This window comes from Lepisosteus platostomus, chromosome 22, assembly GCF_059453375.1.
Source record: "Lepisosteus platostomus isolate fLepPlt1 chromosome 22, fLepPlt1.hap1, whole genome shotgun sequence".
Lineage (NCBI taxonomy): Eukaryota > Metazoa > Chordata > Actinopteri > Semionotiformes > Lepisosteidae > Lepisosteus > Lepisosteus platostomus.
Window position 1 is genome coordinate 304,691 of NC_142632.1, and position 69,074 is coordinate 373,764.

At 44.7% G+C, this 69,074-nt stretch overlaps 18 non-coding genes across 18 annotated transcripts; 8 read left to right on the plus strand and 10 right to left on the minus strand.

Moving 5' to 3' along the window:
• Window positions 1-2,110: 2,110 nt before the first annotated feature.
• On the minus strand, window positions 2,111-2,184 carry trnas-acu (transfer RNA serine (anticodon ACU)). The gene has a single exon. It is a non-coding gene; the product is annotated as a tRNA-Ser (tRNA).
• Window positions 2,185-2,993: 809 nt separating this feature from the next.
• On the minus strand, window positions 2,994-3,135 carry LOC148642395 (U4 spliceosomal RNA). Its single transcript, XR_015929476.1, has one exon. It is a non-coding gene; the product is annotated as a U4 spliceosomal RNA (small nuclear RNA).
• A 1,335-nt stretch (window positions 3,136-4,470) lies between these two features.
• Window positions 4,471-4,612, minus strand: LOC148642396 (U4 spliceosomal RNA). Its single transcript, XR_015929506.1, has one exon. It is a non-coding gene; the product is annotated as a U4 spliceosomal RNA (small nuclear RNA).
• A 2,189-nt stretch (window positions 4,613-6,801) lies between these two features.
• On the minus strand, window positions 6,802-6,875 carry trnat-agu (transfer RNA threonine (anticodon AGU)). The gene has a single exon. It is a non-coding gene; the product is annotated as a tRNA-Thr (tRNA).
• A 2,358-nt stretch (window positions 6,876-9,233) lies between these two features.
• trnah-gug (transfer RNA histidin (anticodon GUG)) lies at window positions 9,234-9,305 on the plus strand. Its single transcript has one exon. It is a non-coding gene; the product is annotated as a tRNA-His (tRNA).
• A 16,835-nt stretch (window positions 9,306-26,140) lies between these two features.
• trnav-aac (transfer RNA valine (anticodon AAC)) lies at window positions 26,141-26,213 on the plus strand. Its single transcript has one exon. It is a non-coding gene; the product is annotated as a tRNA-Val (tRNA).
• A 574-nt stretch (window positions 26,214-26,787) lies between these two features.
• Window positions 26,788-26,859, minus strand: trnah-gug (transfer RNA histidin (anticodon GUG)). Its single transcript has one exon. It is a non-coding gene; the product is annotated as a tRNA-His (tRNA).
• Window positions 26,860-27,581: 722 nt separating this feature from the next.
• On the plus strand, window positions 27,582-27,654 carry trnav-cac (transfer RNA valine (anticodon CAC)). Its single transcript has one exon. It is a non-coding gene; the product is annotated as a tRNA-Val (tRNA).
• A 3,058-nt stretch (window positions 27,655-30,712) lies between these two features.
• trnas-gcu (transfer RNA serine (anticodon GCU)) lies at window positions 30,713-30,794 on the minus strand. Its single transcript has one exon. It is a non-coding gene; the product is annotated as a tRNA-Ser (tRNA).
• A 5,811-nt stretch (window positions 30,795-36,605) lies between these two features.
• Window positions 36,606-36,679, plus strand: trnan-guu (transfer RNA asparagine (anticodon GUU)). Its single transcript has one exon. It is a non-coding gene; the product is annotated as a tRNA-Asn (tRNA).
• A 5,011-nt stretch (window positions 36,680-41,690) lies between these two features.
• trnag-gcc (transfer RNA glycine (anticodon GCC)) lies at window positions 41,691-41,761 on the minus strand. Its single transcript has one exon. It is a non-coding gene; the product is annotated as a tRNA-Gly (tRNA).
• A 4,905-nt stretch (window positions 41,762-46,666) lies between these two features.
• Window positions 46,667-46,739, minus strand: trnak-cuu (transfer RNA lysine (anticodon CUU)). Its single transcript has one exon. It is a non-coding gene; the product is annotated as a tRNA-Lys (tRNA).
• A 1,430-nt stretch (window positions 46,740-48,169) lies between these two features.
• trnav-aac (transfer RNA valine (anticodon AAC)) lies at window positions 48,170-48,242 on the plus strand. The gene has a single exon. It is a non-coding gene; the product is annotated as a tRNA-Val (tRNA).
• A 2,852-nt stretch (window positions 48,243-51,094) lies between these two features.
• On the plus strand, window positions 51,095-51,168 carry trnat-agu (transfer RNA threonine (anticodon AGU)). Its single transcript has one exon. It is a non-coding gene; the product is annotated as a tRNA-Thr (tRNA).
• Window positions 51,169-52,333: 1,165 nt separating this feature from the next.
• Window positions 52,334-52,406, plus strand: trnar-acg (transfer RNA arginine (anticodon ACG)). Its single transcript has one exon. It is a non-coding gene; the product is annotated as a tRNA-Arg (tRNA).
• Window positions 52,407-57,322: 4,916 nt separating this feature from the next.
• Window positions 57,323-57,404, plus strand: trnas-aga (transfer RNA serine (anticodon AGA)). The gene has a single exon. It is a non-coding gene; the product is annotated as a tRNA-Ser (tRNA).
• Window positions 57,405-61,446: 4,042 nt separating this feature from the next.
• On the minus strand, window positions 61,447-61,528 carry trnas-uga (transfer RNA serine (anticodon UGA)). Its single transcript has one exon. It is a non-coding gene; the product is annotated as a tRNA-Ser (tRNA).
• Window positions 61,529-62,827: 1,299 nt separating this feature from the next.
• Window positions 62,828-62,909, minus strand: trnas-cga (transfer RNA serine (anticodon CGA)). Its single transcript has one exon. It is a non-coding gene; the product is annotated as a tRNA-Ser (tRNA).
• Between the last annotated feature and the right edge of the window lie 6,165 nt (window positions 62,910-69,074).

Here is a 69,074-nt window from a genome sequence, read left to right on the forward strand (position 1 = left end):
GAGAAAGGATGACAAATGGCTTTTATCTGGAACTTTTCATGTCCAAGGAGCTCAATGTGCATTCTGTGTACAACAGGGCCACTGAACTCCACAATGGCCACTGAACCACAGTAGTGGCTTGCTGGCTTGACATCTCCCAAGGAAAATGTTGAAATCGCATGTGGAACAGGAAAATGATCCTCGAGTACGAGGGAAAAAAAAGAAAAAGATCATCTGGAGCGCGGCAACCCATGTCTGGACAGCCCAGTTTCCTAGATGAGGTGGCCGAGTGGTTAAGGCAATGGACTGCTAATCCACTGTACTCTGCACGCATGGGTTTGAGTCCCATTCTCGTCACTCTCCATGTCTGACATGTGTGCCTGTGTGCCTTTGGCCCTCCTGTTGTTTGCTCCAGTACTAGAGCCGTACATTTCCTAGCGGTGGCTGAACATGGTATAGTAGGCTAACGTCAGTATCGAGCAGTGACAGTAGCAGTATTTACGTGCCGCTGCTGCCAAGTGGCTCTGGTTTGAGACCGCGTTTTCACTTACTTCACTTACTTCACTTACTGCCTTCTAAGGTTAATCACTCTTATTGCTATGAGAATAAAGGTCGTGGCCCCTCAGTAGGAAGAACAGGAGGCTGTAGCTCCACGGTTACTAACCATACTTTATCTAATGGAACTATGGTTTTAATGGATTTGTATTGGCAATGTGGTACAAAAGTTTATGATAGCCTTCCTCCCCAGTGGAGAGGAGTGTGTGCTCTAGTCACGCTACACCACTCCATTCTCATTGTCCCAGTAAACTCTTACTTGTTAAATTCAATGAAGCCCCTTCAGAGGGAGTCAAGGGTTAAACGCGCTCTCAGTTGGGCTGACAGATATGGTCCAGATACTTCTAAAGTACCAGAAGACCATAGACTATTTACTGCAGCTGAAATGATTTTTTCCTCAGGACTGAGTATTCAGGCAGTAGCTAATGCCTGCTGGTTACAAATTACTCGCTATGAAATGTACTCGTTTATTAACATCACGTTAGAAGGCTTAGACGCTATCAGACAAGAATTAAGGGGAGTTAGATTAATGGCACTTCAGAACAGGTTCGTGCTGGACCTACAAAATGCAGCATCTGGAGGAGTCTGTGCTTTAATAGGAGACTCCTGTTGCACATTTATTCCAGCAAATGACAATGATTACGGAAATCTTACGCTTGCTATTCAACATTTGAAAGAACTGAGAGACAAGGTGGACAAAGAAAGAGGCATTAAAGATACACCTGATTTCTCTCTTGGTTAGAATCACTGTTTGGGCCGGGGGGAATGTTTTTTTTCAAGTTACTAACACCGATTATAGTAGCTGTGATACTTGTCTTCCTGTTTTTGTGTTGCTGTTCGACTTGTATTATTCCAATGCTTCGAAATATGATAATGAATATGTTTGCGCATCAGTATGTTCTGATAAAAACGGAAGAATCTGAAGTATGGGAGCCTCCTGGGAGTCCATATGAAGAATCTAACTTTTAATCATTTTCAAGAATAAAAAGGAGGGAATTGTAGTGGAAATCTAATGAGTTAATTGATTCTTAAAAATGTAGAGAGCTTTACAAAAAAATATATTGGTGCTTTTAGATAATATTTCAAGGATATAACTGCTATGCTACAGTACGTGCAGAATTTTAGAAAACAGTTTGTCAACAAAGTACACTGTTTAGGTTAGTTTAGAAGACAATGTACCAAAATAATATATGCTGTCTGGGTCATTAGAATTAGCTGAAAGTAACTGATAAGCTTTGAATAACAAATCTAGTTTTCTTCTCTCGCTCTATGATGTAATCTGTTTTCTCTTAGAGAAAGGGGAAGTTTTAGAAGGGACCAAGTGCTGAACTTTTTTACAGCGCAACGTCTTATAAAAACCCTGTACTGCTTGTAACAAATTGAGTCTCTGGTTGCACTTTGCGAAGTGGCAGCAGGGCTCCCAATATTGCAATATTGAAATAAAGACCTTACTCAGGTGAGAACTCTCTCTTGTGGCTTCCTTGATAGTTATATTTCCATGACACAGCTTTGCATGACAACCCATCTCACCACGGAAAGGAACCTAATAGCTTTTGTAAGAGAGGAGAAAAGGACCTGGCCCGTACGGGGATTGAACCCACGACCTTGGCATTAGTAGCACCACGCTCTAACCAACTGAGCTAACTAGCCTCACGACAGCAATCCTCTCTGTGCTGCAAAAAATCGAACTCAGGGAATTTCTTTTGCCCTCCTTTGAATAGAAAGCCGTGTAATTCAGTGTACGTGCTTTCTCGTGCAGTTTCATGGTTCTTGTAACCCAAATCCTACACTGGCGTGAAGTGACCCCCCATTTCACAGCATTTTTCAGCTGATTTAAAATGTACCTAAAGGAGAAGCATTATTGAAGACCATCAATTACCAAGAGCTTTTGTCAAAAGTTTTTGTGGTCATTTTTAATGACCACAGAGCGCTGTGACCTCGGTTTTACATCTCACCAAAGAGACAGCGCCCTTTTACAACACAGCGTCTCCATCACTATGCTGGGGCATTGGGACCCGCACAGACCTCAGGGTGAGCGCCCCCCCACCGGCACGATTAACACCGCTTCCAGCTGGAAACTTTGTCTTTCCCTGTAGCTCACCCTCATCCGGGTACTGACCTGGCTAACACCTGCTTTGCTTCAGTGGGTTTTCAGTTGCGAGTTGCAAGGGGATGCAAGTGATGGAGCCGCTCGCTGCAAAAGCCACTGCTTTGGCTGGGAATCGAACCAGAGCCTCCCGCGTGGGAAGCAAGAATTCTACCACTGAACCAACAATGCTCAGTGCCCAGGCCTTCAAAAAAGACGCTTTTTTGGTGCTCTGTTAAAAAAGCGTCGACATTACCTATTTCAAAAGGCTTCACTTTCCTAGTCACATTCCAAGGCTCATTGAACCCGGGCTGTTTCCTCCAGCGATATAGTATTGCAGTTAGACAGCACGATGCCTGCAAGACTATGTCACGCTCTGACGAGACTGTCAAAAATTGCTTTCGCCGATTGTATTGCAAACCGGCGGAAGCGGGGTATTGGGAAAAGTTTTCAACTAGCAATAATCGCGCCTCGGCTAAACCTCACAGGCTACGATACTGCAAATGCGCAAAGCTGACGGTTGCCAGGCAACCGCGGGGATCCTATGGAAATCGTTATCAATCGTCTCATGGCATGTCGTTGCTGTAACGCTTCATATTTGTCGTCTCCTTCTTCTAGCTTGAGGTTTTAAATAATTTCATGACAGACAAGGGCTCCGTCGGGAACAAAGGGCGTTGTGAGAAAACCGTTGCTTATTTTAAGCAGCAGAAATACAACCCTTTAAATACAAGATGACAGAACAATGACGAAGGGCGTGCCGGGAGGAACTCATGCACTACAGAGGAAAGGGGGCGGGCACGTACAGTTCACATTCAAGCCACAAGTACTCTTCTCGGATGTTGCACAAACAAATCCTAACGTCCTGAAAGCATTGCAGCATGTTTGTGTCCCACTTCCCGTGGCTGCAGGACGACTGACACGAAGGGACAAACACAATCTGTGGCGTTTAGCGTGACATAGTCTTGCAGGCATCGTGCTGTCTCACTGCAATACTATACCGCTGGAGGAAACAGCCCGGGTTCGATGAGCCTTGGAATGTGACTAGGAAAGTGAAGCCTTTTGAAAGAGGTAAAGCACTGCACAACGGAACTGAGGGAGAATCTTACAGGGGATTCTGATCGGTGTCTGCATACACGCAGTCCGATACGGGTGCTGAAAGCTTGAGCTACTCTCAATGTCATGCTGCCTTTCCTCGGAGTAAATCTGTTACATTGAAAGAATGCTTCTCGCAGGTTCAAAAAGGGACCCTTGTTAATTGGAGAAATCAATGATTTCGAATGAATTCTGTATGCGTTAAAAGACAGCTATACACAGAAAACATGCAGGACACTGCTCATGATGTTTCCCGAGCCGAAACACAGTGCGTTTTTCCAAGCCATCTGACAAAGCCCGCCCACTGAAAACTGCAGCAGATCGTGTAAAGACGTTCAACTTTGTAACTACTGCACGCACAGGAAGCAAAATAAATTCCTCTTTTCAAACTGTCAAAGGTTTGCTTTGCGAACGCTGCAGGACATCGTACAATCTCTTTTGAACGGGGACAAACAATTTCTTATGGGGCGCAGTAAGTACAGACGTTTAAAAAGCTCCACTCATGCCGACGATGCAGCATGAAGAAGCGCAACCTAACGTTTGACAGACAAAAGCCGGGCGCCGCTACGAGCAATATGAAATCAAACTGACAGCACACGGCGTTTCGCGCTGACTCAAAAGTGATCTCGACAGACGCTGTTCTCTGCATAACGCTGAAAGAGCTAAAGAGCGTTTCTATTGAGACGTACTGTAACAAGCTCGTTTCTTTCTACCATGATGTTACCATGACAAAATCTGTCTTTAAACACCTTGCTCAGTCTCTGACGAGACTGTCAAAAATTGCTTTCGCCGATTGTATTGCAAACCGGCGGAAGCGGGGTATTGGGAAAAGTTTTCAACTAGCAATAATCGTGCGTGCTAATTAGAACAACAGCAACGCTGAGCTCTCAGCACCGTACTGAGCCCAGGTGTTTTTCTAAAGCTGTCAGGTGCAGTTCATTTATATGAAGGAAATCTCTTACTGGGTACGATTACAATGCAGTAAGTAGCACAAGCTACTTGGGGAGTAGCCCGATGTGTTTTAAAACGACCCGAGCCAGGCAGGAGTCGAACCTACGATCTCCTAATCCGTAGTCAGATGCGTTATCCATTGCACCACTGTCCCTGGTATAACACTACAGCACTGTAACCCAGTGATCTCAGCCCTGCAACTAGTAATAATAATAATAATAATAATAATAAACTTTATTTTATATAGCGCCTTTAAAGGTGGCTTCTCAAAGCGCTTTACAGGATGACAATAACAATAAATAAGAAGACTACAACAATAAATAAGAAACTTTCACAAGACAGGACACAATTATAATTACAACAATACAACAATAACAATAGAGGAGACCGTGGAAGATGGTATTAAGAAGAGCAGAGGGGTGAAGAATGGAACCAGTTAAGTAAAGGCTTTTCTGAAAAGGAGGGTTTTGAGTCTGGATTTGAAGGAGTTTAGAGAAGGTGACTCTCTAATATCCTTGGGCAAAGAGTTCCAGAGCTTGGGGGCATAGCAGGAGAAGGCCCTGTCGCCCATACAATGTAGACAGGCTTGGGGGACAGTAAGGAGGGCAGAATTTGAAGAGCGGAGGTTGCGAGGTGGGGAGTAGGGCGATAAAAGTTCAGACAGGTATTGAGGTGCCAAGCCATGTAAAGCCTTGTAGGTGAGCATGAGGATTTTAAAGTCTACGCGAAATTTGACCGGAAGCCAGTGCAAGGACTCCAGGATAGGAGTAATGTGAACACTTGCACTAGACCTGGTCAGGATTCTGGCTGCTGAATTTTGGACATACTGCAGCTTGTTCAGAGTAGATTTAGATACCCCAGGGAGCAGAGCATTGCAGTAGTCAATTCGAGAGAAAACAAATATGTTGATCAGCTTTTCAGCCACAGTTAATGATAGCATAGGGCGTAGTCTTGCGATATTTCTAAGGTGGAAAAAAGATGTTTTGACAGTATGCTGTACATGTGGGTCGAATGTAAAATATTACCCCCGGTCCATTCTTTTCCAAAAGTGAGAACCACCTGTTTTCTACATTTTGTCTGTTTTAAAACCATATCTCTTTAAACCAAACCAAGAGTTTGTCTTTTGCACTGATATTCTGATTCATTTCGATTTCAAAGAAAAAAAAAACATTACCTTCCAAAGCATCATAAAATTGTCCCTTCTTCCAGACTCTACTTCTCTCTTGTAGTAGTACAGTAGACCTTTCCAGGTGAGCAGATCACAGAGTCCGAAATGAGCTTCCTCCATCAAGCAAAGTACCTGAACATGACTCTGTCTTCATAAAAGCGCCCCTGTAATAAAGAAATTAAATCCGAAATCAAGAGGGCAGTTGCCTACTGAAGTTCAAGAAGTCATCCATTTTAACCTAGCAACACATTAAAGGCTGCATCTATACAAGTACGATTCTAGAAATGCTCACCAGATTACGTTTTAAGAAGGAACTGCGCCTCAGGTTCCGCCGAGATCTTAACTCGGATGGCAGGATTCAGAGTCCGGAGTGCGGACTGATGGCGCACGGAGGTTCCACATACTGTGGATCCCTCAGTTTTCTTCCGCATGTTTAAACCGCCAGCGTGTGACTCCCCTGTCCCCGTGACCTCATTGCTCTGCTCTCGCCTCTGTGCAGACGAGCCCGACTCATGGTAAAGTGGAAAAAAATATGCCCTCAACGTGAGATTTACTCTGGAGCAAGGATAGATGTTACCTTTTTATCGTTGAATAGGATGTATGTGATGTGGCGACTAGGTTCAATTTTGTATCCTCTTTAAAAGATTAAGGACTGGGGGTGAGCGTGATTTACCACCCTATCAGCTAAGGACCCGACATGCACACCGTTTAAGCTGCATAGACTCGGTCGTTTAACTCTTCTCCATTAGCAGGGTTAAGGTTAAAGAAAAAAAACATTGCTGACTTCTTTTTTTTTTGCCAGCCGCTAGCGCTGATTAGCAAGGTTTGTATTTCATGTTTTGCAAGTTGCGTCCATTTTAAGAAGAACAAGTCGCGTTAAAGACAGGAAATGAATACTTGCATTTAATTAAGTCTAGCTGTAGGCGGTTGTCCATAATGACCAGTTCTGTTCGAGAACACAGAACAAAAAAGGCACCGCTGGGATTCGGACCCAGGATCTCCTGTTTACTAGACAGGCGCTTTAACCAACTAAGCCACGGCGCCCTGGGAGTGTTGTCCTTTTGCAGCCACTTGGACACACCTTTAGAAAAACATTTTGTTAACAGGCATTCTGCCTCAGCCTAAACACCTATAGCTTGCAAAGCGCATGCTATTAGACAGGCACCTCTGCAAGACCTTAAGAGTCTCTTAAACTAGTGATAGTAAGGTGTTCCCAATGGGTGATGTTCGGCTTTCAAATCATCTCTCCGTGGAAGCGCCGAGATGCAGCTGTTTAAGGCTTAGAAGCAGCTGACTGTTTCACTACCTAGCTGATCACTGTCAGTCAGGGAGCTTAGAGGTGAAAAGCCTGTCTGAGAGACAATTCGCTGTCGATCAGTTCAATATATTCCGTACCAGCTCGGCGCATCCGAGATCATCTTGGTAGCCGTGTAGCTCAGATGAGTGAGAGTGTGTGTGTGTGTGTGTGTGTGTGTGTGTGTGTGTGTACCACCGTGATTGGATGCCGGCCCTTCTCAGGTCACAGTAAACCTTCTGCTCAAAAAAAGTGAGGTAAAACCTCACTCTGCACAGTAAAACCTAAAAAAATTGAGGTTTTATTTAATCTCTGACCAAGGGAAACATTTCATTTTTTCAAAGAAATGTTTGTTAAAAAATAAAGTCATAGTTCCATGGGATTCAATCATAGACCGTGTGACATGGAAGTCAGGAACCTAACCCACTAAAGCACTACAGAAACATTATCGACAGACAATGTACAGTGTGTACTATTCTTGTGTTGAGGTACATGAATATAATTATATCGTTATTAATTTCTAATTTATAACTTTATTAACTTTATAAATTTATTAACGTTATTAATTAATTTCACGACGCACAGACAGGGCGCGGGGAGCCGCCGCCTGCAAACACAGCTCCAGGCAGGACTCCACTCCGCAGGAGCCGCAGAGCAGAGGAGATGGGCAGAGACCTGAGCTGCTGTTGCTGCAGACGCTGTCTTTTCTGCACTCGGGGTAGGAGTGAATGTTGAGTTGCCCTTAGAAATGAAGCAGAGCACTTCAACGACACGGGTGTGTGTGTGTGCGCCCTGGTGATTCTGGGAGACAGATCGAACCTGGGCTAAAAGAGAGGGGGCTTAGCCCTCTTCCATTTACTAGTTCAAAGTTGTACAACCCATTTGTATCTGCTAGGCGGCGCAGTCGTCGTGCACAAAGAACGCTTTGAAAAGCGTCAAAGGCAAATCATTCTGAGTTGGTCGTTTGTGTTTTCCGTTCAGACGCGAAATGCTGAAATGATCTCTCGGCTCCTCAGTTGTCATTTCTGCTCCGTAAAGGAATCACAGCACGCGTCGGCTTCCAGCACGGTGGGTCGGGACACGATGCCGGGGGTCGGAGAGAGCGATGTCTTCCTCGTTAGTATAGGACCTGTCACCTGTCCCCACCTGTCACGCGGGAGACCGGGGTACATCAGGACGCGCATTGAAGTGAAAGCAGGATGCGCTGCGACATGCACTGTGCAGATCCCGCCACACTAAGAGGTGAGTGGGTCTGTTCGATCACAGCGCTAGGCGAATCCCCAATCCCCTTTTGTGCGTGGCGACAAAAGAAGTCTGAAGTCTGTTTCCACCCGGGGACCTTTCGCGTGTGAGGCGAACGTGATAACCACTACACTACGGAAACAGTGGTAAGATGTGCCCAGCGGCCCAGTGCTGAGCTTCGCCAATGCGATTCAGCGGCTTCCAGTGCCTTTATTGGAGTGCGCTGATGGACCGTGCTCTCTCTCCAGAGACCAGCACGCCTGTCATGGACGGAGCAGGAAAGGCGGCGCCACATTCTACAGCCCTCTCCACGCAATCGACGAAATCGGGCTACTGAAGTGGAGATAATCGCCTCTCCAGAAAGTGCAAATATCATCTTGGAGAGTATAAATCCTATTGCCGAAGGTCAGCCCTGTCTACCAGAGTAACCCTCCCACCTCCTGCAGCGATGGTCAGCTCGTCTCACACGCGAGAAGTTTCGGCTGGAAACAAGCACCCCCTCTTCTCGCACGTTTTGCACGTTTGAGTAGTTTTAATGCGGCTCCTTCGTACACAGTGCTGATCTTTTGGAAAGCAGGAGGCAAAACTGACACGTTCCCATACCAAAGTCGAACCCGGGCCGCCTGGGTGAAAACCAGGAATCCTAACCGCTAGACCATATGGGAGCGCACAATCATGCTGTTCCGGGCATCATGCAAGCAAACTACAGAAATATGAGAAAACACGCAAGAGAGTTGTCACTCAGAGTGTTGAAGGGTCGATGTATACTGGGACTCAGTTGAAATGCAACGTCAGGACTTTTCCGAATTATGTCACATGAAGAGAGCACAGCCTTTTCCGCCTTGCCACGTGTGTATCGGTAACTCGCCGTGATCGTATAGTGGTCAGTACTTTGCGTTGTGGCCGCAACAACCCCGGTTCGAATCCGGGTCACGGCAGAATAGGGGCGTCTGCTTTTACTACTTGCACGAATGAAGGCAAAAAAAATCCAATCGATGTGAACGAACGGCGCTTTACAGAGGAGTACTGCCTGACTGGATCGTTGATGAACGACAGAGGCCACTCCGACCTCTTCTCGGGTTTCTTCAATGACTTACTAAGGATCTTCTTCACATTCGCCCATGCAGGGGAAGCCAGTTACACCAAAGCAAACGCAGGAAAGTGCAATTCAAGCAGAGACCAGAAGGGACTTGTTTACACCGAGAGTGATCGGAGAATGGAACAATGCGCCCAGCCCTGTTGCTGGAGCCGATTCTTGATGAGATCTTGGGCTCACTAAGAAGCCCCCGCTGGATGCTAATCTTTCTGTTGTTCTTGCAGGTCCTGCGCTGCTTTTGAGCCGACAGAGCTCGTCCTGGTCTGTCGGCACAGCCCAATTGCAAATGATCGGCTCCGCGTACAGAAGGAACGTGCGTTTGGTACAAGAGTGCATGAAGGCACCGGAAATACATTGGGAACAAATGACCGGTCGCTCAATACCTCTGTGAAGTACAGGAGCGTGCAAAACGTGGCTGTTTCCGCCCGGTCTCAAACCGGGGGACTTTTCGCGTGTTAGGCGAACGTGATAGCCGCTACACTACGGAAACCTGCAGGGACAGCTGCTGGTGTCTCGCTTGCGTTTCGGGCTGAGAAAGGGAAGCGTCACTTTAGGCAGGGGGCGCTGGAGAGAGGAACAAAGGGCGCGATGAAACAAAATGCCGAAACCCGGGATCGAGCCAGGGACCTTTAGAACATACTCTCACGAATCGTTAGAATACGTGCGTTTGATCATCAATTGCGTAACAACCACATTCGTTCGACTTGAGCCATCAAGCTCATAGTTTTCAAATCTTGAAAGCTGTCATTGAGCACATCATAGTCTGCAGTACGCCCCGTAACTTGCGTACTTCAACAGAAAGAAGAGCAGACAGCTCCATAAATATGCGAGGCGCAGAGAGTGCAAGGCCAGCCGCACACGTTTCGGTGGCTGAGAGAGGGCAGTTTTTGCTTCTGCATTTCCCAAGTAAGGACGCATGACAACAAGCGATCGCGGTGCTCATTTACGACATAGTGGTGATGAGTTTTCAGTACGTGTTCTTTTGAACGAGCAATGAGGTTGCTGCCTTGGACAGCTGACTGCACGCTCTCATTGTGCCACGTGATGAGTATTCACCAGGCTCGTTCAGTCATTAGTCACATTCCATCGTTTGCCATAAGCAGATGCTGCAAGGTGATGTGGATATCAGTTCCCAGTCTTGTGGACGAGGACAAAAAGAGCACACAAGGGCTCATCCGTGAGTTGAACCCAGGACCCCCCACACCCTAAGCGAGAATTATACCCCTAAACCAATGAGCCACGGCAGCACTTTCCATTTTATTCTGTCAGCGAGCTTGAGGACGGGGGAGAGGTGTCATTCGCTCGTCCAGTCAGACCTTCATCAATAAGTCAAGAAAGCCGCAATTACACGACTGCCTTGCAGACGAAGGGCAGTGAACTGCACCCGGTAAGAGGGGAACAAGCGGCACTAGGCGACACCGAGGCATGAGCCCCAGCGAGGGGGGTTAGCTTGCATGGTACAGCGCTCGCTTTGCATGCGAGAGGTAGCGGGATCATTTCCCATGTCCTCCAGGTGTGTGCTTAGAGCTTGATGTGCCGAAAGGTGTCCTTTAGCCTGCGGTCACGCCTTGCATGGAGAGCGTCATGCAGCTGTCAATCATTTCGCAGCCACGCCCCCTCTTCATCTTCTCTCTGCCTTAAGCGTCTCCGCCACTCTCTCTTGACATTTCATGTCAGCATGTCAGAAGTCCGAGTGACGTTTTTAATGGCTGAGTGAGGGCACGATGCTGAAGCGGAGAGGCCACTTCAGCCAGAGAGACTTGTGCTAGGTGAGATCTGAAAAACGGACTCGCAACAGAAACAGACCAAAAAAGTATCGGTGAGATCAAAAGGCAAATGCAACATCCAGCAGAGGGCGTCTAAAGATTGGGGAACGGGCGACTGAAATCCATATGAGGCAAACTTTCCGGCTGTGCACTGCAGCTGGCCTCATTGGCGTAGTTGGTAGCGCGTCAGTCTCATCATCTGAAGGTCCTGAGTTTGATCCTCACACGGGGCAGGGCTGCTTCCTCTCTTGCTCTTTTCAAACACTTGCGGCAACTGTTCGCTCATAACCACGTCTGGAATGCGTGACCTTTACACGGGGGAGAAGCAACGCCGCATCCCTTTTCTAAAGAACATTCACATTCAGAAATAAGTCAAGAAATTTGCCATTACTTTTGCTGTCAGCCTGCCCATGTTGCCAAAGAAAGATTCACTCGGCGTCAACATGACAGAACAGCGATCACTTGAAAACACTGTTCCACACTCCGTAAGCAAGAACTTCAGTGTTTGCAGTCACCCGATATGCCGATAGTCAAAGGAGCACAAAACACGAAGCGTCAAAAGACAAGATGAGTTGATGGAAAGAGCGTTGAATTGATGAGCACAAAAGTTCAGCTCGTACAATAGGCAACGAAGGTCCCGGCGTCATCATCGCACTTGAAAGGACTGCCTTGCAGACTAAGGGCAGTGGGAGGTTGCTGTTTTGAGATGGAGGCATTGGGATGGTGGGCCGAGACCTATTCTTCTTAAGGAATTCTTCATCGTGAAAGATCGGTCCACAGGTCATCCAAAGAACTTACAAATTTTTTGGACTCAGGGAATCACGTGCTTCCGGAAGGGAGTGAAGTGCTCAAACACATGACATGCCCCCTTGATCTCACATGCACAATTCTGCTGCAACATGCACAGCTACCGTCCACACCAGGCAGTGGGGCTTTAGCAGAATTTGCTACGCCACCTGCAATTACATATCCAGCTGCACACATATACATGGTCCCTCTGTCCTTTTCAGGATCTCAAAAAAAAGCATAGTGTGGTTTTCCTGCAACCTGATTGACCGCATCTCCCTCAGAATGTGCCCCGTTGCATTCATTGCTGAAGCAGGACGGAGGCTAACGGGCATGCCAGAACAGTTAGGCTCAGCGATCTCTCCAAAATATTGTGGTTGTAGTGGAAGAAATATGGTTTAAATTGTACCTTGGTATTTCAAACTCTCTCTAGAATGTTATCCATTTCTATTTTATTTTGACAGGAACTGGCTAATGACACTAGATGAAAAGAGGAGAAAGAAAACACAACGTTTCGGCCGTGGACCCTTCTTCAGGTGTGAGGGCTCCACGGCTGAAATGTTGTGTTTTCTTTCTTCTCTTTTAAGCATGGAATAGACCTATTACTTGTTCCTTTGCAGCCTACGCATGCTGACACAGCTCCCCACCTGAACTGCTAATGATGCCTGGTAGTTTGTGGTACTTGGGTATTGTCTTATGTTTGCTCAAACTGCATATGTGCGATTGCATATTTTTGGGTATTTTCATATGTCAATATTTAATTCACTGACATTCCTGTATGCTTGGAAGAAAGGTAGATTGGATTTGGCACAGGACGCCTGCCCATATTTGTTGATCATTGTTGGGCTGGAAAAACAATGATAAAAAGTGTATGAAAAAAGCTCTCTCCAATATTTCCCTTCTCTTCGCCATGGTTACACTGGCCATTCTTTCCGTCTTTTGTCCTTCTACAAAGATTCCAGGGCTCTTTTTCCACCATAATATCAGAATTTTTTTTTCTCTTTTAAAGGCTGTAGGTGGGGTGTGATGGACTGTACCACTATCATAGAAGATTTTTTCAGGACACATCGCAGTTCCATAGTAGAATTGATCAATAGTAGAATTCCATAGGACATTATTTACCAACATATTACCCAGTGTGAGACTCTGCCAGTAAACCTCAGAGCATTGAGTTCTCCACTGATAAAGATGGCTGTCTGAAGTCATGAAATCCACTGCTGGGATGCCTGAGAGACAGTAATTGAATCTTGGCTGGAATTAGGCTTTCTATTAGTGTTGATCTTTGGGAATTATGTGGTAAAAAGGGAAAACTCCTTTACTTTAGTCACTTTGAATGTTCAAATGTACAGAACCTGCAAAACTAAGCAATGAAAAAAATCCATCACCACTCTCATGATAGCATAACTCATAGTCTCTGCTGTTGTGTAACAATACACACTTTCAATTTTCTTATCGCCTGTCTCCAGAGAGAATGTTGTTAGTGCTGATGACCTTGAATTAGACCTTGTTGACTCTGTAAAACAATCTTCCTCTGCTTAGATTTTCACTCAGATTGATTTTGTTCTCAGATTATTCCTGGCAGGACTGAGTTTCTAGGAAATGAAAAGTGAAAGAAAAAGTACAGAAGATCAGCCCTTGAATATACAACATTGTGCAGTGAGATTGTTAAATGTATTAGCTGCTATCCTGTGCTAGAGCCTGTCGTGGTAAGCAGTGGACGACAGGATCTAGCACAGATACTAATGAAACACTGTTAATGAAAGATAAAACACTTGAGTCTTATTTTAGTTTTCCATTTCCCTTTCATTTGTGATGTACTGTACAACAGGCCACAGAACATGCACAAAAACAGATATGCACACATTCACACCAGGCAATGACAGTCTGCCCAGTCAGAATCTGAGCTGAGGTATCAGAATTCTGAATTCCCTGAATTCTGTCATGGATCATCCACAATAAGGGCAATGTTTGAACACGAGGATCCCCAGGAGAGAGCCTAGTAACATAAATCTTGGAGCAAAAGCAGATGATTAACTTCATAGTTTGTGTGGTTGAGCCAAAGTTGAGCATGAGGATATGTGAGTCACCATTCTTAGAAATGGATCCAACTTCAGACAGGCGTCAAAAGTAAGAGTATACAGTGCTGGGGCAATGACACTTCAATGATCAGAAGGATAACAAGAGTTTTAATGCATTGAAATTGATTTTCTGGTGATGCACACTGTCATGGAACTATTAATTTTTTAAGGATCACTTACTGACGTCAGACAGCTGCCAATTCTCCAGACTGGAAGGATGAACAGTTTATCCCCCTAGGTACCATATTTCCATATTTCGAAGCATTGGAATAATACATGTCATACAGCAACATAAAAACAGGAAGACAAGTATCACAGCCCCTATAATCGGTGTTAGTAACTTAAAAGAAAAACATTCCCCCTGGCCCAAACAGTGATTCTAACCAGGAGAGAAAAGCCGGTGTATCTTTTATGCCTCTCTCTTTATTCACCTTGTCTTTTAGTTCTTTCAAATGCTGAATAGCGAGCGTAAGATTTCCGTAATCATAGTCATTAGCTGGAATATATGTACAACAGTAGTCTCCTACTAAAGCATAGACTCCTCCAGATGCTGCATTTTGAAGGTCCAGCACGAACCTGTTCTGAAGTGCCATTAATCTAACTCCCCTTAATTCTTGTTTGATAGCGTCTAAGCCTTCTAACGTGATATTAATAAAAGAGTACATTTCATAAAAAGTCGCATGGGTGAGGCTGTAGAATGAGGCATTAAAGCACATATATAACAAGATGCATTAAATTTCTTTAATTTTACAGTATGATTTATAAATTTATACCACAAATTACTCATATCCCCCTCATTATCAGTTTCATTCAGCCAGTTTGTATACAAAGAGGCTTCGTGTTTAGATTCTTCCTCTTTTGGGGTGGTGACAGGCTTCTACATAAAAAGGAAAAAGGCTGTGCACATCAGTCCCAAGCAGGTTATCCCCATCTGTCCTTGTGGAGACATCACTCCTGCGCTTTGCTCAGTTCGTTTGTGACCTTTTTACAGTGGGAAGCATGAATCCAGGGCACCATTTCTGTGACCTTCACAGCAGTGGCAGTGGTCAGCAGCACCTGGTACAGCCCCCTCCACCTGAGTGAACACCATTTCTTTTTCCTGAAGTCTTTCACCAGAATCCAGTCTCCTTATTCACTCATTAGTTCTTACAGCACAGGTAAATCCCTGTGGGCTGGAGCCCAGCATAATCTTAGGCTTTTTTGGTCAACATTGGTCAACAGATTGGTCAACAACTGGGTAATAACTCTTAGAAAAATCTACACATTGTTCCCCTGCCTCAGCTGTGACGTTTTGCAGAACAATTCTAGCTGAAGTTGTAAAATTTCTCTTTGTTCCGTTCCTGCAAAACATCTTATTATGAACAAACAAACCACAATAATCATTTGCATCTAGGGGAATCACTCCCAAGGGTAACCCCCCTTAAAACTATATTGTTCTACCCATCAGGTTCTGCCACTAGATAAGAGAACCTTTCCCATGAAATCATTTTTTGACCTTCATGATCCTTTCAGGGCGTACAATTAGCACAGAAGCAGCAGCTTTAGTCCACATGTTTTTCAAACAGGATATTAACGATATGATCATAACGAATAATACCAGACCCACAAATATGTATTGAACCAGAGACCCTCTCCATGTTCCTAGCACAGACTGTAGCCATGCACCAATGCCCCAATCATCTGGATTATAATTATGATATATATTTTTCTTCATCATAGATGTGCTTTGCTAAGTCCTAGCAACCTACAATACTACAATAGGGAATTAGCAAATTCAACAATCCATTCGTCCAGCTAAATTCGTCCCTCCAGGAAGTTTCATTGATTGGCCCATGATGATATCAAACAGGCTGTTACACAGTTCTGTTTGATCCAGCCCGCATCCCATGGCGTTCCTTCAGTCTGATGTCTAGTCAATCTTTCAGAGATCTGTTCCTTCATTCCACTGTTCCAGCAGACTGAGGATGATCTCAGTCCATCTCACTCCGAACAATGCAGCCACAGCCTGACACACCTTCCCCGTGAAGTGTGTTCCTTGATCATAATACAAGGGGCAGGGCAGTGCCCACCGAGGGCTTATCTCTGTTATCAAGTGTTTGGTAGACACAGAGGCAGTGGCAGCAACCCACTGGGAAAACAGATTATAAGAGCCCAGGTTTCCCTTTACAATTTTCAATTTCCCAGGTTTGAAAGGTTCCTCAGGAGCAGGCCTTTTGAGCTGTTGCACCCGCACCTGAACTGAGTTGAGTTCCTTTGATAAACATTACATCCAGATACCACATAAGTGGTTACTGCTTCAAACCCGGTTCTCACCCAGTTTTGGGTAACCGGCACACCATTTGACTCCCACCTGGGTGTCCAACAGAGTGCATTTGTCGGGCTATAAAGGGCATTAGGCTGTGAGGGCATGCAGGGCGTCTGGTGTGCTGTCAGCTCCACACCCCATCATCCTGCAGCCCCATAATCTTTTCTAACCATGTCCATTTCTCTGCTTCACAGAGGTCTCAGACTACTGTTCTACAAGTATTGCTCACCTGACAGTTGCATCTGCAAAGTTGTTCCCTCGAGTTACTGGAAACATTTCTTTATTATGTGATTTACACATTACCACAGCTACTTCAGTCAGTAGCTGCAAAGCTTCTAATAGTTCAGAGATAAACCCAGCATTCTTAACTGGAGTCCCTGCCGTGTTGAGAAAATCCCTATTCCTCCACCACCATCCAAAATTGTGGCATGCACCAAATGTATATATAGAGTCTATATACATATGCAGCCATTCAAAACAAGCGGGGTATGCTGCGGTATAACACGGTGGGAGTGTCGCAGTATACCGCATCATACCGGACGCAAATTAGATTATGTTAATAGTATCCGGAATCACCTTGTAAAATCGCCAGGTGGAGCTAATAAAGGTCAACCTCTGCTGTACAGCATTTGAGCTGTCACCAGAAAACGTCAGTTTTGAATCCTGATCACTGCTGAGGGACAATCTTTATTCAATTAAGAATTTAAGGTGTATACTCTTTAGACTTTTAAATTTAAACAGTGTATTACAGCATGTTAATCATTAAACATTAAAAAGGCGGTATATTTTATAAAAGCAAGATTGTTCTGTTGGACAAAAGTACACAACCTACCACCTTTATCATAAATATTTTAATTATGCAGGAATATTTTATGCATCAAAGTCTTTACTGAAGATATTACTAAGAGTATTAATAATGAATGACCTTGGACAAGCTGTAAGCTCAAAGTATTACCCTGGTCCACATTCTTTGTAACCGTCTTTGTAAACGAAAAGAGTTTATTTTTTCATTGACAAAAAGTAACACCACAGCATTTAGTTGATCCGATCACGCATTCATTTCCAATCATACAATGTAAATCTTGAGAATCTCCAATTCACCATGCCTTTCACATGCTCATAAACGATTTTAATTTAGGAATATAAACATATTAATGTATGTAAACTGTACTGTATATTGCTGGTCTTGGTAGTTTAAAGAAAAAAATACACACCAGTATTCCATTTCTCCCTAAACATTTTAAGCATCAAAGTCTTACATGTTGTTATTTGGGAAACATTTTTACGTGCTCCTTCTGACCATATTAGGATTATATACTTTGTGAAAAGTGATAGTATTTTAACCTTTTCTGTGAATTCGCTTGTTATCTAACAAATGCATACTTTTAGAATTTGATTAACAGGGAATATAATATGGAATTGCGTATCTAAACAACTTAATAATGATATAATTATATTAATGTACTGTCTGGCGGAATAAACTGAAGAGGTTAGTTAATGCGACACGGAATTATTAAGAATTATCACCTCTTTTTACACTTGAGAACAAATGAGAACATTCCACTCAGTGGGATGTTATCTCAAGCACCTGCTAATTCGTTTTACACCACTGGACGACAGGAGAATGTGACTGTACTGTATCTGTACAGAATGTATCTTTCAATCAATACAGTAATTGATTAAAATCGCAATCGTGTGTTTAATTAAATGCCTTTTTTGATTCACAATCTGAAAATGAAAACCGCGGTAAAGTCACCTTGAATTTAAAAAAACGATTTTGGCACGCCTGTAGCATTTTCACGAAACCTCCTAAAGTTATGAGAACACTTGCTTAAGTGTTAACTTTTGAGCTGACACAGTTTTGGAAAATGTTTCCTTCACGCTGCACTGTACAACATAGGCAGCCAAGAGTCTCCAAAACAAAACAGAATTGACAGATAGGAGAAAATTCCCACTCGTCCTGAAGTTCCCAAAATCCAGCACTGAGCGTAAACAAAGTGTCTAAGTAGCGTGGGAATGCTAACCCTAACCCTAGCTGGAGTTTGAGCAATCCAGCACTGAGCGTAAAAAGATGAGTCAAAGTAACGTCTAATCGGATTAGTTTCCTTAGAGCTGGTTCAGAGTTTGCTCAAGAGTTTACCCAGTGGGCATTGATTCGTCGAATATACGTATATTCACGGCGAAAATACGGCTATACGTATATATACGTCGCCTCGACGTATAATCAACGTCGAATTGCAACCGTAAAATCGACGACATTAATAAACGCATATATAACGTCGAAAACACATCTAACACAGTGCCTGAGGCTTTTTACTGTATGTATCGTGTGTGCCGCAACTAGGAGTATACGGCTCTCTGCACAGTGTACGAAGTAAATTATTTTCGCAGTAATTAATTTACACGTGTATAATAAATATAGTAAATATAATAAATTAATTACTGCAAAAATAATTTTCTTCGTAAATCCTTCAATCCAGATGATTGGGGCATTGGTGCATGGCTACAGTCTGTGCTAGGAACATGGAGAGGGTCTCTGGTTCAATACATATTTGTGGGTCTGGTATTATTCGTTATGATCATATCGTTAATATCCTGTTTGAAAAACATGTGGACTAAAGCTGCTGCTTCTGTGCTAATTGTACGCCCTGAAGGGATCATGAAGGTCAAAAAATGATTTCATGGGAAAGGTTCTCTTATCTAGTGGCAGAACCTGATGGGTAGAACAATATAGTTTTAAGGGGGGTTACCCTTGGGAGTGATTCCCCTAGATGCAAATGATTATTGTGGTTTGTTTGTTCATAATAAGATGTTTTGCAGGAACGGAACAAAGAGAAATTTTACAACTTCAGCTAGAATTGTTCTGCAAAATGTCACAGCTGAGGCAGGGGAACAATGTGTAGATTTTTCTAAGAGTTATTACCCAGTTGTTGACCGATCTGTTGACCAATGTTGACCAAAATAGCCTAGGATTATGCTGGGCTCCAGCCCACAGGGATTTACCTGTGCTGTAAGAACTAATGAGTGAATAAGGAGACTGGATTCTGGTGAAAGACTTCAGGAAAAAGAAATGGTGTTCACTCAGGTGGAGGGGGCTGTACCAGGTGCTGCTGACCACTGCCACTGCTGTGAAGGTCACAGAAATGGTGCCCTGGATTCATGCTTCCCACTGTAAAAAGGTCACAAACGAACTGAGCAAAGCACAGGAGTGATGTCTCCACAAGGACAGATGGGGATAACCTGCTTGGGACTGATGTGCACAGCCTTTTTCCTTTTTATGTAGAAGCCTGTCACCACCCCAAAAGAGGAAGAATCTAAACACGAAGCCTCTTTGTATACAAACTGGCTGAATGAAACTGATAATGAGGGGGATATGAGTAATTTGTGGTATAAATTTATAAATCATACTGTAAAGTTAAAGAAATTTAATGCATCTTGTTATATATGTGTTTTAATGCCTCATTCTATAGCCTCACCCATGCAACTTTTTATGAAATGTACTCTTTTATTAATATCACGTTAGAAGGCTTAGACGCTATCAAACAAGAATTAAGGGGAGTTAGATTAATGGCACTTCAGAACAGGTTCGTGCTGGACCTTCAAAATGCAGCATCTGGAGGAGTCTATGCTTTAGTAGGAGACTCCTGTTGTACATATATTCCAGCTAATGACTATGATTACGGAAATCTTACGCTCGCTATTCAGCATTTGAAAGAACTAAAAGACAAGGTGAATAAAGAGAGAGGCATAAAAGATACACCGGCTTTTCTCTCCTGGTTAGAATCACTGTTTGGGCCAGGGGGAATGTTTTTCTTTTAAGTTACTAACACCGATTATAGGGGCTGTGATACTTGTCTTCCTGTTTTTATGTTGCTGTATGACATGTATTATTCCAATGCTTCGAAATATGGAAATATGGTACCTAGGGGGATAAACTGTTCATCCTTCCAGTCTGGAGAATTGGCAGCTGTCTGACGTCAGTAAGTGATCCTTAAAAAATTAATAGTTCCATGACAGTGTGCATCACCAGAAAATCAATTTCAATGCATTAAAACTCTTGTTATCCTTCTGATCATTGAAGTGTCATTGCCCCAGCACTGTATACTCTTACTTTTGACGCCTGTCTGAAGTTGGATCCATTTCTAAGAATGGTGACTCACATATCCTCATGCTCAACTTTGGCTCAACCACACAAACTATGAAGTTAATCATCTGCTTTTGCTCCAAGATTTATGTTACTAGGCTCTCTCCTGGGGATCCTCGTGTTCAAATATTGCCCTTATTGTGGATGATCCATGACAGAATTCAGGGAATTCAGAATTCTGATACCTCAGCTCAGATTCTGACTGGGCAGACTGTCATTGCCTGGTGTGAATGTGTGCATATCTGTTTTTGTGCATGTTCTGTGGCCTGTTGTACAGTACATCACAAATGAAAGGGAAATGGAAAACTAAAATAAGACTCAAGTGTTTTATCTTTCATTAACAGTGTTTCATTAGTATCTGTGCTAGATCCTGTCATCCACTGCTTACCACGACAGGCTCTAGCACAGGATAGCAGCTAATACATTTAACAATCTCACTGCACAATGTTGTATATTCAAGGGCTGATCTTCTGTACTTTTTCTTTCACTTTTCATTTCCTAGAAACTCAGTCCTGCCAGGAATAATCTGAGAACAAAATCAATCTGAGTGAAAATCTAAGCAGAGGAAGATTGTTTTACAGAGTCAACAAGGTCTAATTCAAGGTCATCAGCACTAACAACATTCTCTCTGGAGACAGGCGATAAGAAAATTGAAAGTGTGTATTGTTACACAACAGCAGAGACTATGAGTTATGCTATCATGAGAGTGGTGATGGATTTTTTTCATTGCTTAGTTTTGCAGGTTCTGTACATTTGAACATTCAAAGTGACTAAAGTAAAGGAGTTTTCCCTTTTTACCACATAATTCCCAAAGATCAACACTAATAGAAAGCCTAATTCCAGCCAAGATTCAATTAATGTCTCTCAGGCATCCCAGCAGTGGATTTCATGACTTCAGACAGCCATCTTTATCAGTGGAGAACTCAATGCTCTGAGGTTTACTGGCAGAGTCTCACACTGGGTAATATGTTGGTAAATAATGTCCTATGGAATTCTACTATTGATAAATTCTACTATGGAACTGCGATGTGTCCTGAAAAAATCTTCTATGATAGTGGTACAGTCCATCACACCCCACCTACAGCCTTTAAAAGAGAAAAAAAAAATTCTGATATTATGGTGGAAAAAGAGGGGATTCAGTGGCTGACGAGATTGCTAAACAATATTGCAAAGGAAGAGAGAATTCCAGAAGAATGGACAAAAAGCAGTATGGTTACCATCTACAAGGAGAAAGGAGACCCAATGGAGTGTAAAAACTATAGAGGAATAAAACTTCTGGAACATGGATTGAAAATCCTGGAAAAAATTCTGGACAAGAGACTCAGGAAGATAATCAGGATCCACAACTCACAATTTGGATTCTCAGTGGGGAAAAGCACAACAGATGCCATTTTTGTGATGAGACAGTTACGGGAGAAGACACTAGAGAAAGGGAAAAAGCTGTATGTGGCCTTTCTGGACTTGGAGAAGGCATATGACCGTGTGCCCAGAGAGGTGGTTTATTGGTGCTTGAGGAAGAAAGGAGTACCAGAAAGCATGGTGAAGTTAGTTCAAGCAACCTATAGAGATGCAACTACGAAGATGATAACACAACAGGGAGAGACAAAAGAGTTTGAAATCACAGTTGGAGTACACCAAGGATCAGCACTAAGTCCTTTCCTTTTCATAAACATTATTGACACACTGACAGAGGAGGTAAGAACAGAAGTGCCTTGGGAACTCATCTTTGCTGATGATGTGGCACTGATGGCAGACTCAGAAGTAGAACTACAGGAGAAAGTGTTCAAATGGCAGAGGAGTCTGGAAAAAGGTGGACTGAAAATGAATGCAGAAAAATCTGAAATAATGGTAATGGAGAGAAGAGGAGATACTATGACCAATGTTGAGGAGACAAATGGAGGAAAACTGAAACAAGTTGATGACTTTAAATACCTTGGATCAAAACTGGTAAAGGGAGGAGAAACACTGGAGGCAGTAAAACAAAGAGTGAAAGCTGGATGGAACAAGTGGAGAGAGATAACTGGAATAATCTGTGACAGGAAAATTCCCAGAAAGTTAAAGTGCAAAATGTACAAGACTGTGATTAGACCTGTACTACTATATGGAGCTGAATGCTTGGCAGTTGGAAAGAGGGAAGAGAACTTGATGAGAAGAACTGAAATGAGGATGTTGAGATGGATTCTGCAGATTTCAATGAAGGATAAGATCAGAAATGAAGAAATCCGTAGACGATGTAGGGTGGTGAATGTGGTTGAGAAGATGCGAGAGGCGAGGTTACGGTGGTATGGACATATCATGAGGAGGGACGTTGAGGAAGTAACAAAGAGCGTAATGGAATTTGAGGTGGAAGGTAACAGAGGAAGAGGCAGGCCTAGAAAGAGATGGATAGATTGTGTGAGAAAAGATATGGAGGTATGTGAAGTGAGTGAGGAAGATGTGCTCGACAGAGACAAATGGAGAAGAGCAACCAAAGCAGCTGACCCCAGGACAGTCTGGGACTAAGGCTGTGAAAAAGAAGAAGAAGAAGAAGAAGAAGATGGTGGAAAAAGAGCCCTGGAATCTTTGTAGAAGGACAAAAGACGGAAAGAACGGGCAGTGTAACCATGGCGAAGAGACGGGAAATATTGGAGAGAGCTTTTTTCATACACTTTTTATGACTGTTTTTGTGGCTGTTTTTCCAGCCCAACAATGATCAACAAATATGGGCAGGCGTCCTGTTCCAAATCCAATCTACCTTTCTTCCAAGCATACAGGAATGTCAGTGAATTAAATATTGACATATGAAAATACCCAAAAATATGCAATCACACATATGCAGTTTGAGCAAACATAAGACAATACCCAAGTACCACAAACTACCAGGCATCATTAGCAGTTCAGGTGGGGAGCTGTGTCAGCATGCGTAGGCTGCAAAGGAACAAGTAATAGGTCTATTCCATGCTTAAAAGAGAAGAAAGAAAACACAACATTTCAGCCGTGGAGCCCTCACACCTGAAGAAGGCTCCACGGCCGAAACGTTGTGTTTTCTTTCTTCTCTTTTCATCTAGTGTCATTAGCCAGTTCCTGTCAAAATAAAATAGAAATGGATAACATTCTAGAGAGAGTTTGAAATACCAAGGTACAATTTAAACCATATTTCTTCCACTACAACCACAATATTTTGGAGAGATCGCTGAGCCTAACTGTTCTGGCATGTCCGTTAGCCTCCATCCTGCTTCAGCAATGAATGCAACGGGGCACATTCTGAGGGAGATGCGGTCAATCGGGTTGCAGGAAAACCACGCTATGCTTTTTTTTGAGATCCTGAAAAGGACAGAGGGGCCATGTATATGTGTGCAGCTGGATATGTAATTGCAGGTAGCGTAGCAAATTCTGCTGAAGCCCCACTGCCTGGTGTGGACGGTAGCTGTGCATGTTGCAGCAGAATTGTGCATGTGAGATCAAGGGGGCATGTCATGTGTTTGAGCACTTCACTCCCTTCCGGAAGCACGTGATTCCCTGAGTCCAAAAAATTTGTAAGTTCTTTGGATGACCTGTGGACCGATCTTTCACGATGAAGAATTCCTTAAGAAGAATAGATCTCGGCCCACCATCCCAATGCCTCCATCTCAAAACAGCAACCTCCCACTGCCCTTAGTCTGCAAGGCAGTCCTTTCAAGTGCGATGATGACGCCGGGACCTTCGTTGCCTATTGTACGAGCTGAACTTTTGTGCTCATCAATTCAACGCTCTTTCCATCAACTCATCTTGTCTTTTGACGCTTCGTGTTTTGTGCTCCTTTGACTATCGGCATATCGGGTGACTGCAAACACTGAAGTTCTTGCTTACGGAGTGTGGAACAGTGTTTTCAAGTGATCGCTGTTCTGTCATGTTGACGCCGAATGAATCTTTCTTTGGCAACATGGGCAGGCTGACAGCAGTGCGAGCTAAAGTAATGGCAAATTTCTTGACTTATTTCTGAATGTGAATGTTCTTTAGAAAAGGGATGCGGCGTTGCTTCTCCCCCGTGTAAAGGTCACGCATTCCAGACGTGGTTATGAGCGAACAGTTGCCGCAAGTGTTTGAAAAGAGCAAGAGAGGAAGCAGCCCTGCCCCGTGTGAGGATCAAACTCAGGACCTTCAGACGATGAGACTGACGCGCTACCAACTACGCCTACGAGGCCAGCTGCAGTACACAGCCGGAAAGTTTGCCTCATATGGATTTCAGTCGCCCGTTCCCTAATCTTTAGACGCCCTCTGCTGGATGTTGCATTTGCCTTTTGATCTCACCGATACTTTTTTGGTCTGTTTCTGTTGCGAGTCCGTTTTTCAGATCTCACCTAGCACAAGTCTCTCTGGCTGAAGTGGCCTCTCTGCTTCAGCATCGTGCCCTCACTCAGCCATTAAAAACGTCACTCGGACTTCTGACATGCTGACATGAAATGTCAAGAGAGAGTGGCGGAGACGCTTAAGGCAGAGAGAAGATGAAGAGGGGGCGTGGCTGCGAAATGATTGACAGCTGCATGACGCTCTCCATAGAAGGCGTGACCACAGGCTGAAGGACACCTTTCGGCACATCAAGCTCTAAGCACACACCTGGAGGACGTGGGAAATGATCCCGCTACCTCTCGCGTGCAAAGCGAGCGCTGTACCATGCAAGCTAACCCCCCTCACTGGGGCTCATGCCTCAGTGTCGCCTAGTGCCGCTTGTTCCCCTCTTACCGGGTGCAGTTCACTGCCCTTCGTCTGCAAGGCAGTCGTGTAATTGCGGCTTTCTTGACTTATTGATGAAGGTCTGACTGGACGAGCGAATGATGCCTCTCCCCCGTCCTCAAGCTCGTTGACAGAATAAAATGGCAAGTGCCGCCGTGGCTCATTGGTTTAGGGATATGATTCTCGCTTAGGGTGTGGGAGGTCCTGGTTTCAACTCGCGGATGAGCCCTTGTGTGCTCTTTTTGTCCTCGTCCACAAGACTGGGAACTGATATCCACATCACCTTGCAGCATCTGCTTATGGCAAACGATGGAATGTGACTAATGACTGAACGAGCCTGGTGAATACTCATCACGTGGCACAATGAGAGCGTGCAGTCAGCTGTCCAAGGCAGCAACCTCATTGCTCGTTCAAAAGAACACGTACTGAAAACTCATCACCACTATGTCGTAAATGAGCACCGCGATCGCTTGTTGTCAGGCGTCCTTACTTGGGAAATGCAGAAGCAAAAACTGCCCTCTCTCAGCCACCGAAACGTGTGCGGCTCGCCTTGCACTCTCTGCGCCTCGCATATTTATGGAGCTGTCTGCTCTTCTTTCTGTTGAAGTACGCAAGTTACGGGGCGTACTGCACACTATGATGTGCTCAATGACAGCTTTCAAGATTTGAAAACTATGAGCTTGATGGCTCAAGTCGAACGAATGTGGTTGTTATGCAATTGATGATCAAACAAACGTATTCTAACGATTCGTGAGAGTATGTTCTAAAGGTCCCTGGCTCGATCCCGGGTTTCGGCATTTTGTTTCATCGAGCCCTTTGTTCCTCTCTCCAGCGCCCCCTGCCTAAAGTGACGCTTCCCTTTCTCAGCCCGAAACGCAAGTGAGACACCAGCAGCGGTCCCTGCAGGTTTCTGTAGTGTAGCGGCTATCACGTTCGCCTAACACGCGAAAGGTCCCCGGTTCGAGACCGGGCGGAAACAGCCTTGTTTTGCACGCTCCTGTACTTCACAGAGGTATTGAGCGACCGGTCATTTGTTCCCAATGTATTTCCGCTGCCTTCATGCACTCTTGTACCAAACGCACGTTCCTTCTGTATGCGGAGCCGATCATTTGCAATTGGGCTGTGCCGACAGATCAGGACGAGCTCTGTCGGCTCAAAAGCAGCGCAGGACCTGCAAGAACAACAGAAAGATTAGCATCCAGCGGGGGCTTCTTAGTGAGCCCAAGATCTAATCAAGAATCGGCTCCAGCAACAGGGCTGGGCGCATTGTTCCATTCTCCGACCACTCTCGGTGTAAACAAGTCCCTCCTGGTCTCTGCTTGAATTGCACTTTCCTGCGTTTGCTTTGGTGTAACTGGCTTCCCCTGCATGGGCGAATGTGAAGAATATCCTTAGTAAGTCATTGAAGAAACCCGAGAAGAGGTCGGAGTGGTCTCTGTCGTTCATCAACGATCCAGTCAGGCAGTACTCCTCTGTAAAGCACCGTTCGTTCACATCAATTGGCTTTTTTTTGCCTTCATTCGTGCAAGTAGTAAAAGCAGACGCCCCTATTCTGCCGTGACCCGGATTCGAACCGGGGTTGTTGCGGCCACAACGCAAAGTACTGACCACTATACGATCACGGCGAGTTACCGATACACACGTGGCAGGGCGGAAAAGGCTGTGCTCTCTTCGTGTGACATAATTCGGGAAAGTCCTGACGTTGCATTTCAACTGAGCCCCAGTATACATCGACCCTTCGACACTCTGAGTGACAACTCTCTTGTGTTTTCTCATATTTATGTAGTTTGCTTGCATGATGCCCTGAACAGTAGGGTTGTGCACTCCCATATGGTCTAGCGGTTAGGATTCCTGGTTTTCACCCAGGCGGCCCGGGTTCGACTCCTGGTATGGTAACGTGTCAATTTTGCCTCCTGCTTTCCAAAAGATCAGCACTGTGTATGAAGGAGCCGCATTAAAACTACTCAACGTGCAAAACGTGCGAGAAGAGGGGGCGCTTGTTTCCAGCCGAAACTTCTCGCGTGTGAGACGAGCTGACCATCGCTGCAGGAGGTGGGAGGGTCACTCTGGTAGACAGGGCTGACCTTCGGCAATAGGATTTATACTCTCCAAGATGATATTTGCACTTTCTGGAGAGGCGATTTTCTCCACTTCAGTAGCCCGATTTCGTCGATTGCGTGGAGAGGGCTGTAGAATGTGACGCCGCCTTTCCTGCTCCGTCCATGACAGGCGTTCTGGTCTCTGGAGAGAGAGCACGGTCCATCAGCGCACTCCAATAAAGGCAGTGGAAGCAGCTGAATCGCATTAGCGAAGCTCAGCGCTGGGCCGCTGGGCACATCTTACCACAGTTTCCGTAGTGTAGTGGTTATCACGTTCGCCTCACACGCGAAAGGTCCCCGGTTCGAATCCGGGCGGAAACAGACCAGACTTCTTCTGTCGCCACGCACAAAAGGGGATTGGGGATTCGCCTAGCGCTGTGATCGAACAGACCCACTCACCTCTTAGTGTGGCAGGATCTGCACAGTGCATGTCGCAGCGCATCCTGCTTTAACTTCAATGCGCGTCCTGATGTACCCCGGTCTCCCGCGTGACAGGTCCTATACTAACGAGGAAGACATCGCTCTCTCCGACCCCCGGCATTGCGTCCTGACCCACCGTGCTGGAAGCCGACGCGTGCTGTGATTCCTTTACGGACCAGAAATGACAACCGAGGAGCCGAGAGATCATTTCAGCATTTCGCGTCTGAACGGAAAACACAAACGACCAACTCGGAATGACTTGCCTTTGACGCTTATCAAAGCGTTCTTTGTGCATCGAACAGACCCACTCACCTCTTAGTGTGGCGGGATCTGCACAGTGCATGTCGCAGCGCTCCCTGCTTTCACTTCAATGTGCTTCCTGATGTCGAGTCGTGTGCCGTGCGGAGGCTCTGAAAGCGAGAGCAATGAAAAGGTGCACGACGCTGTGAAAGAAAACAGAGAAGTGAAAGGCAGTTCTTTCTCTAAGGAGGTAAAAGAAAAGCTACTCCCCGTCGGAGAAATCGAACCCCGGTCTCCTGCATGACAGGCGGGGATACTTGCCACTATACTAACGAGGAAGACAGCGCACGCTCCGACCCCCGGCATCGTGTCCCGACCCAGCGTGCTGGAAGGCGACGCGTGCTGTGATTCCATTACGGAGCAGAAATGACAACCGAGGAGCCGAGAGATCATTTCAGCTTTTCGCGTCTGAACGGAAAACACAAACGACCAACTCGGAATGACTTGCCTTTGACGCTTTTCAAAGCGTTCTTTGTGCACGACGACTGCGCCGCCTAGCAGATACAAATGGGTTGTACAACTTTGAAGTAGCAAATGGAAGAGGGCTAAGCCCCCTCTCTTTTAGCCCAGGTTCGATCTGTCTCCCAGACTCACCAGGCGCACGCACACACACACACCCGTGCCGTTGAAGTGCTCTGCTTCATTTCTAAGGGCAACTCAACATTCACTCCTACCCCGAGTGCAGAAAAGACAGCGTCTGCAGCAACAGCAGCTCAGGTCTCTGCCCATCTCCTCTTTTCTGCGGCTCCTGCGGAGTGGAGTCCTGCCTGGAGCTGTGTTTGCAGGCGGCGGCTCCCCGCGCCCTGTCTGTGCGTCGTGAAATTAATTAATAACGTTAATAAATTTATAAAGTAAATTTATAAAGTTATAAATTAGAAATTAATAACGATATAATTATATTCATGTACCGCAACACAAGAATAGTACACACTGTACATTGTCTGTCGATAATGTTTCTGTAGTGCTTTTTCAGCATTCAGCATGTGACTGTGCTGTTGGCGCTGTGGGTTAGGTTCCTGACTTCCATGTCACACGGTCTATGATTGAATCCCATAGAACTATGACTTCATTATTTAACAAACATTTCTTTGAAAAAATGAAACGTTTCCCTTGGTCAGAGATTAAAAAAAACCTCACTTTTTTGAGGTTTTACTGTGCAGAGTGAGGTTTTACCTCACTTTTTTTGAGCAGAAGGTTTACTGTGACCTGAGAAGGGCCGGCATCCAATCACGGTGGTACACACACACGCTCTCACTCATATGAGCTACACGGCTACCAAGATGATCTCGGGTGCGCCGAGCTGGTACGGAACATATTGAACTGATCGACGGCGAATTGTCTCTCAGACAGGCTTTTCACCTCTGAGCTCCCTGACTGACAGTGATCAGCTAGGTAGTGAAACAGTCAGCTGCTTCTAAGCCTTAAACAGCTGCATCTCGGCGCTTCCACGGAGAGATGATTTGAAGGCCGAACATCGCCCATTGGGAACACCTTACTATCACTAGTTTAAGAGACTCTTAAGGTCTTGCAGAGGTGCCTGTCTAATAGCATGCGCTTTGCAAGCTATAGGTGTTTAGGCTGAGGCAGAATGCCTGTTAACAAAATGTTTTTCTAAAGGTGTGTCTAAGTGGCTGCAAAAGGACAACACTCCTGGGGCGCCGTGGCTCAGCTCCTGCACTTGATTATAATGCCGTTACATGTCGAAGCAGTAATTTACGTCATCCTACCACTGCAACACGGGGAATAGAGAGAAATGAGCACACGCTACGAATCGTCTCAATCACTCCCTAGAGTCGTAAGGCGCATTGAAGGGTGCACCCACATCATTAATCGTTGCGCCTCTGTGAAAGGAAAGCTCTTGGGCAGTCTTTGAAACAGCTCGGATGAAACACTTGATTGCTTCCATGTGCATCTGGAGCCCACTTCTTATTTTCACTTCACGCCGCCCAAAGCATTTCTAAAACAGGAGATTCGCGTTTGGGAATGCGCCCTGCCCTACAAATAAAACAGGTCTACGGGTCTGAAACCTGCTCCACAGAAAACAGCTCTGTTGCGCTTTTGATCAAAGGGAGATTCACTGTTCTTACTTTTTGATGACATAACACCCAAAGGGGCTTCTTTGGAGCTGGATTCCAACCAGCATCCTTAAGTTTCTTGGCGGTATCCTTTACAGTCCTCTGTTCGGTCGACAAGGGACTGAAGGGGGCAGCTTTCCTCACACATACAGTGCAATGTACTGTAGTGTTCCCCTTCATCGAATTCGCAGTTCTGCATCAGACCTCTAACTCGTTTCCTTAGCTTGGATTTAAGCCACGAAGCAGGCTTCTACTGTATAAACGTCTAGAGGAATCACAAACTATTTGAGAGGCCACCATCCCAGGGGGAACTGACAAAGTCTATCCCTAAACACCTAGCGCAGTCTCTCGAGAGACTGTCAAAAATCGCTTTCTCTGTTTGCGTTGCAAGTAAGTGAAAACGCGGTCTCAAACCAGAGCTACTTGGCAGCAGCGGCACGTAAATACCATTACTGTTACTGCTCGATACCGACGTTAGCCTACTATACCATGTTCAGCCACCGCTAGAAAATGTACAGCTCTAGAACCGGAGCAAACGACAGGATGGCCAATGCCAAACGGGCACACGTGTCAGACATGGAGCGCGACGAGGATGGGATTTGAACCCATGCGTGCAGAGCACAATGGATTAGCAGTCCATCGCCTTAACCACTCGGCCACCTCGTCGACAGACGTGGGCTGTCCGGACATGGGTTGGCGCGCTCCAGATGATCTTTTTCTTTTTTTTCCCTCGTACTCGAGGGTCATTTTCCTGTTCCACATGCGATTTCAACATTTTCCTTGGGAGATGTCAAGCCAGCAAGCCACTGCTGTGGTTCAATGGCCAGTGTGGAGATCAGTGGCCCTGTTGTACACAGAAAGCACATCGAGCTCCTTGGACATGAAAAGTTCCAGATAAAAGCCATTTGTCACCCTTTCTCTTGGTGTTGATGTTGCTATTGTATGTAAAGGTGGCAACTTGCTCAGCGAGCAGGCGGAGCACACACCGAATGCAGATGTGTCTGAGTGGTGTGTCCAAGTGGCTGCAAAAGGACAGCGCTCCTGGGGCGCCGTGGCTTAGTTGCTTAAAGCGCCTGCCTAGTAAACAGGAGACCCTGGCTCTGAATCCCAGCGGTGCCTTTTTTGTTCTGTCTTCTCGAACAGAACTGGTCATTATGGACAACCGCCTACGGCTAGACTTAATTAAATGCAAGCATTCATTTCCTGTCTTGAACGACTTGTTTTTCTTAAAATGGATGCAACTTGCAAAACATGAAATACAAACCTTGCTAATCAGCGCTCGCGGCTGGCAAAAAAAAAAAAAGAGGTCAGCAATGTTTTTTTCTTTAACCTTAACCCTGCTAATGGAGAAGAGTTAAACGACCGAGTCTATGCAGCTTAAACGGTCCGCACGTCGGGTTCTTAGCTGAAAGGGTGGTAAATCACACTCACCCCAATCCTTAATCTTTTAAAGAGGATACAAAATTGAACCTAGTCGCCACATCACATACATCCTGTTCAACGATAAATAGGTAACATCTGTAGTGTGCTCTCTGAAGGCACTAGTTCTGTAGGATTTGGGATTTACTGAGACAATTATTCATTGTAGCAGTAAATCACAAAGTTGATTCTTTTGATGGCTTTAGAATCCAACCATGCGACATAACTCAAACAACGCACACACACAGGTACTAATACACGAGGATACATTTATTAATACATAGAATATGCATGTAAACCTAACAGATCTTATCGAGAGGGTTATCAGAATACAAAAGGTATATATTCAGTCAGTTACAAAGAGTTACATATATCAAGAGGACATACGTTCAGTATATCATTCATTTAGACCGTTTCGTAAATGAACTTGGTTATAACTTCTACACTAGATACTCAAAACAAGTACATAACTCTTAGGAATTAAATTGATATCAACTGGTTGGGATAACAATTGAATTCTCGAGCTGTCATGCAGTGAAGTTGAATACTCATCCAATCTCTGGGGATTCAGATCTCCTGCGGGCACAAAGAAGCAGTTGCAGGCTTGTTGCTGTCTAATCCGCGCTCTCTGGCTCTATGCCAGGCTTTGCTGTTCAGCTTGCGACGGTGCTCTGGTGATGTTGACCTTGGGGTTGTAGACCACTTGGATGAGGCTCTCTCTTGGAATCTTGCAGACCTTTAGGCGCCAATGGATGACCATTGATCATGATAGCCAGGCTTAGCTAAGTGCATCCCCATTTGGGAGCTGTACCTTATCAAAAGAAAACATCTTTAAATCAGTCTGCATGAATAGCTTCTCTGTGACTGCACCACAGAGATGAAGAGGGAGATGGGGCCTCATTTGGGAAAGCACAGCAACACTTAATTCTGTCTTATTAATAAGCCTCGCCGCTACAGTACGTACAGTTATAATTCAATCTGAATTAAAAACTACATGTCCCAGTTACCATGGTGGTGCTTGTGATCATTGCGTTTAACCAACAAAACAGGGCGAAAAAATCAGTCACATGACTTTGTGGCTGAGTTTAGAAAGCTTAACGTATCAGCAAGACAGCAAAGACATTTTTCCAAGAAAGTTTAGCCTTTGTCACTAATGAAACCGCTAAATAAAGACATAAATATGGAAATTGACAATTAATTGACTTTTATATTTCTAAATATCACAACATGTTCGAATCCAAGTCATTTTTAATAACAATGGGTAAACTGGGTAAACTATCACAAAGCTTTAAAAAACTTAACATTTTTATTATCAACAAATTGTAAATACGATGTTTACATTGGCATTATTCATTTTTCACTTGAGTATATGGAGGATTGTGAGAGCAGACCCCCCCTCTTAGGCTACATTTTTAATAAGAAATGGAGGCTGTATGCGTTACAATATAAACATTTACTGTCAAACTTTAAATCAACAGTTGATTTAAAGACAATCTGTCAAAGTGCAATGAAACACAATATTGTTGTTGTTGTTGTTGTTATTGTTGTTTTTATCCTGTAAAGCGTTTTGAGAAGCCACCTTTAAAGGCGCTATATAAAGGCGCTGATTCTTATGGAATGTGTTTACTTTCTTCTTTTTTTTCAGCATAGAATAAACCTGTTACAGTACTTGATTCTTATGGATGCCCGGTTCCGCCGGGGATTCAAAATAAAACATGGAATCACGTGTCTAAGGAAATAGCATTATAACTATATCCATGTACAAACAGTAGCATGTTACATTATTAATTTGGGTGTCTCCTCTTGCCAGAAAGCGCTAAATTGCATTTTGAGTGCGGTTTTTGACTTTTTTTAAATTACAACCCATACATAAGCTGATACTGTTTAGACTTTTAATTATTTTAAACTGTATTACAGCAGCACAATGTGCTTTTTCACGAAACCTAGAGTACTGAAATGTCTTGCGTTGTACAGCTTTTCAGCTAAATATATTTATCGCTTACACCTGACACTTGATGTGCCCGACAAAAACCAGTTGAACAGCTCTGTTGGAGGTTTGCAGATCAGATCAGATTCCCTTCCCCCCACAGAAAGACAGACTTATTAGTCGCTATTCACTGCGACAGCAGCTCCAATTTCAGGCGTAAGCGATAGATCCCAGTTTAGCCGATCTTGTTACAGCATGTTCCAGTTTACTCTTATTAACCATATTAATTTTAAGTGCTTAATGACATTTTTTGACCACGCACGAATATTCTTATGTCCATACCTTTGCAAGGGAATCAGTGTGAATTGTAATACTAATTAAATAACCGCGGGCACTTTCCACCCCCTCTGACAGCAGGAACATAACCCATTCTCAGCTCAGCAGCTCATTACAATATAGGGTGTTCAAATCTTTTGCTGCCTCAAAAAGCTTTAGAGAACTTAACATTTCTATTATCAACAAATTGTAAATACGACGTTTACATTGGCATTACTAATTTTTCACTTGAGTGTATGGAGGATTGTCAGCTGTCACTGAGAGCAGTTAATTAAATGTATTTTTTGATTCACAATCAGACAAATGCAACATAAATTATCTTTGTCTTCTAAGTATATTAATAAACTTTCAGCATAGCTTTCTCCTAGTTTAGATTAATTTTTCTTGGGATTTTGGGATCAAACGTGGAAAGATTAGATTAGTAATCGTTTTTATTTTTTAAATACATTTTAGAAAAGTGTAATCTATACTTAAAAGCTGTATAAAAGCTGTATAAAAGACACTCGATATTAATGGAGTTTAGTTGATACTTTTTAAACTTTTAATTATTTCAAATTGTATTACAGCATTGTACACATGCTTAAAAGAGAAGAAAACGCAAGCCTTCTTCAGGTGTGAGGGCATTCTGCTCAGAATGAAACACTAAAATGTAATGTAGGCTCTGAATGGGTTCAATTATGATTTGGGCTTGATTAAGGTCGCTGCCTTTCATCCAAAATCCTGCTTGAATCCTTCTAAACTAAAAATTAGACATGAGCAGGGGCTCTGGTGAAATTTCTCTTTTTTTAATTTCTCTTTTTTTCTTGGAAAAATAACTTACCCGCTGCAATCCGGGCACAGAAGGATTAAAAGAAGCCAGACAGGCAGGGGGAAGAGTGAGTTCTAGATAAAGAGGTATCCAGGTAACAGTGAAGGTAACAGCCGCAGACGTGGCCTACTTAGCCCGCCAGGGTTACCCTACTCTCCCGGAGGAGGCCCACCGGGAAATAGCGCTCCAGGCGTTCCTGGCCCCGGCGCCGACTGAGGTGCAGTGCCACGTGATGCTGGCCGCACTGGTCCCCTTGGAGCAGGCCCTGGCTCTGGCTGAGCAGACTGATGCCGTATTCGAGGAAACCGGTGGGCGCCAACGGAGGGGCGCACGGGGAATCAGATGGGGAGGAGGAGACGCCCAGCGCGACGATGCTGGGGGAGCGATGACGGCTGGTCATCTGCCCCTGCTGTGGGGAGAGGGGACACATCGCAGGCAACATGAAATTGTCAGGGACATTCAGCTATATACAAAGAAGAGACAGACAAAGTAATAATTCTATATTAACGTGGCCTACATATTGACGCAATGATCAAACTAACTGACATGTTCTGATTCAGATCCCCTGCAGTTCATAATAATTAGAACAATAGGAATGCTGAGTCCTCCCCACCCTACTGAGCACAAATTCAGCTGCTCTCCAGTTCTGTTCTGCATGTTTTTTCATTGCAATTGAGCTCGGAGCTGGAGATGATCTCCATACAGTTCTGTGTTAACTAGCCCGCACTTGCGTGCTAATTTACGGGTTGTGGCAAATGCTTTTTTATAGTTCATATACATGACGGCAACCTGTTACCGAGGAACCTGAGAGGTTTAAAAGCCTCACGAGCCAGGCAGGACTCCAACCTACAATCTTCTGATTCGAAGTCAAACGTGTTATCCATTACGACACTGGCCCATGGAACATGCGCTTGCACTCTACCACAGAGAACAGAAAAAGTGTTGATGTGTCGTGCTGAAATTCCGATTGATTTTGAATTCAAAGAAAAAAGGTTTTCTTCCAAAACACCATGAAATTGTCACATCTTGCAGACAATAGGTGTATTCCATGTTGAAAAGAGAAGAAAGAAAACCATGGAGCCTTTTACAGGTGTGAGGCTTCTTCAGGTGTGAGAAGACCTCACAGTCGAAATGCTGTGTTTCCGTTCTTCTCTTTTCAGCATGCAATAAACCTATTACTTGATCCTTTGCAGCCGAGGCATGCTGAAGTAGCTACCCAGCTGAACATCTAGCAGACTCTACAGTACTTCTCTCCTGTAGAAGTAAAGCAGGGCTTGCTGGGTGAGCTTTTGCTCCGGTAAATTAGGTCACGTGTCATGTTAAATCACTTCTTCTAAACACATCATTTGCTGGTGCTAGCTTTCCCCATGAAAAGAGACATTTCCCTTACAGTACATGACATATCGTTTTTATTCTATCAATAAGTATAGAAATTAAACAAAAGAAAAAATGGTGTCGCCAAAGAATGCACAGCTCTGTCGCCTTGGGGAGGTGTCAAGGGCATCGAGCTCCTTGGACATGAAAAGTGCCCGATAAATGCCATTTCTCATCATTTCTCTTGGCGTCAGTTCTGCTATTAAATGGGACGGAGGCAACGGGCTCAGAGAGCAGGTTAAGTGCACACCGAATGCAGATGTGTCTAAGTGTCTGTAAAAGCGCGGTGCTCCGCTGGTGCTGTTCCCTAGTGGCTTAAAGTGCCCGCCTAGTAAGCAGGCGATCCTGGGTCTGAATACCAGCGGTGCCTCTCTCCGTGTCTTGTTGTGCCGAATGTCTCATTTCAGACAAACATGTACAGCTTGGTTCAGTTTAATGCAAGAATTCATTTCCTTTCTGGAATAACTTGTTTTTGAAGAAATCCATACAGCTTGTGAAAGATGAAATCCATTTCTTGGTTGTCAGTGGAAAAAGATTGCCGGCTGCAAGAAGCGCAAGTGATTGTTTTCTTTGACCATAAACCTGCAAATGTAGAGAGCACAAGCAGCCGTCAGTCTCTGTGGCGCAATCGGTTAGCGCGTTCGGCTGTTAACCGAAAGGTTGGTGGTTCAAGCCCACCCAGGGACGCATGTCTCAGTTTTTCCAATGTAAACATCATCACCGCTAAAGAAGATGGTGCAGAAGGCTCCACAGTCGAAACATTGTGCTTCTTTTCTTCTCTTTTCAGCATGGAGTAAACCTTTGCTTGATCCTTTGCAGCCTACGCATGCTGACACAGCTACCTTTCTCTTAACGCGCCTCAATCATTATTCACCAAAACCATCAGCAGAATGTGTCGCCTTTGTGGTGATGTCACTCCTCTGCTTCACAAATGTCCTTAGTGACGGACCATTCCTTTCTGCCATTTTTCCGGAGCGGTTATTGATTGCTCCATCATTTCCCTCATACTTTCCATCCCTAGATTGAAAAAAAAAACAGAAACAGGCTGACAGGACGACAATCAAATTGCAAAAACTCATCAAAGCACTCGATAGAGTATTTGAATCCACAAGTAGCTACGAGCAACTTTGTCCTGGCTTGCATGAAAGTCGGAAAATGTCAAAAAGAAAAAGATGGTGGCTTTTTCATATTTGTTCTTTTATTTTTAGTTCGTTGGCTCTTCTGTCCATTGTCCTCCTGCCTGGCTCTTGACCTGTGACTGTCTGAACGCACACGTTAGACTTTCAGGCGGGGGATTTGTCCTGAGCCTCTGTGAAAGACCCACCCACCCCCATAAATAACTGCTCTAGAAAAACATGATTGCAAAACTAAACCACAGCTTAAAGAGGAGCTTGTCATGACCGCCAGGCAGTTAAGACCAACTCTTAAGCGATCTAATCAGCACCAGCAGTGGGTGATTATTAACAAACGCTGCCGCACGAGTTAACCCACCTGCACACACTCCACCGTGCGGTACACAGTGCTATTTTTACCATCTTTACCTGCTTCCCGCTGCTCGGTATTGAGTCTATTCCTTGAGAGCTCTACCTGGCATTTTTTCCATTACCTCGTTTATTCTGGATATTGGACTCCCCTTCTGCCTTTTTGACTTGCAGGCATCGTGCTGTCTCACTGCAATACTATACCACTGGAGGAAACAGTCCATCTGGCCATGAAACTCATTTGAACGTCTAGCTACAGCAACTAACAATATCATGATTTATTCAGGATGTGTGGAATCAGAACATCCCGGAGACAGCTTCCGAAATCGTGACAAGGGCTCCGTCGGAAACAAAGGGCGTTGTGAGAAAACCGTTGCTTATTTTCAGCAGCAGAAATACAACCCTTTAAATACAAGATGACAGAACAATGACGAAGGGCATGCCGGGAGGAACTCATGCACTACAGAGGAAAGGGGGCGGGCACGTACAGTTCACATTCAAGCCACAAGTACTCTTCTCGGATGTTGCATAAACAAATCCTAACGTCCTGAAAGCATTGCAGCATGTTTGTGTCCCACTTCCCGTGGTTGCAGGACGACTGACACGAACGGACAAACACAATCTGTGGCGTTTAGCGTGACATAGTCTTGCAGGCATCGTGCTGTCTCACTGCAATACTATACCGCTGGAGGAAACAGCCCGGGTTCGATGAGCCTTGGAATGTGACTAGGAAAGTGAAGCCTTTTGAAAGAGGTAAAACACTGCTCAAAGGAACTGAGGGAGAATCTTACAGGGGATTCTGAGCGGTGTCTAAATAAATAAATTCTTCAGTGTCTGCGGATGGCATTTTGCAGCTGGAAACAGATGTCGACGCTTTTTGAACAGAGCACCAAAAAAGCGTCTTTTTTGAAGGTACAGGTATTGAGCATTGGTGGTTCAGTGGAAGAATTCTTGCCTGCCAAGTAAGAGGCTCGGGTTCGATTCTTGGCCAATGCAGTGGCTTTTGCATGCTCACCACTATACCACCAACACACGCCCACAGGATCCCAGCAGGACACCACCAGAGAATGCTCACGATTTCGGAAGCTGTCTCCGGGACGTGCTGATTCCACACATCCTGAATAAATCATGATATTGTTAGTTGCTGTAGCTAGACGTTCAAATGAGTTTCATGGCCAGATGGACTGTTTCCTCCAGCGGTATAGTATTGCAGTGAGACAGCACGATGCCTGCAAGACTATGTCACGCTAAACGCTACAGATTGTGTTTGTGTTGGACAGTTGGACCCTACAGCTGGACCCTCATAGACAACCTGAATAGCTTATTCAGAAGCAGTGCTGGACCGGGAACGAACCAGCTTCTTCCCAGGCACAAGAGTGACTTGTAAGGACTCGCGGTCCCACTCTGTGCATAGAGACTTTCTACCAGCCAGCCGGACTGCTGGTAGATCCCCTCGGAGCAACGACTGCCCTGCGTGGATGTCTAGACAAGGACCGGAGGTCTGTAATAGCTTTGAGGAGCTGTGTCAGGCAATGATCGGAGAATTTTCGGCTTTTATCGATCCCATAGCTGCCGTGGCCGCTGTGCACCATATTAAGCACGAAAAAGCTGAAGCCCCTCGCGACTATTATCAGAGGCTTAGGCGCACTTATTTTGCAGGGCGGAATGAAGAGGGTTGCGAAGAGAACGTGAATTTCAAAGGTTTATTCATTGCTAATCTGCATCCCTCAGTCAGGAAAATGATTGTGATGCACACTGATGCAAAAGCGATGAAAATGGCTGACATTAGAAGGTTGGCTCAAAAAGCCTGGGGAGCTGAAGTCTCTGCTTCCTCAGAGCGAAAACCTGCTAAAACGGCCGTGTTCGCCACTAAAGCCAGCAGGGTTGACGACTCGCCTCAGCTCGAGGCAGCTGAGGTTCCTGAGCTCGCTAAGCCCCGGCGCAAAATAGGCAGGCAGGACTGCACTAAGCGTCAGAGCCGCCGTGAGCGCTACGGGGAAGGCAAGGGCTCAGGCAGAGTCTATCATAAGACTGGACGAAGGGAGTCGACTGCAGCCCGCCTGGCCAGGCTTGAACAAGCCCTGCCTGAGAGATCAGGACAGGGTAAACCTTCCGCACCGAATGCCGGAAGTGTGAATGAGCTTAGGGGGACCACGCCCCTTCTCACTGGAGGAGGCGGGGATCCGTCCCAAGCCCCTCCCTCAGTCTATCTGATTGGGTGGGAGGGTTCCTGCCTGGAAGAAGGCTGTGACTCTGAGTTGGGCGCTGACCCCGCCCCTGAAGTCAAAGAAAAGGCAGGCTTCCAACAATTCTTAGGGAATCTCAGCCAGAAAGGCAAAGCAAGGCATATTTATATCAAGGTTTCTCTTGAAAACGTCTTAGATAGAGAAGCACTGATTGACACTGGGGCTGAAATTAGTTTGATGTCAGCCGATCTACTCAGCGAGCTCAAACGAGTAGCGAAAGGAAAAGGCATCAGACTTAAGGTAGAACCGTGTAAGATAGATATTTCCAGCTATACCCAGGATCATGCCAGGATCACACACCGAGTGTGGGTGGCACTTAGGTTCGGGCCAATGAACGTGGTGCATCCTGTTTACATCTCTAGGTTTAAAACAGAGCCACTACTCATTGGCCAAGACCTGCTTGACAGGCTGGAGCCTCTGGTGGACTGCCAGCGTGGAAAATTGTGGGCTCAGGTCAAAAACCCTAAGCCTGTTGCACAGCAAAAAGGGGGATTCAGTGGTTATGCTGTGATCACACAGTGCCCACTGAACACTATAGCTGAGTTGGAGGTTCCTCCTGGTTCCTCTGGACGAGAATAAATGTCTCTTCTTGCTTTCCAAAACTACAGGGAAGTCCTGCCCAGGCCAGCACTCCCACGGTCTCCCAACTACAGGAGCAGTGCTCCAAGCAGCTGCTTGACCCGCCAGGTAAAGCACACCCCCTTTTCATCCCTGAAGAAGAGTGGATCTCCCTGTCCGGTAATGAATGGGAGTCCTTTCTGTGCACCCTGGTACCTCAGGGGGTCCAGGAATACCACCCCATGGTGGTGGGAGGGGGTCCAGGTGGCAGAAGTGCAGGTTGATGATGTAATTCTTAGCCTCAGCTCTGAGAAGTCCATAATCAGTGAAGGTCTGTTCGAGGACCTGTCGCCAAGCTGTCAAGTGACCCTGGTGACGCAGTCACAGGTTCTGTGGTGGGCACCCCCATCTCATAGGTCCATTTGGAGCAAAGGAAGCTGTGTAGCTTCCATCTCCATCGGAAAAAGGAAGTTTGCTCACTACTTCCTATTGGAAGTACCTATTGGTTCGACTGGGCGCCCAGCTGGACACAGTAAACAGTGTGCTGTGGACACGGGTGGACCCAGATGCCCACTCTCTAAGCGGTGACCCCGAGAACATTCGGTCAGGTCAGACGATTCCTCAGGCCTGCCAGGTAGTAAACGAATCGGACCTGATCGTTCCTGCGTCAACAGCAGGGTTTCCAGTACGCCTTGTCCTAAAGAAGGGACAGAGAATGGACGCTGAGATGGTTTTCTTCCAACCATCAGCTCAGTTTATCAGACTGAACCTAGCAGTCTGTTGTACCCCCAGACTGGAACGGAATGGCCGAGCCACCTGCCTGTTGGTGCAGAACATAGCAAAACAAGATGTCAAAATCCCTGCTCGCACTGACATGGGACTGGTAATTGACAATGGTTTCTATGATTTCGAACTAGCCATCCCAGTACTGGGGCAGCTCCCTGGTCCCTTGGCCAGGGAGGGGGGAACCGAGCAGGTGTACTACACCTACCCCCGGCGGATGATTGCAATTATGCCAATAGAGGGATTCTGCAACCAGGAGGTGTGCAGGGTGGACCTTAGCGATAAGGATGAGATGGTTGTGTACACAGTACACGCAGGTGTTCCGATGGACCACTCAGCCGAGAGTACGACCCGGGATACCGCCATGCCGTCAAAAGCGGGGTTCCTAGAGCAGGTACAGGAACAGGTTGGCAAGGCAGATGCCCTGGAAACGGAAAGCCAGCGTCAGCAGCTGCGTCAGAATTTCCAGGATTTCCGGGAAGTGTTTGCACGGGACGCCTATGACTGCGGGGTGACGGATTTGAACACAGTGCGCATTCCAACGGCCCCTGGCGCCCGCCCAACCTATGTCAGGCAGTATCGCATTCCCCTCACGGCATACGAGTCCATAAAGCAGACGTTGGATGCCACTGCATTGGCCAGGAATCGAACCTGAGCCTCTTACTTGGCAGGCAAGAATTCTTCCACTGAACCACCAATGCTCAATACCTGTACCTTCAAAAAAGACGCTTTTTTGGTGCTCTGTTCAAAAAGCGTCGACATCTGTTTCCAGCTGCAAAATGCCATCCGCAGACACTGAAGAATTTATTTATTTAGACACCGCTCAGAATCCCCTGTAAGATTCTCCCTCAGTTCCTTTGAGCAGTGTTTTACCTCTTTCAAAAGGCTTCACTTTCCTAGTCACATTCCAAGGCTCATCGAACCCGGGCTGTTTCCTCCAGCGGTATAGTATTGCAGTGAGACAGCACGATGCCTGCAAGACTATGTCACGCTAAACGCCACAGATTGTGTTTGTCCAAATTTGAACTTTCACAAAAGCATGCTAGCAGACAAATGCGCCTCAGAGGACTTAAGGCTGGCTGTTATATGCTGGAATTACCTTTTTTTGACGCTCTTACGAATGCGATGTCAACGAAAACAGAACAAAGCACAAAAAAACCCTCAAGTCCTGCAGTTGGATAGAATGCCGTTACACGTCCAAGCCGTATTTGACTTCATCCTACCATTGCAACACGGGGCGTATATGGAAACGAACACACGCTACGAATTGTCTCTAATCAGTCCCTACAGTTGTAAGGCGCCTGGAAGCATGCACCCCCATCATTAATCTTTGCGCATCTGTGCAAGGTAAACTCTGGAGCAGTCTTTGAAACGGCTCAAAGGAAACACGTGATTGATTCCATGTGCATCTGGGGTTCATATCTTATTTACATTTAATTCAAGGGAAAGGCTTGGGTCAGTTTCAGACGGCCTCCAACAGCGAGATTCAAGCGCCCCACCTTCAGCCCAATCTGCGCCACCAGAACGCCAACGGCTCCTCTGCGCTCCGGGGTGCGGTTGTGACCCCGTAACCTAAAGTGTTGGTGGCAGACAAATGGAGACTAACAGGTGACGTCCTAGGACATGACTACATTGTGACACTCGGTGGGGATGGTGACCATTGCTTGGAAAAGAGTGCGAGGCCCCTTTAGAAAAACATTTTGTTAACAGGCATTCTGCCTCAGCCTAAACACCTATAGCTTGAAAAGCGCATGCTATTAGACAGGCACCTCTGCAAGACCTTAAGAGTCTCTTAAACTAGTGATAGTAAGGTGTTCCCAATGGGCGATGTTCGGCTTTCAAATCATCTCTCCTTGGAAGCGCCGAGATGCAGCTGTTTAAGGCTTAGAAGCACCTGACTGTTTCACTACCTAGCTGATCACTGTCAGTCAGGGAGCTCAGAGGTGAAAAGCCTGTCTGAGAGACAATTCGCCGTCGATCAGTTCAATATGTTCCGTACCAGCTCGGCGCACCTGAGATCATCTTGGTAGCCGTGTAGCTCAGATGATTGAGAGCGTGTGTGTGTGTACCACCGTGATTGGATGCCGGTCCTTCTCAGGTCACAGTAAACCTTCTGCTGCCTAACTTCCCTTATTTTTGGGGATCCCTTTGAAAAAGCAAAGGAAAAAAAAACTGGCTCTTCATCAGCGTGATCAACCTCACCCAGTGTGGCGCAGTGGCCTAATGGCTAAGGCACTGGCATTCTAAGCCAGGGATTGTGGGTTCGAGTCCCATCTGGGGTGCTCCTGTCCCCTTTTGAGAGTACAAATGTCCTTGCAATTTGCGAAGCTACAACCCCACCTTACTCCGTGAGCGGCTCTGCTTTTCTCTCACATACAGTTGGAAGAAAAACTTTTGTAAACAGCCCTTCGGAATGATGTGGATTTCTGCATGAATGGCTCCTAACATGTGATCTTATCTTTATCTAAGTCATAATAATCAATAAAGAGAGTCTGATTTAACAAACAACACACGCCCAACATTTGACATTGCTGTTTTAACAAATGTTTTAAACAATCAAGGTCATTGATGGAAAAAGTACGTGAACCCTTATATTAAGGAGCTAGTGGAACCTCCTTTATTGACAAAAACCTCAACCCCCACTTTCTGTAGCGGCTGGTCAGACCTGAGCAGCGGTTAGGAGGTATTTTGGCCTATTCCTCTATGCAAAACTGTTTCAGTTCATGTATATTTTTGGGATGTCTTGCGCTGAACGGCCTGCTTCAGATCATGCCACAGCACTTCAATGGGATTGGGGTCAGGACTCTTACTTGGCCATCCCAAAATACGGAATTTCTTCTGTTTCAGCCACTCTGTTGTTGATGTACTCCTTTATTTTTGTCATGCTGCATGACCCAGCGTCTTTCGAGTTTTAGATCACAGGCAGACACCCTGACATTCTGCTGTAGAATTTCCTGATACATCTTGGAATTCATCGGTCCCTCGATGATTGCAAGCCGTACAGCCTCCGCCATGCTTCCCAGGTGGGATGAGGTTTTGGAGTTGGTATGCAGTGTTTTGTTATCTCCAAACATAACGCTGTGCACATTTACCAACAAGTTCAACTTTTGTCACGTCTGTCCACAGAACATTGTTCCAGGAGTTGCTGTGGAACATCCATGTGGTCTTTAGCAAACTTGAGAGGGGCAGTGGTGGTTTTTTTGTTGGGGAGAGCAGTGGTTTCCTCCGTGGTGACCTCGGATGATCACCACTCCTGTTCAGATTTCTTCTTATGGTGGACTCATGAACACAGACGTAAGACAAAGTCAACCACCTGTTCGCTAGATCCCATCCCCACTCAGCTAGTCAAAGATTCCCTCGAAGGACTGGCAGGACCTATAATTAGTATGATGAATGCATCGCTTGCGTCAGGCGTTGTACCTGATCAATTTAAGGTAGCAGTTGTTAGACCGCTCCTTAAGAAGTCAAATTTGGATCCACAAGTTCTTAACAACTACAGGCCTGTCTCAAAGGTCCCATTTCAATCTAAAAGTCTTGAGAGAATAGTTGTTGCCCAACGTCAATCGTATCTGGATTCAAATAATATAATTGAGAAATTTCAGTCTGGTTTCTGAAACTGCATTAACGAGAGTCGTAAATGATATTCTCTTAGCTACTGATGCGGGGAATGCAACAGTGCTTGTGCTTCTAGATCTTAGAGCTGCCTTTGACACGGTTGACCTCTCTGTTTTGTTACACAGGCTTGAGTTTGAGGTTGGCTTATCTGGAACCGTCCTTCAGTGGTTTACTTCACATTTTACTCATCGTTTTCATTATGTTCAAATATCTAATAATTGTACTGCTTCATCAACGTCACCAGTTCAATTTGGGGTACCAGACGGATCAGTGCCGGGACCAATATTGCTCTCTCTCTCTACATGCTGCTGCTAGGTAGGATAATAAGAAAAAATAATATGAACTTTCATTCATATGCTGATGACACTCAAATAAACATTTTGTTTCCACCAAATGACAACTCTTCTATTATCACTTTAGTTAAATGCATTAATGAAGGAAAGACTTGGATGTGTGAAAACTTTTTGTAACTCAACTCTGAGAAAACTGAGGATCTGTTGATCGGAGGCAACAATACTGATAGGACTACTATAACTTCAGCACTTAACTCAGAGGATTTAAACATTTGCCTCAAAGAGACAGCACGTAACCTAGGCGGCATATTAGACACAAGGCTCTTAACAACTTGCATTGTTAAGTGCCTTGGGACAACCTTGTTGTGAAAGGCGCTATATAGAAATACATTGATTTGAACTGAATTGACAATGTAAAATGTTGTGTGTTGTTTGTTAAACAAGACTGTCTTTATTTATTATTATGCGTCAGATGAAGATCAGATCACATTTTAAGAGCCATTCATGTAGAAATCCAGATCATTCGTGTTTTAAAAGTCGCGGGAAAAGCGAAACGGATGCTTTTCCTTTGTTGCGCAGACACACGACGACACCGTAGGCGGCAGGACTCGAAGCTTCGCAGGGAGACCCCGACGGCTTTCTAATCCATCGCCCTAACCACTCGGCCACGGCTGCAGCGTGCGCTGCTTTCTTGATACAGTCTAACATAGAGTGCCGGGCGGCGGTGGAAACCTTTTTCAAAGTCGCTTTTGGTTTAACAACAACAAAAAAAAATTTCACAAAATGCATGCTAGCAGACAAATGCGCCTCGGAGAACTTAAGGCTGGCTTCAAGTTGGAATGATAGTCTCCCCGTCCGGTCAGGAAAAGGGAACTTTGTTAGACAGAAAGAAGGAAGTAACAATAACGGAGAATTGTGTGCAAGGATTTTAGAAGCTGCGCAGCCCTGCAGTTTCAATAGCCCTTTTATTCGTGTTAGATGCTGGAATTGCCTTTTTTTGACGCTCTTACGAATGCGATGTCAACGAAAACAGAACAAAGCACAAAAAACCCTCAAGTCCTGCAGTTGGATAGTTGTATAGAATGCCGTTACGCGTCCAAGACGTATTTTCAAGACGTGATTCCCTGAATCCCAAAAATTTGTAAGTTCTTTGGATGATCTGTGGACCGATCTTTCACGATGAAGAATTCCTTAAGAAGAATAGATCTCGGCCCACCATCCCAATGCCTCCATCTCAAAACAGCAACCTCCCACTGCCCTTAGTCTGCAAGGCAGTCCTTTCAAGTGCGATGATGACGCCGGGACCTTCGTTGCCTATTGTACGAGCTGAACTTTTGTGCTCATCAATTCAACGCTCTTTCCATCAACTCATCTTGTCTTTTGACGCTTCGTGTTTTGTGCTCCTTTGACTATCGGCATATCGGGTGACTGCAAACACTGAAGTTCTTGCTTACGGAGTGTGGAACAGTGTTTTCAAGTGATCGCTGTTCTGTCATGTTGACGCCGAGTGAATCTTTCTTTGGCAACATGGGCAGGCTGACAGCAAAAGTAATGGCAAATTTCTTGACTTATTTCTGAATATGAATGTTCTTTAGAAAAGGGATGCGGCGTTGCTTCTCCCCCGTGTAAAGGTCACGCATTCCAGACGTGGTTATGAGCGAACAGTTGCCGCAAGTGTTTGAAAAGAGCAAGCAGCCATGCCCCGTGTGAGGATCAAACTCAGGACCTTCAGATAAAGAGACTGATGCGCTACCAACTACGCCAACGAGGCCAGCTGCAGTGCACAGCCGGAAAGTTTGCCTCATATGGATTTCAGTCGCCCGTTCCCTAATCTTCAGACGCCCTCTGCTGGATGTTACATTTGCCTTTTGATCTCACCGATACTTTTTTGGTCTGTTTCTGTTGCGAGTCTGTTTTTCAGATCTCACCTAGCACAAGTCTCTCTGGCTGAAGTGGCCTCTCTGCTTCAGCATCGTGCCCTCACTCAGCCATTAAAAACGTCACTCGGACTTCTGACATGCTGACATGAAATGTCAAGAGAGAGTGGCGGAGACGCTTAAGGCAGAGAGAAGATGAAGAGGGGGCGTGGCTGTGAAATGATTGACAGCTGCATGACGCTCTCCATGCAAGGTGTGACCACAGGCTAAAGGACACCTTTCGGCACATCAAGCTCTAAGCACACACCTGGAGGACGTGGGAAACGATCCCGCTACCTCTCGCATGCAAAGCGAGCGCCGTACCATGCAAGCTAACCCCCCTCGCTGGGGCTCATGCCTCGGTGTCGCCTAGTGCCGCTTGTTCCCCTCTTACCGGGTGCAGTTCACTGCCCTTCGTCTGCAAGGCAGTCGTGTAATTGCGGCTTTCTTGACTTATTGATGAAGGTCTGACTGGACGAGCGAATGACGCCTCTCCCCCGTCCTCAAGCTCGCTGACAGGATAAAATAGAAAGTGCTGCCGTGGCTCATTGGTTTAGGGGTATGATTCTCACTTAGGGTGTGGGAGGTCCCGGGTTCAACTCCCGGCTGAGCCCTTGTGTGCTCTTTTTGTCCTCGTGACTGGGAACTGATATCCACATCACCTTGCAGCATCTGCTTATGGCAAACGATGGAATGTGACTAATGACTGAACGAGCCTGGTGAATACTCATCACGTGGCACAATGAGAGCGTGCAGTCAGCTGTCCAAGGCAGCAACCTCATTGCTCGTTCAAAAGAACACGTACTGAAAACTCATCACCACTATGTCGTAAATGAGCACCGCAATCGCTTGTTGTCATGCGTCCTTACTTGGGAAATGCAGAAGCAAAAACTGCCCTCTCTCAGCCACCGAAACGTGTGCGGCTCGCCTTGCACTCTCTGCGCCTCGCATATTTATGGAGCTGTCTGCTCTTCTTTCTGTTGAAGTACGCAAGTTACGTGGCGTACTGCAGACTATGATGTGCTCAATGACAGCTTTCAAGATTTGAAAACTATGAGCTTGATGGCTCAAGTCGAACGAATGTGGTTGTTATGCAATTGATGATCAAACGCACATATTCTAACGATTCGTGAGAGTATGTTCTAAAGGTCCTTGGCTCGATCCCGGGTTTCGGCATTTTGTTTCATCGCTCCCTTTGTTCCTCTCTCCAGCGCCCCCTGCCTAAAATGACGCGTCCCTTTCTCAGCCCGAAACGCAAGCGATACACCAGCAGCAAACACTACAGGTTTCCGTAGTGTAGTGGTTATCACGTTCGCCTAACACGCGAAAGGTCCCCGGTTCGAGACCGGGCGGAAACAGCCTCGATTTGCACGCTCCTGTACTTCACAGAGGTATTGAGTGACCGGTCATTTGTTCCCAATGTATTTCCGGTGCCTTCATGCACTCTTGTACCAAACGCACGTTCCTTCTGTACGCGGAGCCGATCATTTGCAATTGGGCTGTGCCGACAGATCAGGACGAGCTCTGTCGGCTCAAAAGCAGCGCAGGACCTGCAAGAACAACAGAAAGATTAGCATCCAGCGGGGGCTTCTTAGTGAGCCCAAGATCTCATCAAGAATCGTCTCCAGCAACAGGGCTGGGCGCATTGTTCCATTCTCCGACCACTCTCGGTGTAAACAAGTCCCTCCTGGTCTCTGCTTGAATTGCACTTTCCTGCGTTTGCTTTGGTGTAACTGGCTTCCCCTGCATGGGCGAATGTGAAGAAGATCCTTAGTAAGTCATTGAAGAAACCTGAGAAGAGGTCGGAGTGGCCTCTGTCGTTCATCAACGATCCAGTCAGGCAGTACTCCTCTGTAAAGCGCCGTTCATTCACATCGATTGGCTTTTTTTTGCCTTCATTCGTGCAAGTAGTAAAAGCAGACGCCCCTATTCTGCCGTGACCCCGATTCGAACCGGGGTTGTTGCGGCCACAACGCAAAGTACTGACCACTATACGATCACGGCGAGTTACCGATACACACGTGGCAGGGCGGAAAAGGCTGTGCTTTCTTCATGTGACATAATTCGGAAAAGTCCTGACGTTGCATTTCAACTGAGCCCCAGTATACATCGACCCTTCGACACTCTGAGTGACAACTCTCTTGCGTGTTTTCTAATATTTCTGTAGTTTGCTTGCATGATGCCCGGAACAGCAGGGTTGTGCGCTCCTATATGGTCTAGCGGTTAGGATTCCTGGTTTTCACCCAGGCGGCCAGAGCTGACCATCGCTGCAGGAGGTGGGAGGGTTACTCTGGTAGACAGGGCTGACCTTTGGCAATAGGATTTATACTCTCCAAGATGATATTTGCACTTTCTGGAGAGGCGATTTTCTCCACTTCAGTAGCCCGATTTCGTCGATTGCGTGGAGAGGGCTGTAGAATGTGGCGCCGCCTTTCCTGCTCCGTCCATGACAGGCGTGCTGGACTCTGGAGAGAGAGCACGGTCCATCAGCGCACACCAATAAAGGCACTGGAAGCCGCTGAATCGCATTGGCGAAGCTCAGCACTGGGCCGCTGGGCACATCTGACCACTGTTTCCGTAGTGTAGTGGTTATCACGTTCGCCTCACACGCGAAAGGTCCCCGGGTGGAAACGGACTTCAGACTTCTTTTGTCGCCACGCACAAAAGGGGATTGGGGATTCGCCTAGCGCTGTTATCGAACAGACCCACTCACCTCTTAGTGTGGCGGGATCTGCACAGTGCATGTCGCAGCGCATCCTGCTTTCACTTCAATGCGCGTCCTGATGTACCCCTGTCTCCCGCGTGACAGGTGGGGACAGGTGACAGGTCCTATACTAATGAGGAAGACATCGCTCTCTCCGACCCCCCGGCATCGTGTCCCGACCCACCGTGCTGGAAGCCGACGCGTGCTGTGATTCCTTTACGGAGCAGAAATGACAACCGAGGAGCCGAGAGATCATTTCAGCATTTCGCGTCTGAACGGAAAACACAAACAACCAACTCAGAATGACTTGCCTTTGACGCTTTTCAAAGCGTTCTTTGTGCACGACGACTGCGCCGCCTAGCAGATACAAATGGGTTGTACAACTTTGAACTAGTAAATGGAAGAGGGCTAAGCCTCCTCTCTTTTAGCCCAGGTTCGATCTGTCTCCCAGAATCACCAGGGCGCACACACACACACCCGTGCCGTTGAAGTGCTCTGCTTCATTTCTAAGGGCAACTCAACATTCACTCCTACCCCGAGTGCAGAAAAGACAGCGTCCGCAGCAACAACAGCTCAGGTCTCTGCACAGGAGCTAAGCTGCCCCCATCTCCTCTGCTCTGCGGCTCCTGCAGAGCGGAGTCCTGCCTGGAGCTGTGTTTGCAGGCGGCGGCTCCCCACGCTCTGTCTGTGCGTCGTGAAATTAATTAATAACGTTAATAAATTTATAAAGTTAATTTATAAAGTTAATAAAGTTATAAATTAGAAATTAATAACGATATAATTATATTCATGTACCGCAACACAAGAATAGTACACGCTGTACATTGTCTGTCGATAATGTTTCTGTAGTGCTTTAGTGGGTTAGGTTCCTGACTTCCATGTCACACGGTCTATGATTGAATCCCATGGAACTATGACTTTATTTTTTAACAAACATTTCTTTGAAAAAATGAAACGTTTCCCTTGGTCAGAGATTAAATAAAACCTCACTTTTTTAGGTTTTACTGTGCAGAGTGAGGTTTTACCTCACTTTTTTTGAGCAGAAGGTTTACTGTGACCTGAGAAGGGCCGGCATCCAATCACGGTGGTAAATACACACAAGCTCTCACTCATCTGAGCTACACGGCTACCAAGATGATCTCGGGTGCGCCGAGCTGGTACGGAACATATTGAACTGATCGATGGCGAATTGTCTCTCAGACAGGCTTTTCACCTCTAAGCTCCCTGACTGACAGTGATCAGCTAGGTAGTGAAACAGTCAGCTGCTTCTAAGCCTTAAACAGCTGCATCTCGGCGCTTCCACGGATGAGATGATTTGAAAGCCGAACATCACCCATTGGGAACACCTTACTATCACTAGTTTAAGAGACTCTTAAGGTCTTGCAGAGGTGCCTGTCTAATAGCATGCGCTTTGCAAGCTATAGGTGTTTAGGCTGAGGCAGAATGCCTAACAAAATGTTTTTCTAAAGGTGTGTCCAAGTGGCTGCAAAAGGACAACACTCCCGGGGCACTGTGGCTTAGTTGGTTAAAGCGCCTGTCTAGTAAACAGGAGATCCTGGGTTCGAATCCCAGCGGTGCCTTCTTTGTTCTGTCTTCTTGAACAGTACTGGTCATTATGGACAACCGCCTACGGCTAGACTTAATTAAATGCAAGTATTCATTTCCTGTCTTTAACGCGACTTGTTTTTCTTAAAATGGATGCAACTTGCAAAACATGAAATACAAACCTTGCTAATCAGCGCTAGCGGCTGGCAAAAAAAAAAGAAGTCAGCAATGTTTTTTTCTTTAACCTTAACCCTACTAATGGAGAAGAGTTAAACGACCGAGTCTATGCAGCTTAAACGGTGCGCACGTCGGGTTCTTAGCTGGTAAATCACGCTCACCCCAGTCCTTAATCTTTTAAAGAGGATACAAAATTGAACCTAGTCGCCACATCACATACATCCTGTTCAATGATAAAAAGGTAACATCTATCCTCGCTCCAGACTAAATCTCACGTTGAGGGCATATTTTTTTTCACTTTACCGTGAGTCGGGCTCGGCTGCACAGAGGAGAGAGCAGAGCAATGAGGTCACGGGGACAGGGGAGTCACACGCTGGTGGTTTGAATACGCGGAAGATCACTGAGGGATCCACAGTATATGGACCCTCCGTGCGCCATCAGTCCGCACTCCGGACTCTGAATCCTGCCATCCGAGTTAAGATCTCGGCGGAACCTGAGGCACAGTTCCTTCTTAAAACGTAATCTGGTGAGCATTTCTAGAATCGTACTTGTATAGATGCAGCCTTTAATGTGTTGCTAGGTTAAAATTGATGACTTCTTGTATTTCAGTAGGCAACTGCCCTCTTGATTTCGGATTTAATTTCTTTATTACAGGGGCGCTTTTATGATGACAGAGTCATGTTCAGGTACTTTGCTTGATTGAGGAAGCTCATTTCGGACTCTGTGATCTGCTCACCTGGAAAGGTCTGCTGTACTACTACAAGAGAGAAGTAGAGTCTGGAAGAAGGGACAATTTTATGATGCTTTGGAAGGTAATGTTTTTTTTTTCTTTGAAATCGAAATGAATCAGAATAGCAGTGCAAAAGACAAACTCTTTGGTTTGGTTTAAAGAGATATGGTTTTAAAACAGACAACATGTAGAAAACAGGTGTTTCTCACTTTTGGAAAAGAATGGACCGGGGGTAATATTTTACTAGTTGCAGGGCTGAGCTCACTGGGTTACAGTCCTGCAGTGTCACACCAGGGCCAGTGGCGCAATGGATAACGCGTCTGACTACGGATCAGGAGATTGCAGGTTCGACTCCTGCCTGGTTCGGGTCGTTTTTAAATGCATCGGGCTACTCCCTAAGCAGTCTGTGCTACTTACTGCATTGTAATCACACCCAGTAAGAGATTTCCTTCATGTAAATGAACTGCACCTGACAGCTTTAGAAAAACACCTGGGCTCAGTACGGTGCTGAGAGCTCAGCGTTGCTGTTGTTCTAATTAGCACGCACTGCATCGGCTATGAGCCCGAACTTTTCAATTATTCCGATCAGTAAGTCAACACGTAGTCCACATGAACGGTAGAAATATTCTCTTGTCTGTCTCTTGTTTGTATAGAACTGAATGTCCCTGACAATGTACTGTTAGTTTTAATTGAAGAACGGCATTTGTGTTCAAATATACCAGACAAGTTTACGTAACTGCTCATGCGACACTCAGTTATAATTAGTCAAGAAATAAAGTCGAACAACAGCTGCGGGTTTGATTCTGAACGTATAAGATTTCAGCGCCTTTTACTTCCATTGACAAATGATAGAGATTCGAAGAGAGATCCTTCAGACCAGCAAGCAAACCCACGGCTATTTCGGTTTTCTATCTAGGCAACGTTGGTGTCTGCAATACAATACATGAAAGCGTGATGCAATTTCTGTGGCTACATTTGTTGCACGTCATGCACAGTAAGAGTGTTTCTAACACCAAATAAAAAGTCAACAATTAGCGATGACGCCTTCTCCTCAGTTAACCCACTGAAACCCTTGCTGTTAACAGTTCTTTACTGCGTGCTTTACGAGCACCTACATATCGTGTCGGTTCTTTCAGCTTTATTCATTAGGTTTTCAAAGGCATAAGTAGAGCACCAGAGGTGCGAACGCAAAATGTGTGGTTATCTGAAGAATTGCTTTCCATGGCAGCGGGTCCAAGCGATTTAGCGTTTTTATAGTACCGGGAAAGGAGAAGCGGCACTTTGCCTTTGCCGCGCAGGCACAAGGCGACGTGCGGCAGACGCCGGAGTCGTCAAGTTCCGAACCTGCGCGGTGAGTCCCCAACGCACTTAACCACTCGGCCAAGACAAAAGCGAGCTCGCTGCCGCCGCGTTCCTCCTATAATCTAACACGGACTGCGAGGTGGCAGCGGAAACCTTTTTAAAGTCGCTCTCCGTTAAAAAAAAATACCTTTCACAAGATTCGTGCCGGCAGTCAGACACGCCTCAGAGGGTTTAAGGCTGGCTTCACGTTCAAATGATAAAGTCCCCCAGTCCGGATGTCAAAATGCAACTTTGGCAGACAGAAAAAACATCAAAAAACCACAAATGGTTTTTACAAGCTGCACCACACTGCACTTTCAAAAGCATTTACATTCGTGTTAGACGCAGGAATTGCCTTTGATTTGCGCGCTTACGAACGCCATGGAAAACGAAACAAAACTAAAGCCCTCAGCTCCTGCACTTGATTATAATGCCGTTACGTGTCGAAGCAGGAATTTATGTCATCCTACCACTGCAACACGGGGAATAGAGAGAAATGAGCACACGCTACGAATTGTCTCTAATCAGTCCCTACAGTTGTAAGGCGCCTGGAAGCGTGCACCCCCATCATTAATCTTTGCGCATCTGTGCAAGGTAAACTCTGGAGCAGTCTTTGAAACGGCTCAAAGGAAACAAGTGATTTAATTCAAGGGAAAGGCTTGGGTCAGTTTCAGACGGCCTCCAACAGGGAGATTCAAGCGCCCCACCTTCAGCCCAATCTGCGCTGCCAGAACGCCAACGGCTCCTCTGGTCTCCGGGGTGCGGTTGTGACCCCGTAACCTAAAGTGTTGGTGGCAGACAAATGGAGACTAACAGGTGACGTCCTAGGACATGACTACATTGTGACACTCGGTGGGGATGGTGACCATTGCTTGGAAAAGAGTGCGAGGCCCCTTTAGAAAAACATTTTGTTAACAGGTATTCTGCCTCAGCCTAAACACCTATAGCTTGCAAAGCGCATGCTATTAGACAGGCACCTCTGCAAGACCTTAAGAGTCTCTTAAACTAGTGATAGTAAGGTGTTCCCAATGGGCGATGTTCGGCTTTCAAATCATCTCTCCGTGGAAGCGCCGAGATGCAGCTGTTTAAGGCTTAGAAGCAGCTGACTGTTTCACTACCTAGCTGATTACTGTCAGTCAGGGAGCTCAGAGGTGAAAAGCCTGTCTGAGAGACAATTCGCCGTCGATCAGTTCAATATGTTCCGTACCAGCTCGGCGCACCTGAGATCATCTTGGTAGCCGTGTAGCTCAGATGAGTGAGAGCGTGTGTGTGTGTACCACCGTGATTGGATGCCGGTCCTTCTCAGGTCACAGTAAACCTTCTGCTGCCTAACTTTCCTAATTTTGGGGATCCCTTTGAAAAAGCAAAGGAAAAAAAAAACTGGCTCTTCATCAGCGTGATCGACCCGCCCCAGTGACCTAATGGATAAGGCACTGGCCTCCTAAGCCAGGGATTGTGGGTTTGAGTCCCATCTGGGGTGCTCCTGTCCCATTTTGAGCGTACAAATGTCCTTGTGATTTGCAAAGCTGCAACCCCGCCTTACTCAGTGAGCGTCTCTGCTTTTCTCTCACATATAGTTGGGAGAAAAACTTTTGTAAACAGCCCTTCGGAATGATGTGGATTTCTGCATGAATGGCTCCTAACATGTGATCTTATCTTTATCTAAGTCATAATAATTAATAAAGAGAGTCTGATTTAACAAACAACACACGCCCAACATTTGACATTGCTGTTTCTTTATTGACCAAATGGTTTAAACAATCAAGGTCATTGATGGAAAAAGTACGTGAACCCTTATATTAAGGAGCTAGTGGAACCTCCTTTATGACAAAAACCTCAACCCCCACTTTCTGTAGCGGCTGGTCAGACCTGAGCAGCGGTTAGGAGGTATTTTGGCCTATTCCTCTATGAAAAACTGTTTCAGTTCATGTATATTTTTGGGATGTCTTGCACTGAACGGCCTGCTTCAGATCACGCCACAGCACTTCGATGGGATTGGGGTCAGGACTCTTACTTGGCCATCCCAAAATACGGAATTTCTTCTGTTTCAGCCACTCTGTTGTTGATGTACTCCTGTGTTTTTGTCATGCTGCATGACCCAGCGTCTTTCGAGTTTTAGATCACAGGCAGACACCCTGACATACTGCTGTAGAATTTCCAAATACATCTTGGAATTCATCGGTCCCTCAATGATTGCAAGCCGTACAGCATCCGCCATGCTTCCCAGGTGGGATGAGGTTTTGGAGTTGGTATGCAGAGTTTTGTTATCTCCAAACATAATGCTGTGCACATTTACCAACAAGTTCAACTTTTGTCACGTCTGTCCACAGAACATTGTTCCAGGAGTTGCTGTGGAACATCCATGTGGTCTTTAGCAAACTTGAGAGGGGCAGTGGTGTTTTTTTTGGGGGGGAGAGCAGTGGTTTCCTCCGTGGTGACCTCGCATGATCACCACTCCTGTTCAGATTTCTTCTTATGGTGGACTCATGAACACAGACATGAACACTCCCATACCCACTCAGCTAGTCAAAGATTCCCCTGAAGGACTGGCAGGACCTATAATTAGTATGATGAATACATCGCTTGCGTCAGGCGTTGTACCTGATCAATTTAAGGTAGCGGTTGTTAGACCGCTCCTTAAGAAGTCAAATTTGGATCCACATGTTCTTAAAAACTACAGGCCTGTCTCAAAGGTCCCATTTCAATCTTAAAGTCTTGAGAGAATAGTTGTTGCCCAACGTCAATCGTATCTGGATTCAAATAATATACTTGAGAAATTTCAGTCTGGTTTCTGAAACAGCATTAACAAGAGCCTTAAATGATATTCTCTTAGCTACTGATGCGCGGAATGTAACAGTGCTAGGTTGCAACAGTGTTAGGAATGCAAACGTTAGGTTGCGCTTCTTCATGCTGCATCGTCGGCATGAGTGGAGCTTTTTAAACGTCTGTACTTAGTGTGCCTCATAAGAAATCGTTTGTCCCCGTTCAAAAGAGATTGTGCGATGTCCTGCAGCGTTCGCAAAGCAAACCTTTGACAGTTTGAAAAGAGGAATTTATACTGCTTCCTGTGCGTGCAGTAGTTACAAAGTTGAACGTCTTTACACTATCTGCTGCAGTTTTCAGTGGGCGGGCTTTGTCAGATGGCTTGGAAAAACACACTGTTTCGGCTCGGGAAACATCATGAGCAGTGTCCTGCATGTTTTCTGTGTATAGCTGTCTTTTAACGCATACAGAATTCATTTGAAATCATTGATTTCTCCAATTAAGAAAGGTCCCTTAAAGGATGAGTCAAAGTAACGTCTAATCGGATTAGTTTCCTTAGAGCTGGTTTAGAGTTTGCTCAAGAGTTTACCTTTCACAGATGCGCAAAGAAGAATATTGGGGGTGCATGCTTTAAGGAGCCTTACAGCTGTAGGGAGCGATTCGAGACGATTCGTGGCGTGTGCTCGTTCCCATATGCCGTACGCCTCGGGGTGCAGTGCTAGGATGACGTACAATACCGCTTGGGCACGTAACGGCGTTATATGCAAGTGCGGGACGTGAGGGTTTTCGTTTGTTCGTTTTGTTTTGCTCTGCTTTGCTTTGTTTTGCTTTCCATCGCGTTGGTAAGAGCGTAAATAAAAAGGCGATTCCTGCGTCTACCACTAATGTAAGAGCTATTTCAAATGCGGCGTGGTGCGGCTTTTCAAATGCTTGTGGGCATTTCTCTGTTGTTGATTCTTTTTTTGTGTGTAACAAAGTGGAATTTTCATGTCCGGACGGGGAGACTTTATCATTCCGACATGAAGCCACCCTTAAGTCCTCTGAGGCGTGTCTGTCTGCAAGGCTTGTATTTTGGAAATGTTTTTTTGAAACGGAGAACGACTTTGAAATAGGCTTCCGCCGGCGCCTCGCGATCCAGGTAAGATTGTAGCAACAACGCAGCGGCAGCAGGGCTTGCTGTAGTCGTGGCCGAGTGGTTAAGGCGATGGACTAGAAATCCATTGGGGTCTCCCCGCGCAGGTTCGAATCCTGCCGACTACGTTGTCCGCCTCCAGTCGGTGTGTTCCGGCGCAAGCAAAGAAGCGCGCCTCCTTGCTGTTCCTGGTGGTTTTAAAACACCGAATCGCTTGTACCCGCTGCCTTGGAAATAAGTTCTTCAGCGTCCGCGAATGACATTTTGCAGCTGGAAGCAGATGTCGACGCGTTTTGCACAGAGCACCAAAAAACCGTCTTTTTTGAAGGCCCAGGCACTGAGCATTGGTGGTTCAGTGGTAGACTTCTTGCCTGCCACGTGGGAGGCTCGGGTTCGATTCCCGGCCAATGCAGTGGCTTTTGCAGCGAGCAGCTCCATCACTTGCATCCCCTTGCAACTCGCAACTGCAAACCCACTGAAGCTAAGTAGGTGCGAGCCAGGTCAGTACCCGAATGAGGGTGAGCTACAGGGAAAAACAAAGCTTCCAGCTGGAAGCGGTGTTAATGGTGCCGGCGGGGGGGCACTCACCCTGAGGTCTGTGCGGGTCCCAATGCCCCAGTATAGTGACGGAGATGCTGTGTTGTAAAAGGGCGCTGTCTTTTGGATGAGATGTAAAACCGAGGTCACAGCGCTCTGTGGTCATTAAAAATGACCACCAAAACCTTTGACAAAAGCTCTTGGTAATTGATGGTCTTCAATAATGCTTCTCCTTTAGGTACATTTTAAATCAGCTGAAAAATGCTGTGAAATGGGGGGGCACTTCAGGCCAGTGTAGGATTTGGGTTACAAGAACCATGAAACTGCACGAGAAAGCCCGTACACTGAATTACACGGCTTTCTATTCAAAGGAGGGCAAAAGAAATTCCCTGAGATCGATTTTTTGCAGCACAGAGAGGATTGATGTTGTGAGGCCGGTTAGCTCAGCTGGTTAGAGCGTGGTGCTAATAACGCCAAGGTCACGGGTTTGAGCCCCGTACAGCCCAGGTCCTCTTCTCCTCTCTTACCAAAGCTGTTAGGTTCCTTTCCGTGGTGAGATGGGTTGTCATGCAACGCAGCCACATAGTGCCGACAGACAAGAGTGTTGCGGGAGAAGAGAAAAGTGTTTGAAGATTTAAGAGTGTCTTCTGTGGAGCCAAAATCAAGTGTCACAAATGCAAGTGGTTGGATTTCCAATGTTTAATATGGTAAAAATAAGCAGAAGTTATCTGCCGGTCCGGCACAGTCTGCCATGCTTTTGTCATATACTGTAAAGTGGTGTCGAACTGGGTGTCGAACTGGAGCCTCACCATTTGCATATGTGAGGCTCCAGTTATACATCGAGTGTCACATTAAATGACAAAAATGAAGAGAGTTAAAGCACCTGGAGAGGTTTTCTTACAACTTTTGAGCTGACACAGTTTTGGAAAATGTTTCCTTCACGCTGCACTGAACAACATAGGCAGCCAAGAGTCTCCAAAACAAAACAGAATTGACAGATAGGAGAAAATTCCCACTCGTCCTGAAGTTCCCAAAATTCAGCACTGAGCGTAAACAAAGTGTCTAAGTAGCGTGGGAATGCTAACCCTAACCCTAGCTGGAGTTTGAGCAATCCAGCGCTGAGCGTAAAAAGATGAGTCAAAGTAACGTCTAATTGGATTAGTTTCCTTAGAGCTGGTTCAGAGTTTGCTCAAGAGTTTACCCAGTGGGCATTGATTCGTCGAATACAGTATATTCACGGCGAAAATACGGCTATACGGGAATATACGTCGCCTCGACGTATAATCAACGTCGAATTGCAACCGTAAAATCGACGACATTAATAAACGCATATATAACGTTGAAAACACATCTAACACAGTGCCTGAGGCTTTTTACTGTATGTATCGTGTGTACGTATAGCCATATTTTCGCTGTGAATATACGTATATTCGACTAATCAATGCCCACAGCTTGGCATACAAGGGTTTTGCGGAGGGGGTCTTGCCACCTGCCTGAAAAAAAACAGTAAAATGTTTGAGGGCCTATAGAGTTTCTATTTTTATTTTCTTGAGAAAAGTTGATACCATTTCCTGGACACCCCGTCTCCCATCAGTGCGCGGTGCCCGGGGAAAAATCTGTAGGGGTGCTTCTGAAATTCTGAGGGGGGGTGATATTTCAGTTGAAACGGAGCTGTATGGTGCAGCTACCCAGATGAAATCTCGCAGCTATGCCATTGATTAGTGCTTCATGATAGAAAATAACGACTAGCAATCTGGTATTTGCGATGAAGTTCAGTTTCACATTTTTCGTCACTCTCACGGTTTGTATTGCCTGGAGCGAAAAGTACCATAAGCGTTCATTCTTGCAGCTACATGGACGTTCTGAATCGTTAAGAAAAAAATGTTGTAAAACCAACAGAAAGCACAGACTGCTATAACTAGTCCTAGTTATATAATGATTTTAAGTATAATGATAAACTACTGCAAGGAATCGGTCCACCTGAGCAAACAGGATCGTAATGTTGACACTCAATAACGACACTGATATGTGCAGTTCCTGGACGGATAGCCCTCCTGCCCATCAAACAGACTGAGTGACTGTTCGTGTCATTTAGTGTTGTCTGACCATTGACAAAGTACAACTATTTTTTTAGGGCGCAAATTAAGTTAGGTAAATCTTTTTGCCCAAAACTGAAGGGGCGACATTCCTCCCTCCCCCCGTGATGCCAGGCCTGTCCCCATCCTATTCCATAATGTCATTATACTGTATATAATACCATACAACAGTGACCGATCCTTACTAACTGCATGTGTTAAAATTGCACATCAGCTCATAGCAGGGGGCACATAGCCGCGATGTATTATCAATGTTAAATTTCAACCATTATATCGACAACATTAATAAACGCATACATTGAGAAAATATCGAACCCAGCATTTTTTCCGGTTATATACCACAATGCATTGCTAGTATTCGTTGGTCACCATTTTGTACACGTTTTTCAAACGTAGAAGTATATCCGCAAATATCTCAGCAATCCTCTTTTGACGAGCAAGTATGAACAATAATAATACTATCTGAATACATACAGATCTTTCTTAATATTATTTTGATTAAAATAGTACGTGAATAAGCAAAAAATGGCACATAAAATAGTGTGAATGGGGAAGATGACACAAAATCGTTTTGCCGTTTCTCTATTCTTATTCTATGTTGTACTTTCAAACTTTGGGTACTCTTTAATTAGGACAGACTTTATTGCTCAACTGCTATGATGCAAGCCAAATTTGATACATTTATTTCAGTTTTGAGCTTAGTAAACCGTTCATTTTTTAGATTATACTAAAGAAGATATTAATCATCATTTATTTGGGAAGTAATATTATATAATTTTCTATACTATTTGCAATAGTATAAATGTGTTATACACTATCAGGGGCTGCTTTTTTGTGCACCTCATCTACAACAAGGGTTTTTTTCATTTATGTTTGTGGACCTTCACCATTTGAGGAAGTGAGTTAGATAAGAAAGTTACAGGTATGGTGAGCAATGACTGACAAAGGCACGTACTGCGTATTCCTTACAGAAGAGTAAGCAATTTGTTCTAAAAAACACCGGCTAAAGTCAAACATCGTTAGCAATCTTATTACTTAAATAGAATTAACATCAATAAACTGTAAGGTGCTGGTACATGCGAGTAGATTTGATCTTCTATTAAACAAAAATGCAATTACAGCTCTAAAAAGGTCAACCTACACTTCTGTAACAGATCTGTTCAGGTCATCGCTGTTCCTCTGACCTTGTGAGTCTTTGGAATTTTAAAAGTGTATTTTGCTTGCCTTTCATGTGGTCTGTGTACAAGTCACTGTGGCGTATGCGGTCCTACACAGCCTTGCTATAGACGTGACGAGCCTCCGCTATGTTGCAATGGAGAACAGGTTCAGTATGGAGCTGCCGAGAAAATTCAGCTGGAAAGCTCGTTGCAGAAAAGCATCGTTATCTGCGTCCAGCTGCAAAGCGTCACTCGTGGGTGCTGAAGAATCGATTTCCAAGGCAGTGGGTCTAGGCGATTTAGAGTGTTAAAGGTCCCAGCGAAAACAAAACAGCGCTGGTCCTTTTTCATGCACGCACGAGAGCAAATGCAAAGGACACCGTAGTCGGCAGGATTTGAACCTGCGCAGAAAGACCCAAACAGATTTCAAGTTTGTTGCCTTAACCACTCGGCCACGATTACAGTAAATACACCAGCTGTTGGCTTCTTGCTACAATCGAACAGGGAGTGCGAGGCGGCGGCAACTTTTTTCAAGTTCGCTCTCCGTTTAAGAAACCTTTTACGCCATACGTGTAAGCAGACACACACCTCAGAGTACTTAAGGGTGGCTTCAAGTTGGAATGATAAAGTCTCCCAGTTCGGACATGAAAATAGAACTTTCTTAGACAGAAAGAAATCAACAACGGAGACATGTGGACGACGATTTCAGTCACTGCACTTTGAATAGCATTTTTACTCGAGTTACAGGAGATGCACGAATGGCCCTTGACCTACGCTCTTACGAATGCCTTGGAACATTCAAAGAGAACAGCCCTCAAGTCCTGCGGTTTATTATAATGCTGTTGCGTGTCGAGGCAGTATTTGACTCCGTCCTACCGTTGAGACACGGGGCGTACTGTAAATGAACTGCACCTGACAGCTTTAGAAAAACACCTGGGCTCAGTACGGTGCTGAGAGCTCAGCGTTGCTGTTGTTCTAATTAGCACGCACTGCATCGGCTATGACCCGAACTTTTCAATTATTCCGATCAGTAAGTCAACACGTAGTCCACATGAAAGGTAGAATATTCTCTTGTCTGTCTCTTGTTTTTATAGAACTGAATGTCCCTGACAATGTACTGTTAGTTTTAATTGAAGAACGGCATCTGTGTTCAAATATACCAGACAAGTTTACGTAACTGCTCATGCAACACAGTTGTAATTAGTCAAGAAATAAAGTCGAACAACAGCTGCGAGTTTGATTCTGAACGTATGAGATTGCAGCGCCTTTTACTTCCATTGACAAATGATAGATATTCGAAGAGAGATCCTTCAGACCAGCAAGCAAACCCACGGCTATTTCGGTTTTCTATCTAGGCAACGTTGGTGTCTGCAATAGCATACATGAAAGCGTGATGCCATTTCTGTGGCTACATTTGTTGCACGTCATGCACAGTAAGAGTGTTTCTAACACCAAATACAAAGTCAACAATTAGCGATCACGCCTTCTCCTCAGTTAACCCACTGAAACCTTGCTGTTAACAGTTCTTTACTGCGTGCTTTACGAGCACCTACATATCGTGTCGGTTCTTTCAGCTTTATTCATTAGGTTTTCAAAGGCATAAGTAGAGCACCAGAGGTGCGAACGCAAAGTGTGTGGTTACCTGAAGAATTGATTTCCATGGCAGCGGGGACAAGCGATTTAGCGTTTTTATAGCACGAGGAAAGGAGAAGCGGCACTACGCCTTTTCAGCGCAGGCACAAAGCGACGTGCGGCAGACGCCGTAGTCGGCAGGATTCGAACCTGCGCGGGGAGTCCCCAATGGATTTCGAGTCCATCGCCTTAACCACTCGGCCACGACTACAGCGAGCTCACCGCTGCCGCATTCCTCCTATAATCTAACACGGAGTGCGAGGTGGCTGCGGAAACTTTTTCAAAGTCGCTCTCCGTTAAAAAAAAAAATACCTTTCACAAAATACGTGCCGGCAGACAGACACGCCTCAGAGGGTTTAAGGTTGGCTTCACGTTCAAATGATAAAGTCTCCCCGTCCAGATGTCAAAATGCAACTTATGGCAGACAGAAAAAACATCAACAAACCACAAATGTGGACAAGGATTTTACAAGCAGCACCACACTGCACTTTCAAAAGCATTTACATTCCTGTTAGACGCAGGAATTGCCTTTGATTTGCGCGCTTACGAACGCCATGGAAAACGAAACAAAACTAAAGCCCTCAGCTCCTGCACTTGATTATAATGCCGTTACGTGTCGAAGCAGTAATTTACGTCATCCCACCACTGCAACACGGGGAATAGAGGGAAATGAGCACAAGGTGAGATATTTTTAATCTGTAAGGCTTCTGTAGTTTCTTTTTGAAATCATTGTTACAACATATTATGTAAAAGCATGTTGAAAAGAATCTACCTGCATTCCAGCAGCCCTGAGCAAGAGGCCGCTGTCCAGGAGGAAGAGATGCCAGAGGCTGCTCTAGAAACTGAAACAGAAGCGGATAAGGAAGGGGAAGATGTGAGCTCTGAAGAACTCTATCAGCAGTAAGACTTTTTATTTTTCAGATGTATCTATTTTTTACTAAAATTCTAATTTGTCTTATAGGTATAAAATGTTTAAACCGGTGTTTTATATCCTTACAGGCCCTGAGTAGTTAAAAAGTATCAGCAGGCCGGAAGAGAGTGGCCCAAGCTGGACTCTATAGAAAGCACTCCCTGGATGCTCCTCTCCTGATTGGATTCAAACAGTACCTTACCAAGGATCTGGGAGTGGCAAATTATTCTCAGGAGGTATTTATTTTTTAAAGGCATTAAAAATTAAGCAATGGTATCTTCATTGTAAATGTTTTTGTTTCTTAGCTTAAAATTCACCCATGTGAAATGATGTCAGCCATAAACGTCATGACTCTATATTTCCTACCTGAATCTATTCTACTTAAATTATTACATTATACACAATTTGAGTTCATTTTAAAAAGTAAAAGGTAATGAAAGGAATGCATTTTCATAAGAAAGATAAAACCGATATGCATGTGATAATCTTCCTTATATCATGTAGTGCGTCATTTGGACATTTTGTGGGCTTGAAATACAAAGAAAATCATGTTCTATGGTACAAGATAAATACCAAACTTAAGCTTTTATTTTAATTAGATTTGTTTATAAAGCATAAGCAATCATTTATTACATCGCTTCTTGAATTAAATCTTTTGACAAGAGGTAAGACTTCTATTTTACATTTAAACCCATGTTTAGCTGTGTTTTTTAGATTTAACTGAACCAATTTCTGTGTGTGATAATGTCCTTGAATTCTGACAACATCACACTAAATTACATGATATAAAACAACTAATGTTTCTAGAGATAAAGTTTCTGGGATGCTTCTAATTACTTTTTATTACCAGGGACAGTTTAATTCACCTTGTACAGTACTGAAAGACCAAGATGCTTTTTTTAAAAGTTATTTAACATTTTATAGAACTTTGTCTACTATGGCAACATGATGAGCTTGGTGAAACTTGGAAAAATACTGCTTGGCCACTTATCTTAATATAAAGATAGGATAAAGGTTTATCTTTTGCACCTACCTGACCCCCAGGGAAGGCCAATGCTTTCTAAGTTGATGGTTCCCTACAGTAGACTGTACCTTATCTTCAAAGATAATGTATATTGACCCAAATCAGTTTTGGAATCCAATCTACTGACAAGATGGAGCACATCCTTTTTTCAGGATTTTAGCATCATACGTTTGGTATATTTAGTCCCTAATGCTGAAAGAAATGATCATAGAACATTTGGACACTTTGTGGGCTTGAAATACAAAGAAAATCATGTTCTATGGTACAAGATAAATACAAAACTTAAGCTTTTATTTTAATTAGATTTGATTATAAAGCATAAGCAATCATTTATTACATTAATATATGTGAAAATAACATTTTAGCATCATACGTTTAGTATATTTAGTCCCTAATGCTGAAAGAAATGATCATAGAACATGACATCTAACCTTACCTGTGGCGTCTTTAATCCCTATTGCTCAATGCACGGTGAAAGCATTGCATACATGTGTCTGACAATGAGGAATGGGCCCCTGAGATAGTCATTTGCATGTTTCACAAACGATCGTATATTACTAGAGATTCTGTTTGGGATTCAGATGTGCATTCGGACAGCAATCCCTTTCAAGAAATGATATGTTCTGGATGAGGTCAAAGGTGATGGAACACTGTATTTAGGATGTGCTTGCAGTGATTGTGTGTCTCCTGCTTCAACGCAGTGATATATAGATGTGCTCCTGTAATTTATTGGTACATGCCCAGGGCAGTAAGCAGTCTGAGGATTTATTTCCAGACGGCATAGAGCAGTGAAGCAGTGAAGTAGTGCAACACACTGGATCATTATATTATTAGAATCTATTCTACTTAAATTATTACATTATACACAATTTGAGTTCATTTTAAAAAGTAAAAGGTAATGAAAGGAATGCATTTTCATAAGAAAGATAATACCGATATGCATGTGATAATCTTCCTTATATCATGTAGTGCGTCATTTGGACACTTTGTTGGCTTGAAATACAAAGAAAATCATGTTCTATGGTACAAGATAAATACAAAACTTAAGCTTTTATTTTAATTAGGTTTGTTTATAAAGCATAAGCAATCATTTATTACATTAATATATGTGAAAATAACATTTTAGCATCATATTATTACATACAGGTCTCTAGCTTCAACACAGTGAGATATATATATGCTCAGTAATTTATTGGTACATGCCCAGGGCAATAATCAGAATGAGGATTTATTTTCAGACGGGCTACAGGTAGTGTTGTGAAATACTTCAACACACTGGATCGCAGATTTAGACCCCCTTCACTCTTACTCCTTAAAAACCAAAGAAATGAAGATATGTAGCAATCACATTGTAACAGGGGTGACAGTGACTTAATGCTTATACTAGTGGACTTCTGGTACCTTTAGGGTACGGTGTTCCCTGAAGGGCTCTCAAACCCCGCATTTCAGATGCCTAGCTGTATCGCTGATGTGTTGCACCTCAGAATCACTTTTAAACCTTACCTCTGCTATCTTTAATCCCTATTGCTCAACGCATGGTGAAAGTATTGCATAAATGTGTCTGAAAATGAGCAATGGGCACCTGAGAGTCATTTTCCTGTTCCACATGCAATTTCAACATTTTCCTTGGGAGACATCAAGCCAGCAAGCCACTGCTGTGGTTCAGTGGCCAGTATGGAGTTCAGTGGCCCTGTTGTACACAGAAAGCACATTGAGTTCCTTGGACATGAAAAGTTCCAGATAAAAGCCATTTCTCATCCTTTCTCTTGTTGTCGATGTTGCTATTGTATGTAAAGGTGGCAACTTGCTCAGCGAGCAGGCGGAGCACACACCGAATGCAGATGTGTCTGAGTGGTGTGTCCAAGTGGCTGCAAAAGGACAGCGCTCCCGGGGCGCCGTGGCTTAGTTGGTTAAAGCGCCTGTCTAGTAAACAGGAGATCCTGGGTCCGAATACCAGCGGTGCCTTTTTTTGTTCTGTCTTCTTATTATTCTGATCAGTAAGTCAACACGTAGTCCACATGAAAGGTAGAAATATTCTCTTGTCTGTCTCTTGTTTGTATAGAACTGAATGTCCCTGACAATGTACTGTTAGTTTTAATTGAAGAACGGCATTTGTGTTCAAATATACCAGACAAGTTTATGTAACTGCTCATGTGACACTCAGTTGTAATTAGTCAAGAAATAAAGTCGAACAACAGCTGCGGTTTTGATTCTGAACGTATGAGATTGCGGCGCCTTTTACTTCCATTGACAAATGATAGAGATTCGAAGAGAGATCCTTCAGACCAGCAAGCAAACCCACGGCTATTTCGGTTTTCTATCTAGGCAACGTTGGTGTCTGCAATAGCATACATGAAAGCGTGATGCAATTTCTGTGGCTACATTTGTTGCACGTCATGCACAGTAAGAGTGTTTCTAACACCAAATAAAAAGTAAACAATTAGCGATCATGCCTTCTCCTCAGTTAACCCACTGAAACCCTTGCTGTTAACAGTTCTTTACTGCGTGCTTTATGAGCACCTACATATTGTGTCGGTTCTTTCAGCTTTATTCATTAGGTTTTCAAAGGCATAAGTAGAGCACCAGAGGTGCGAACGCAAAGTGTGTGGTTATCTGAAGAACTGATTTCCATGGCAGCGGGGCCAAGCGATTTAGCGTTTTTATAGTACTAGGAGAGGAGAAGCGGCACTTCACCTTTACCGCGCAGGCACAAGGCAACGTGCGGCAGATGCCGGAGTCGGCAGGTTTCGAACCTGCGCGGGGAGTCCCCAACGGATTTCAACGCAGTGCGAGGTGGCTGCGGAAACTTTTTCAAAGTCGCTCTCCGTTAAAAAAAAATACCTTTCACAAGATACGTGCCGGCAGACAAACACGCCTCAGAGGGTTTAAGGCTGGCTTCACGTTCAAATGATAAAGTCTCCCCGTCCGGATGTCAAAATGCAACTTTGGCAGACAGAACAAACATCAACAAACCACAAATGTGGACAAGGATTTTACAAGCTGCACCACACTGCACTTTCAAAAGCATTTACGTTCGTGTTAGACGCAGGACTTGCCTTTGATTTGCGCGCTTACGAACGCCATGGAAAACGAAACAAAACTAAAGCCCTCAGCTCCTGCACGTGATTATAATGCCGTTACGTGTCGAAGCAGTAATTTACGTCATCCTACCACTGCAACACGGGGAATGGAGAGAAATGAGCACACGCTACGAATCGTCTCAATCACTCCCTAGAGTCGGAAGGCGCATTGAAGGGTGCACCCCCATCATTAATCGTTGCGCCTCTGTGAAAGGAAAGCTCTTGGGCAGTCTTTGAAACAGCTCGGATGAAACACTTGATTGCTTCCATGTGCATCTGGAGCCCACTTCTTATTTTCACTTCACGCCGCCCAAAGCATTTCTAAAACAGGAGATTCGCGTTTGGGAATGATATAATATAATATAATATACGTCTATTAAACGCATACCTTATACGTCTAAATGTGGTCTACAATTAGTCTAGAATGAAATTCTAATATACGTCTAAAGTTATACGTCAATTATACGTCTATGTTTAGACATTCATTATACATAAATGGTTGGAGTTCTATTATACAGATAAATTTAGAGGACTATTATACATATATGGTTGGAGTTCCGGATAACTTTAGAGGTCTATTATACGGATAACTTTAGAGGACTATTATACGTATATGGTTAGAGGTCTATTATACGTATAACTTTAGAGGTCTATTATACGTATAACTTTAGAGGTCTATTATATGTATATGGTTAGAGGTCTGTTATACGTATATGGTTAGAGGTCTATTATACATCAAAGATAGATTTTATAGGTGTAGAAACAAGTAAACCAAGCCAATGATTAGATTTAGAAATGTATTCTGAAAATACACATTCACACCTGAAACATATGTATTTCAAATTATACATTGTATACAATCAATCAACAATCAACATATGGGCAATAATCATAAAAAACACAACTAGTCTTAAACTTCAGTTACAAATTCTGGTAACATGGCAATATACAGTATAGTAATGACAAACACAAAACTAATTACATTAACACACTAACTCAAAACCACATTTTGATTCAAATATACACTTTAAAATGTACAACTTCTATATTTCCAAGAAAAAAAAATATTACAATGGAAGCTAAGATGATTTTTTTCCACTATTTGCAAACCCTGTCTAATTGTCCTAACAGTTAGAACCAAAAACCTATTATTTTCAGTGTCCAGATCTCCTGGCCCCCTGCCTTGCATATGCATTCTTCAAGTAACACATTGCATGCTCCTTTATTTCTTTTTCTGTTGATGTAGGGTGGGACTTCAGCACCGCAGCTAGGAGAAAATTATATAATATTACTTCCCAAATAAATGATGATTAATATCTTCTTTAGTATAATCTAAAAAATGAACGGTTTACTAAGCTCAAA